The 72089-nt window shown below is 41.2% G+C and overlaps 2 protein-coding genes and 1 long non-coding RNA gene across 3 annotated transcripts in view; 2 read left to right on the top strand and 1 right to left on the bottom strand.

Annotated features, from left to right (window-relative positions):
- The window catches only part of spega (striated muscle enriched protein kinase a), a 126944-nt gene extending 110208 nt beyond the window's left edge, over positions 1 to 16736 (top strand). Inside the window, exons 34-41 of the mRNA XM_061985373.1 lie at positions 1 to 7; positions 229 to 393; positions 492 to 1035; positions 1110 to 1349; positions 1434 to 1657; positions 1726 to 1801; positions 1895 to 2044; positions 14051 to 16736. The exon at positions 1 to 7 is cut by the window's left edge and continues 116 nt beyond it. Coding sequence (XP_061841357.1) covers positions 1 to 7; positions 229 to 393; positions 492 to 1035; positions 1110 to 1349; positions 1434 to 1657; positions 1726 to 1801; positions 1895 to 2044; positions 14051 to 14279 — 1635 coding nt within the window. The 3' untranslated portion in view covers positions 14280 to 16736. The remainder of the gene's footprint in view (positions 8 to 228; positions 394 to 491; positions 1036 to 1109; positions 1350 to 1433; positions 1658 to 1725; positions 1802 to 1894; positions 2045 to 14050) is intronic.
- Positions 16737 to 23196: 6460 nt separating this feature from the next.
- Positions 23197 to 23724, bottom strand: LOC133622513 (uncharacterized). The gene is made up of 3 exons (XR_009817786.1): positions 23581 to 23724; positions 23417 to 23491; positions 23197 to 23311 (listed from the first exon to the last, which is right to left on the bottom strand). It is a non-coding gene; the product is annotated as an uncharacterized lncRNA (long non-coding RNA).
- Positions 23725 to 28266: 4542 nt separating this feature from the next.
- Positions 28267 to 67306, top strand: ctdsp1 (CTD (carboxy-terminal domain, RNA polymerase II, polypeptide A) small phosphatase 1). The gene is made up of 7 exons (XM_061985329.2): positions 28267 to 29048; positions 47528 to 47676; positions 48824 to 48919; positions 49190 to 49246; positions 54697 to 54789; positions 54854 to 55039; positions 65625 to 67306. The coding sequence occupies exons 1-7, from the start codon at positions 28970 to 28972 to the stop codon at positions 65751 to 65753; spliced, it is 789 nt and encodes a 262-aa protein (XP_061841313.1). The 5' UTR covers positions 28267 to 28969; the 3' UTR covers positions 65754 to 67306.
- Positions 67307 to 72089: the final 4783 nt, after the last annotated feature.

Below are 72089 nucleotides of genomic sequence, written 5' to 3'. Positions count from 1 at the left end.
ACAGAAGGTGACAAAATAAATAAATACATTTGAAACTGGATCGATAAAGCTAAGCAACACCTTGGGATTGCATCATACCTCATTGTCTTTGCTCCAAACAGAGCAAAGGGAAAGGTTTGAATTGAACATCAATCAATTTAATTGATAAAAATCTCACCTAGCATATGGTTTACATCCAAGGGTGTAACGTTTTTCAGAAAACCCATGGGTTGCATCTTGTTTCATCAGGAGATTCAACGTGGCAAACGGTAGCAACCAGAGTGGTTGACTGCTACTACAATGTGACAGACTTACCACGAGGTGGTTTGTTTAGGTTTCGTGTGTCCTGCGTGAACAAGGCAGGGCAGGGGCCACATAGCAACTGTTCAGCTCCAGTCAATTTGGACTCAACAGGTATTTTTAGCAATGTTGGACACAAGATGCAAATGCACTGATTGTACTTAAAGATATTTTTGGAAACACATTGCAGTACCGTTGTCTTTGGTTCTCAGCTCAAGACGTTATACCAGAGGTGGCTGTTGTGAAGACAGCGAACACACGAGAGCCTCTGGTGTCCCCCTCATCCATCCCCCAACTCACACCCATGATGACTGTCACAGTTACAGCTGCTGAAGATGCAACTGCACAAGTGATGTCCCCTTCTGCAGCAGTATCGCCATCATCCTTAGGTCCTTCAAGCCATAATACACCAAAAAATACACCATATGACCCAAAAACAAGCGCTAAACATCCCTCTGCACCTTTTATAGTGCCCAAACCCCAAAGTCCCGTGAACATTGTGTCTCCTATGACCCAGAGTCCAATCACACTTGTAACTCCACCTTCAACCCCCACCAAACCAGCCTCAGTGCCCATTAAAGGCACCACAGCATCTGTGGCCACATCTCCAGTCTCCTTCTCCCCTCAAGTGCTTCAAACATCCAGCCTGAGCCCCATCGGTGAAGGGGTCAGTACGCCCGGCAGAGGGACCCCATCCATGGCTCTGCGGCAAGGGGTTCCACAAAAACCGTACACCTTCCTGGATGAGAAATCCAGGTGATGGACAATGTTATCATTAAACCTCTCATCCGACATTGGAAAGTGATAAATCTAAACCAAACTATTTCCAGGGGTCGTTTTGGAGTCATCCGCGAATGCCGTGAGAATGCCACGGGCAAAATGTACATGGCCAAGATCATCCCCTACAGCCATGAGAACAAACAGGAAGTGTTGAAGGAGTATGAGATTTTGAAATCTCTGCACAATGAACGAGTCATGGCATTGCACGAGGCCTACGTCACGCCACGTTACGTTGTGCTGGTGGCAGAGTACTACACAGGCAAAGAGCTTCTGCACAGCCTAATAGACAGGTTCTAAACAGTCTTTCAAGCAGGATATAATACACATGAAAGCACCATCCTTGTTGAAATCTTTTTTACAACCCTCTATAATAGGTTTCGCTACTCTGAGGATGACGTGGTGGAGTACTTGGTGCAGATCCTTCAGGGAGTCGAGTACCTCCACAACCGCAGGGTCCTCCACTTGGACTTGAAACCCGACAACATTATGGTGACAAACAATAACACCATCAAGATTGTAGACTTTGGGAGCGCTCAGAGCTTTAACCCGCTCAGTCTTAAGCAGCAGGACTCTGTAACAGGAACTCTGGAATACATGGGTAAGCCCAATCACTCATGTATATTTGTACTTATGTCAATATAAATGTATTATTAAATGTGCTTAAAGCTCCTGAAATGGTGAAAGGTGAAGTGGTGGGGCCCCCAGCAGATATTTGGACAGTCGGAATTGTTATCTACATTATGTGAGTTTCTTATCGAAATGTCGAAATACACCATCTGATCCTTTTAAGGGACACCATCATCACCTAACTCCATTTTTGTCACGAACAAAAAAGGCTTAGTGGCCGACTGCCTTTTCAAGACAAAGACCTGCAGAGGGTTGAATCCAAGATCCTGACGGCGAAGTTTGACCCAACAAGACTGTACCCCAACGTGTCCCAAAGTGCTTCTGCTTTTGTCAAGAAGATGTTGAGCAGTTATGCTTGGTGAGAATATCTAATAACATCATGAACATATTGTGTATATGTGATGGACCCGAGTGGTGGAAATTTTAAAATCTAATAAAATTTTGATAAAAACTAATATACATATTAAGAACCCAATGCAGTGAGAGCAACAGTCCCAAAATAAGGAAATATAATGATGCTGGTTTACAAATTATTACAAGACAAATTAAAAACAGTCAAGTAAATAACACTAAAAATACCATTTGGTAAACAATATTATGGTGAGGGTACAGCCGCGACAGGCGTAGTGGGTCAGCGTCCTGGCTGCGCCCACTTCCACGGCGTCCTCCTGCACACAGAATTAAAACGGAGGCAGGCCACGGGGATAAAATCTTCTAAAAGTACGGAGACGCTCTCCGGGCTGACGCCACACTTACACGCAAGGCCCTTGCTGTAGTTCTGCGTCGAAGTATTTGGTACGCCCACTCTCCTCGCCAGTCGCCGGTCACTCGCGGGACCTACGTGGCCGTACACGTCCCGTCTCGCTCCGCCTCTTGGTCGCTCCCGGGAGTCACCGCAGGTCTCTGGGTCCCGATCACTCCTGTCCACAGGACCACACAGCCAGCGTACAACGCACGAGCCCGCAAGCCCACAGCCAAAGGCAGTTTGATCACCCCCACATATCCACAATCCACAACACTTACTTCGGAGGCAGAGTTTCCTCTGCCCCTGCGTGTTGTGGGCTTCTTGGGGTTCACTCCGGTAGCTTGCGGGGTCTGCTGTGTAGTCCTGGATTCCTTCCCAGCCTGCGGGCGTCGCTTCCGCTTCCCTCCGTCGTGCTTCCCGCGGTCGCTCTTCCTTCCTCGTCCCTCCCCCTTCTCTCTGTCGCTCTCATCCCTTTTAAATATGTGCAGCCTTAATGCTCCACAGGTGCGTCTGTTCTCAGGTGCAGTTCGATTGGGCACTTTGGTTGTCAGGGGCAACAAGCTAAAAGGGGCAACGTCTTAAAATGCCAGCAAAGTCCACAAAGAATAAAAACATGCAATTAAAAATACAGTCAAAATCCACAAAGTGTAAAAACATGCAACTAAAATTACAATCAAATTCCACAGCAATAAAAACATGCAACTAAAATCCACAACAACAAAAACACTCTAAAACATGCATGGCAATGAAACATAAAAAATAAAATCCCCTACTTATGTCCCATCACATATACATTCAAGGATCAAGACACACCAGTCCATTTTAGGGATGTAACAATTGAATCACTTGTTCCTAATTCCATTTCCGACATTTCCTAAAGTTTAATCAAAATGTGCCCACAACCGTTAGTGCCTATCAGTCATCAACTATTGTTGTTTGAAAATCGGGAGGGTTGGCAAGTATGGTGTAAGTGTCTGGAAAGACAAAAGATCCAGGTCGTATCTTAGATGCTGTCATTAAGCTAAACATGTAGTCTCTTCTCACGGATAGGGCCATCACCCTAGAATACCAAGGTCCGATTCTATTAGAACTAATCCAATCCACACACAAATGTCAATAGTAAAGGGCCCTATGTTATTATGTGCCCAACCTGAAATACCGAGCATTTAAACTGGTAGTTTTCTTTCTCCCAGATTAATATAAACATTCACCGACTACCCGACCTCCTTCATGTTTTGGACACTCGGGTGAAGAGAGGGGCGGAGCTTTCTACCGATCACCACCTGGTGGTGAGTTGGCTGCGATGGTGGGGGAGGATGCCGGACAGACCTGGCAGGCCCAAACGCATTGTGAGGGTTTGCTGGGAACGTCTGGCAGAGTCTCCTGTCAGAGAGCGTTTCAATTCCCACCTCCGGAAGAACTTTGAACATGTCACGAGGGAGGTGCTGGACATTGAGTCCCAGTGGACAATGTTCCGTACCTCTATTGTCGAGGCGGCCGATTGGAGCTGTGGCCGCAAGGTAGTTGGTGCTTGTCGTGGCGGTAATCCTAGAACCCGTTGGTGGACGCCGGCGGTGAGGGATGCCGTCAGGCTGAAGAAGGAGTCCTATCGGGTTCTTTTGGCTCATGGGACTCTTGAGGCAGCAGACAGGTACCGACAGGCCAAGCGGTGTGCGGCTTCAGCGGTCGCGGAGGCAAAAACTCGGACATGGGAGGAGTTCGGGGAGGCCATGGAAAAAGACTTCCGGACGGCTTCGAAGCAATTCTGGACCACCATCCGCCGCCTCAGGAAGGGGAAGCAGTGCAGTGTCAACACCGTGTATGGTGGGGTTGGTGCTCTGCTGACCTCGACTGTGGATGTTGTGGATCGGTGGAGGGAATACTTCGAAGACCTCCTCAATCCTACCAGCACGTCTTCCTATGAGGAAGCAGGGCCTGGGGAATCTGTGATGGGCTCTCCTATTTCTGGGGCTGAGGTTGCCGAGGTAGTTAAAAAGCTCCTCGGTGGCAAGGCCCCGGGGGTGGATGAGATCCGCCCGGAGTTCCTTAAGGCTCTGGATGTTGTGGGGCTGTCTTGGTTGACAAGACTCTGCAACATCGCGTGGACATCGGGGGCGGTACCTCTGGATTGGCAGACCGGGGTGGTGGTTCCTCTCTTTAAGAAGGGGAACCGGAGGGTGTGTTCCAACTATCGTGGGATCACACTCCTCAGCCTTCCCGGTAAGGTCTATTCAGGTGTACTGGAGAGGAGGCTACGCCGGATAGTCGAACCTCGGATTCAGGAGGAACAGTGTGGTTTTCGTCCTGGTCGTGGAACTGTGGACCAGCTCTATACTCTCGGCAGGGTCCTTGAGGGTGCATGGGAGTTTGCCCAACCAGTCTACATGTGCTTTGTGGACTTGGAGAAGGCATTCGACCGTGTACCCCGGGAAGTCCTGTGGGGAGTGCTCAGAGAGTATGGGGTAACGGACTGTCTTATTGTGGCAGTTCGCTCCCTGTATAATCAGTGTCAGAGTTTGGTCCGCATTGCCGGCAGTAAGTCGGACACGTTTCCAGTGAGGGTTGGACTCCGCCAAGGCTGCCCTTTGTCACCGATTCTGTTCATAACCTTTATGGACAGAATTTCTAGGCGCAGTCAGGGCGTTGAGGAGATCTGGTTTGGTGGCTGCAGGATTAGGTCACTGCTATTTGCAGATGATGTGGTCCTGATGGCTTCCTCCGGCCAAGATCTTCAGCTCTCACTGGATCGGTTCGCAGCCGAGTGTGAAGCGACTGGGATGGGAATCAGCACCTCCAAGTCCGAGTCCATGGTTCTCTCCCGGAAAAGGGTGGAGTGCCATCTCCGGGTTGGGGAGGAGATCTTGCCCCAAGTGGAGGAGTTCAAGTACCTCGGAGTCTTGTTCACGAGTGGGGGAAGAGTGGATTGTGAGATCGACAGGCGGATCGGTGCGGCGTCTTCAGTAATGCGGACGCTGTATCGATCCGTTGTGGTGAAGAAGGAGCTGAGCCGGAAGGCAAAGCTTTCGATTTACCGGTCGATCTACGTTCCCATCCTCACCTATGGTCATGAGCTTTGGGTCATGACCGAAAGGACAAGATCACGGGTACAAGCGGCCGAAGTGAGTTTCCTCCGCCGAGTGGCGGGGCTCTCCCTTAGAGATAGGGTGAGAAGCTCTGTCATTCGGGGGGAGCTCAAAGTAAAGCCGCTGCTCCTCCACATCGAGAGGAGCCAGATGAGGTGGTTCGGGCATCTGGTCAGGATGCCACCCGAACGCCTCCCTAGGAAGGTGTTTCGGGCACGTCCGACCGGTAGGAGGCCACGGGGAAGACCCAGGACACGCTGGGAAGACTATCTCTCCCGGCTGGCCTGGGAACGCCTCGGGATCCCCCGGGAGGAGCTGGACGAAGTGGCTGGGGAGAGGGAAGTCTGGGCTTCCCTGCTTAAGCTGCTGCCCCCGTGACCCGACCTCGGATAAGCGGAAGAAGATGGATGGATGGATGGATGGATGGATATTATGATTGTGGTGGTAAAACAATGCTACATTTTGCAGAACTTGGGGCTCACAACTTGGCAAATGGGAAGGATAAAAATGTATACACTTACATGTGGAATATAGAGCAGACGATGCCTGTACTTACAGGTTTATAAATGCGCACATTGTAAAAGGAAGATTCACAGAGATGGATGAACCTTCTATTATTTTTATACAACGCATGAGGAAACACTGCCCTCTGTTGGCATAGAAGATGTCAAGTCAAACCGCGGAAACCCAAAGTTTGGTTAGGCCTTTATCGTTGATCGTACCTATGACTATAATTCTAAACTTTTTTTTTTAGTTAAATACCACTTGTGAAATATTATATTTCTAGGCAAGTACCCCCTAACCAGAATAAATATTTTTTGTTTAAATCAAAATAAGTAAAAAAAAAAATACAGCACTGTTGTATCATTATCTGATTTACTGTATTTATTACGGTATGATCTCGTCTGTAATATTTGGAAATCAATATACAAATACGGTAACACTTTATTATGGGGAACATATTCACCATTAATTAGTTGCTTATCAAAGTAACAAAATTAATTTAGAGTTATTTGGACACTAGGGGAACATATCAGGGTTAGGGTTACTAATAAGCAATAATTCTGAGGTTATTGAGGGAAGACTCTTAGTTAATGGCTTACTGCTTGTATAATAAGGCCATGCAGAATAAGGCATTAATAAGTACTTAATAATGACTAATTAAGAGCCAATATGTTACTAATTTGCATGTTAATAAGCAACTAATTAATGGTGAATATGTGTTCCCCATACTAAAGTGTTACCAAAAATACATATAAAATAACTTCAATTGTAAACAAATAGATATTTATCGGATTTTTTTCTACATTATTTTACATCACAAAAAACATAGCATACAAAATAATGAATATTCATTTAGTAATGAGATGGCAAACTTACAAATTCCTACTGGTTTTATTTACCCCGACTGCATCCTCTCTGAGCTGAGATTGACACATTTCTGGGTTGTCTGTCTATCTGTGTTGGCCCTGTGATGAGGTGGCGACTTGTCCAGGGTGTACCCCGCCTTCCGCCTGAATGCGGCTGCACTTTAAACCCCAATAAGTAAGCAGAACTCAAAAAAAGTGAGGCAATCAGTTGCCACATATTTTTTGAGTTTATAAACTCAAATATTTTTGAGTATATCCGATCGGAAATATGTTAAATGTACTTTTACATTATAATTGAATTAAACTTACCAATTAAGCCAACTCCAAAATGTTCCTCCTCGTGCCTGAATAGGAAGTGCACGAAAATGCTACAAAATAAAAGCACTTCCTCTGTATGGGTGCGTGTGTGTGTTAGTGTGTGTGTGTGTGCGTGTTTGTGTGGGTGTGTGTGTGTCCGCGCGCACTCATGTGCATGTAATAATTTATACACACATAAACACACAGAGTATAATAACAATACAAATCTATAATGCGATTGATGCATTCTTAATTTATTCTTGATTCGATTTAATGATCTGTTCTTTCAAAATGAGACAAAATTATGTTTAATCCACTGAGTTTTTAGTAACTGTGGGTTAATTATTTTAGGTCGCAGTTACATAATCTGAAAACCAGTTAATATGAATTAAAAAATAATAAGTTGAATAAACTTAAAAAGAAGGACAATGTTACTCACACTCAACATGTTTAAGTAAGTACAACTTTTAACAACTTTTTAAGTTTACACTACATATTCTAGTTAATTATTTTGAGCATTCCCATGGGATAGGCTCCAGCACCCCCGCCACCCCGAGAGGGACAAGCGGTAGAAAATGGATGGATGGAAAAATATAGGCCTGTAACGCAAAACACAGAGGTCCACTGCAGAGGGTGCTGTTTCTAAGGGAACAAATATTTAAATCTCAAGAACTCCCTGGAGTGCCTTCAAGTAACCTTAGTTGAACTACCATTATTCATACTTGCCAACCTTGAGACCTCCGATTTCGGGAGGTGGGGGTGTGGGGGGTGGGGGGCGTGGTCGGGAGTGGGCGGGGGGCGTGGTTGGGGGCGTGGTTAAGGTATATATATATATATAAGAAATACTTGACTTTCAGTGAATTCTAGCTATATATATATATATTTTATGACATATATATATATATATATATATATATATATATATATATATATATATATATATATATATATATATATATATAAATAAATAAATAAAATAAATACTTGAATTTCAGTGTTCATTTATTTACACACACATAACACTCATCTACTCATTGTTGAGTTAAGGGTTGAATTGTCCATCCTTGTTCTATTCTCTGTCACTATTTCAGAACACACACATTATACAAATATACATTATGAAATCAAAAAGAAAACGGGAGCTCTAATTTGGGAGTCTGAATTAGGATCAGAAGTTCCTATATAAACATTGCGCACTCACGTCGCCTTTTTGTATTGATTACTGCAGCTGTGCACTGGAATCATTCACAAATACAAACTACAACTCACAAACACTTTAGAGTTAGGCTCCACCATCAGAATGTGTACTTAAACTTATAAAGATCACATGGATATTATTCAGTGAGTTGAGTTGATTCACCAAAACTAACCTGTTATACAGGAGGAAAAAGCACACAGGACGTTTCAATTGTTCACAGACTGGTCGCGCTCATTAGAATGACAAGACACTTCCGGTCTGCAGGTGATAGCATTCAATTGGGAAGAAACGCCCTACTGCCCCCTACTGACCAATGTGAATACTGATAAATGTGGAATGACAGCTCCAAAAACGAATTCAAACCACAAAATAAAATAAATAAATCAACACAAAAATGTGACACATTATGGGTGGGTCACATATGCATGTACAGTAGATGGCAGTATTGTCCTGTTTAAAAGTGTCACAACATTGCTGTTTACGGCAGACGAACTGCTTTACGGGGGACGAAAACTTGACTGCTGTTGTTGTGTGTTGTTACCGCGCTGGGAGGACGTTAATGAAACTGCCTAACAATAAACCCACATAAGAAACCAAGAACTCGCCCTCGATCATTAGCTGTTTATATTGTGGGAAAGCAGACGTGAGAACAGGCTGTCAACACGTCACTCAGGTCCGCATGGAGCTGGAGGGGGCGTGGCCTCCAGCTCCGCCTGAATTTCGGGAGATTTTCGGGAGAAAATTTGTCCCGGGAGGTTTTCGGGAGAGGCGCTGAATTTCGGGAGTCTCCCGGAAAATCCGGGAGGGTTGGCAAGTATGCCATTATTTAAGTACTAGTGACCTCCAACATTAGCTTGCCAGTTAAAATCATGCGTACTATGCTGTTAAAAAAGGAGCATGGTGTCCAGATGACCGACAAGTTCTCTTAATGTACAAAACCCAAAACCAGTGAAGTTGTCACGTTGTGTAAATGGTAAATAAAAACAGAATACAATGATTTGCAAATCCTTTTCAACCTATATTCAATTGAATTGACTGCAAAGACAAGATACTTAAAGGCCTACTGAAAGCCACTACTACCGACCACGCAGTCTGATAGTTTATATATCAATGATGAAATCTTAACATTGCAACACATGCCAATACGGCCGGGTTAGCTTACTAAAGTGCAATTTTAAATTTCGCGCAAAATATCCTGCTGAAAACGTCTCGGTATGATGACGCCTGCGCATGACGTCACGGATTGTAGAGGACATTTTGGGACAGCATGGTGGCCAGCTATTAAGTCGTCTGTTTTCATCGCAAAATTCCACAGTATTCTGGACATCTGTGTTGGTGAATCTTTTGCAATTTGTTCAATGAACAATGGAGACAGCAAAGAAGAAAGCTGTAGGTGGGAAGCGGTGTATTGCGGCAGGTGTTGTGCCGGATAACGCACCCCCGCCGTAGAATGCACCCCCTGACTGTTGTGCCGGATAACACAGCCGGTGTTTCATTGTTTACATTCCCGGAAGATGACAGTCAATCTTTACCATTGGCCTGTGGAGAACTGGGACAACAGAGACTCTTACCAGGAGGACTTTGAGTTGGATGCGCAGACGCGGTACCGAGAGTACGCATGCAGCTGCGGCTTCCAAACATTTGATCGCTTGCCCGTACGTGCATGCCGCTATGTGCATGTCACGTACGTAACTTTGGGGACTTTGGGGAAATATATGTGCTTTATTAAAGAGGAACATTATCACCAGACCTATGTAAGCGTCAATATATACCTTGATGTTGCAGAAAAAAGACCATATATCTTTTTAACCGATTTCCGAACTCTAAATGGGTGAATTTTGGCGAATTAAACGCCTTTCTAATATTCGCTCTCGGAGCGTTGTGACGTCACATCGGGAAGTAATCCGCCATTTTCTCAAACACCGAGTCAAATCAGCTCTGTTATTGTCAGTTTTTTCGACTGTTTTCCGTACCTTGGAGACATCATGCCTCGTCGGTGTGTTGTCGGAGGGTGTAACAACACGAACAGGGACGGATTCAAGTTGCACCAGTGGCCCAAAGATGCGAAAGTGGCAAGAAATTGGACGTTTGTTCCGCACACTTTACCGACGAAAGCTATGCTACGACAGAGATGGCAAGAATGTGTGGATATCCTGCGACACTCAAAGCAGATGCATTTCCAACGATAAAGTCAAAGAAATCTGCCGCCAGACCCCCATTGAATCTGCCGGAGTGTGTGAGCAATTCAGGGACAAAGGGCCTCGGTAGCACGGCAAGCAATGGCGGCAGTTTGTTCCCGCAGACGAGCGAGCTAAACCCCCTGGATGTCTTGGCTCACACCGTCCCTTATGCCACCGAAGATGATCAAGAGAAGAATATCGACCCTAGCTTCCCTGGCCTGCTGACATCAACTCCAAAACTGGACAGATCAGCTTTCAGGAAATGAGAGCGGATGAGGGTATGTCTACAGAATATATTAATTGATGAAAACTGGGCTGTCTGCACTCTCAAAGTGCATGTTGTTGCCAAATGTATTTCATATGCTGTAAACCTAGTTCATAGTTGTTAGTTTCCTTTAATGCCAAACAAACACATACCAATCGTTGGTTAGAAGGCGATCGCCGAATTCGTCCTGGCTTTCTCCCGTGTCGCTGGCTGTCGTGTCGTTTTCGTCGGTTTCGCTTGCATACGGTTCAAACCGATATGGCTCAATAGCTTCAGTTTCTTCTTCAATTTCGTTTTCGCTACCTGCCTCCACACTACAACCATCCGTTTCAATACATGCGTAATCTGTTGAATCGCTTAAGCCGCTGAAATCCGAGTCTGAATCCGAGCTAATGTCGCTATAGCTTGCTGTTCTATGCGCCAAGTTTGTTTGCGTTGGCATCACTATGTGACGTCACAGGAAAATGGACGGGTGTATATAACGATGGTTAAAATCAGGCACTTTGAAGCTTTTTTTAGGGATATTGCGTGATGGGTAAAATTTTGAAAAAACTTCGAAAAATAAAATAAGCCACTGGGAACTGATTTTTAATGGTTTTAACCCTTCTGAAATTGTGATAATGTTCCCCTTTAACTTTGGGGAGGTGAACTGCACCTTGGGCTGTGGGATTGAGTGTGTTATGCACAGAGGTGGGTAGAGTAGCCAGAAATTGTACTCAAGTAAGAGTACTGTTACTTTAGAGATTTATTACTCAAGTAAAAGTAAGGAGTAGTCACCCAAATATTTACTTGAGTAAAAGTAAAAAGTATGTTGTGAAAAAACTACTCAAGTACTGAGTAACTGATGAGTAACATACACACTCATATCATACATATATATATATATATATATATACATACATACATACATACATATACATTGATATATACAGCATATAATTTATAAGTATTTATTTTGCTGTTTTTGTTTACATGTTAAAGGTGTTTTAATGAATATACATGCATGTTTAACATATAGATTCCTTTCTTTAATGAAGACAAGAATATAAGTTGGTGTATTACCTGATTCTGATGACTTGCGTTGATTGTAATCAGACAGTAGTGATGATAACGTCCACGTTTTCAAATGGAGGAGAAGAAAAGTTCCTCCTTTCTGTCTAATACCACATGAAAGTGGTGGGTTTTTGGCATCCTATTTGTCCAGCTTCCATATTCGTTTTTATACACTTTACAACAAATATATTGGTGTCAAACTCCGTAGCTTGCTAGCTTGTTTACGCTGGCTTTCGGAGACTCTTGTTTTGAAAGCGCAGGCGCGATGGAGCGGCACTTTTATTGTGAAGACAGGAACGTCCTCATGTGCGGTCAGTCTTGAGGCTTTTGACGGTACGGTTGAAATAAAACAAGTATCTTTTTTCCTTCACACTTTTGATTGATTGATTGGAACTTTTATTATTAGATTGCACAGTACAGTACATATTCCGTACAATTGACCACTAAATGGTAACACCCCAATAAGTTTTTCAACTTGTTTAAGTCAGGTTAGTGACCACCTGGCTCTGTTTGATTGGTCCAACGTCACCAGTGACTGCATCTGATTGGTGGAACGAAGTGAAACGTCACCAGTAAGGCAGGCACTTTGAAGGTCTGTCTGACAGACCAAAACAAACAAAGCGTGCATTAACAGATCGATAAAAATTAGTAGCGAGTAGCGAGCTGAATGTAGATAAAAGTAGCGGAGTAAAAGTAGCGTTCCTTCTCTATAAATATACTTAAGTAAAAGTAAAAGTATGTTGCATTAAAACTACTCTTAGAAGTACAATTTATCCCAAAGGTTACTCAAGTAGATGTAACGGAGTAAATGTAGCGCGTTACTACCCACCTCTGGTTATGCAGGTGTTTGAGTTGTATTGGCGGGTTATATGGACGGGAGGGGGGAGGTGTTTGTTATGCGGGATTAATTTGTGGCATATTAAATATAAGCCTGGTTGTGTTGTGGCTGATAGAGTATATACAGGTAAAAGCCAGTAAATTAGAATATTTTGAAAAACTTGATTTATTTCAGTAATTGCATTCAAAAGGTGTAACTTGTACATTATATTTATTCATTGCACACAGACTGATGCATTCAAATGTTTATTTCATTTAATTTTGATGATTTGAAGTGGCAACAAATGAAAATCCAAAATTCCGTGTGTCACAAAATTAGAATATTACTTAAGGCTAATACAAAAAAGGGATTTTTAGAAATGTTGGCCAACTGAAAAGTATGAAAATGAAAAATATGAGCATGTACAATACTCAATACTTGGTTGGAGCTCCTTTTGCCTCAATTACTGCGTTAATGCGGCGTGGCATGGAGTCGATGAGTTTCTGGCACTGCTCAGGTGTTATGAGAGCCCAGGTTGCTCTGATAGTGGCCTTCAACTCTTCTGCGTTTTTGGGTCTGGCATTCTGCATCTTCCTTTTCACAATACCCCACAGATTTTCTATGGGGCTAAGGTCAGGGGAGTTGGCGGGCCAATTTAGAACAGAAATACCATGGTCCGTAAACCAGGCACGGGTAGATTTTGCGCTGTGTGCAGGCACCAAGTCCTGTTGGAACTTGAAATCTCCATCTCCATAGAGCAGGTCAGCAGCAGGAAGCATGAAGTGCTCTAAAACTTGCTGGTAGACGGCTGCGTTGACCCTGGATCTCAGGAAACAGAGTGGACCGACACCAGCAGATGACATGGCACCCCAAACCATCACTGATGGTGGAAACTTTACACTAGACTTCAGGCAACATGGATCCTGTGCCTCTCCTGTCTTCCTCCAGACTCTGGGACCTCGATTTCCAAAGGAAATGCAAAATTTGCATGGTTGGGTGATGGTTTGGTTGCGAACTTTATCGTCGATGTTCTCTACTAAATCCTTTCAGTAAAAATATGGCAATATCGCGAAATGATCAAGTATGACACATAGAATGGACCTGCTATCCCCGTTTAAATAAGAAAATCACATTTCAGTAGGCGTTTAACTTTCAAACTGGTAAATGTTGTTATATTTTGCAAATATTAGCTCATTTGGAATTTGAGGCCTGCAACATGTCTCAAAAAAGCTGGCACAAGTGGCAAAAAAGTTGAGGAATACTCATCAAACACTTATTTGGAACATCCCACAGGTGAACAGGCTAATTGGGAAACGCACGGCCCCGCCACTGATCGATAGGCATCTGTGTTTTCAGGGCCCGCCCGACCATACGTGACTGCTTCACCCACGCCTGGCTGCAGGATACTTACCTGATGAAGCTGAGAAGGCAGACTCTCACCTTCACCACCGGCAGACTCAAGGAGTTCCTGGTGGAGCAGCAGTGTCGCCGCGCTGAGAGCTCCACCAAACACAAGGTGCAGCTGCGCACCTACCAAAACGCGCCCCGGTCCGTACCGCCAGGTCCCCGGCCCAAAGTGAAATAACCGAGGACGGACTGACTCCTGTTGCCTGGAATGACGCATCGTTGACCGTTCTTAAGGCTGCCAAGTCAGCCGCAGAAGACGAGATACTTTCAGACGCCAACACATTGTGTGCAATTCTTAACACTGAAATTGTTCATCATCAGCCTTCTTTTTACGCAACACATCACCTGTGAATGTACCATACTTTGAGCTGCTAACTTATATTTGCATTTGCGTTACACATTGGTTTAAAAAAACAAAACAAAAAAAAAAAAACAAATCGCCAACATAACTTTTCCTTTAAATGTTTACTTTTTTCATGTTAATTTATTTGCATGCATGCACGAGCATCTTTCAATCACTTTTTGGACTCAATAAGGGAAAACAAAAAAAGAAAAGGAAAATCTCAGTGGTTGTTATTTAAGGTAGAGTGCAATTAATGTGTCTGTGTTTAAACGTGGATTACAAGCAGTGAGCAGTGGAGATTAGAACAGTCTGTGGGGGGGGGGGCGTGGCCCGCGGACCTGCAGCGAAGCGGGGTGTGCCAGGACCGGTTTCGAGATTAGCGACAGGTGCGTAGTCTTCCACAATTTCAGTGCTTTTCCGGGTTCTTCAGACCAGTGTTTTTCAACCTTTTTTGAGCCAAGGCACATTTTTTGCGTTGAAAAAATGCGAAGGCACACCATCAGCAGAAATCATTAAAAAACGAAACTCAGTTGACAATAAAAAGTCGTTGTCGCAATTGTTGGATATGACTTTAAAGCATAAGCAAGCATGCATCACTATAGCTCTTGTCTCAAAGTAGGTGTACTGTCACCACCTGTCACATCACACCCTGACTTATTTGGACTTTTTTGCTGTTTTCCTGTGTCTACTTTTTTGGTTCTTGTCTTGCGCTCCTATTTTGGTGGCTTTTTTTTTTTTTCTACTACTCAGTGGCCTAGTGGTTAGAGTGTCCGCCCTGAGATCGGTAGGTTGTGAGTTCAAACCCCGGCCGAGTCATACCAAAGACTATAAAAATGGGACCCATTACCTCCCTGCTTGGCACTCAGCATCAAGGGTTGGAATTGGGGGTTAAATCACCAAAATGATTCCCGGGCGCGGCCACCGCTGCTGCCCACTGCTCCCCTCACCTCCCAGGGGGTGATCAAGGGTGATGGGTCAAATGCAGAGAATAATCTCGCCACACCTAGTGTGTGTGTGACAATCATTGGTACTTTAACTTTTAACTTTTTAACTTTTTTCTCTTTTTTTGGTATTTTCCTGTAGCAGTTTCATGTCTTCCTTTGAGCCATATTTCCCGCATCTACTTTGTTTTAGCAATCCAGAATATGTCAGTTGTTTTTCTCCTTCTTTGTGGGGACATTGTTGATTGTAATGTCATGTTCGGATGTACTTCGTGGACGTCATCTTTGCGCCACAGTAAGTCTTTGCTGTCGTCCAGCATTCTGTTTTTGTTTACTTTGTAGCCAGTTCAGTTTTAGTTTCGTTCTGCATAGCCTTCCCTAAGCTTCAATGCCTTTTCTTAGGGGCACTCACCTTTTGTTTATTTGTGGTTTAAGCATTAGGCACCTTTTTACCTGCACCCTGCCTCCCGCTGTTTCCGACATCTACAAAGCAATTAGCTACCTGCTGCCACCTACTGATATGGAAGAGTATTACACGGTTACTCTGCCGAGCTCTAGACAGCACAGACACTCAACAACAACACATCATTTGCAGACTATAATTACTATAATATTTTTAACCCAAATAGGTGAACTTAGATAATCTCCCACGGCACACCAGACTGTATCTCACGGCACATTGGTTGAAAAACACTGCTTCAGACCACCAATTACGGACATGGCCGCCTCGTTCATCTTTCTGGACAATGATTTATTTTGCAATAAATGTTTTTTGTGTTAGTTTTCAGTCATTTCTGTCCGTCTCGACCTCACTCTCGTTCGTGCTCGGGTTTTCTCTCCCCCATCAACAACCCCTCTCCTTCCCGGCTGCCGCTCTTTAACAGAGCGACCGGTGATTAGATAAGCCAGCCCAGGTGTGCCATCTACGCACCTGTCGCTAATCTCGAAACCGGTCCTGGCACACCCCGCTTCGCTGCAGGTCCGCAGGCCACGCCACCCCACACAATCACACCACAATGGTGAACTCCTGTGGTTCCTCAGTGTTACTCGTACTTGGTGAAGTTATGGTTGCCCAGTCAGTGCCTGGATTGGAGTCGAATCCAAAGCATATGTGTTTTAATGTGTTCCGGTGGTAAATCACAAACCTTAGCCCCACTGTTGCAACTTTACAATGCCATACTCTTGTCGACATGTGACAGTATTGACAGCATTTAATAGTCCTGTTGCTCTAACAGCACTCCATTTTTATTTGAATTTGGATGCTAAAAAATTTGTAAATGTGCCACTTTGCAGTGTTTATACGTGGGAAATGTTGTTTTTTTTCCAGAGACAGTATGTAATAAATTGTTGATAGAAAGTCTTGCACATTCTTCTTGCGTTTTTAGAAAGGAGCGCAGATGAAGCGCAAAGTATCCAACAAAAAAAAAAAAGGTGCATACAATGGGAATTAATGAGGTGCTTTAGTACAAAATATGATGTGAAATGACTATGTTGTATTGCAAAATAATGTTTTAAATACAGTAGAAAAGGGGATTCATATGGACCCATTTTTCACGTTTTACCTGACGCATGAAACGTGACGAAATACAGTGTTGGGACTAACGCGTTGGCGCCGTTACTTTCGGCGGTAAATAGTAATCTAACACGTTATTTTGTATATTCAGTAACTCAGTTACCGTTACTATATGATGCGTTACTGCGTTATTTTACGTTATTTTTTTTTATTTTGGTATAGGCTAGAAACTGAGAAGATCTGAGTGTGTTTTATTGGAGCGCTGCAGAAGATGCGAAGGAGAAGAGGCGCGCTCTGTGTATGTGTGTGTGTGTTGGTGTGTCTGTGTTTACTAACAAGACATGGCGAAGCCGAGTTTCTTAACATGGAGATACTCTCACTACTTTTCTTTTGTCGACCACAAAAGAAAAGAACATTTAAGTTAAATGTAAGTTGTGTCTTGGATCAAAGATCCTATCCTAGCAATTCAAATCTGCTGCAACAGCTACAAAAGCAACATGCTTCGACGAAGCTAGTAAAGAGAGACACACTTCACCTCCTAAGCAACAGCGGCTGGATTTTAACGAGGCACTGCTAGCCAGGACAACATTGATAGAACCATTGCAGCGTGTGTGCTAGAAGACATGCAGGCTATTTCTACAGTGGAGTCACTCGCTTTCAGGCAGCTAATTAGCATGATACCGGGCGTCAAATGGCACCTGGACAGTGAGTACATAAAAATGGAAAGCGAGCTAAAGAAGACACTCCAAACTCTGCCTCTGCTCATCATTCAGCACTGAAGGTACACACTCTGTCAATTACCTTATATACACTTTCATTCTAGACTTCTAGAGTGTTTGATTATCACATCACTCTTAATGTGTAGACTATAACGTTCACAAACATAAAGAGGGATGCTAGTGGGCCAGGCCAATATTTCCTTATCTCTAAACTAAAACTGGGGAAATGTGTAGAGTGTTCTGGGCTTCAGACATGATTTTATTTCACAATTCCTTGAGAGAGAAAAAATGCCTGGTTAGGCTTTGTGTATGTAGTGTGTGCCTTCCTTGCGTTACAGCTATGTTGTTATTATGCTGTTTGTTAATTATGTATGTTATGTTGCAGCTATTCTAAATAGTTTTGTCAATGTGTTTACTAACAAGACATGGCGAAGCCCGAAGCCGAGTTTCTTAACATGGAGATACTCTCACTACTTTTCTTTTGTCGACCACAAAAGAAAAGAACATTTAAGTTAAATGTAAGTTGTGTCTTGGATCAAAGATCCTATCCTAGCAATTCAAATCTGCTGCAACAGCTACAAAAGCAACATGCTTCGACGAAGCTAGTAAAGAGAGACACACTTCACCTCCTAAGCAACAGCGGCTGGATTTTAACGAGGCACTGCTAGCCAGGACAACATTGATAGAACCATTGCAGCGTGTGTGCTAGAAGACATGCAGGCTATTTCTACAGTGGAGTCACTCGCTTTCAGGCAGCTAATTAGCATGATACCGGGCGTCAAATGGCACCTGGACAGTGAGTACATAAAAATAGAAAGCGAGCTAAAGAAGACACTCCAAACTCTGCCTCTGCTCATCATGCAGCACTGAAGGTACACACACTCTGTCAATTCTCTCATATACTCTTTCATTCTCGACTTCTAGAGTGTTTGATTATCACATCACTCTAAATGTATAGACTATAAAGTTCACAAACATAACGAGGGATGCTAGTGGGCCAGGCCAATCTTTCCTTATCTCTAAACTAAAACTGGGGAAAAGTGTAGAGTGTTCTGGGCTTCAGACATGATTTTATTTCACAATTCCTTGAGAGAGAAAAAATGCCTGGTTAGGCTTTGTGTATGTAGTGTGTGCCTTCCTTGCTTTACAGCTATGTTGTTATTATGCTGTTTGTTACTTATGTATGTTATGTTGCAGCTATTCCAAATAGTTTTGTCAATTTGTTCTGGCCTGAAACAAATTGGCCCTTTGAAACATATCTTTGTCTTTGTGTGTTGTATGTAGACCACATTGCTTAGCAGAGTTCAGTGATGCAAATGTATGTCAAGTTGATCAACACATTGTATTATTCTCCAGTGCAATAACAGTACTGAAATGAAGGCTAAACGGGCATTAAAGGGGGCCTTAAAACATTTTTAGAAAATATATAGGTAACTAAATAGTTACTTTTCACAGTAACACATTACTTTTTGGTGTAAGTAACGGAGTTAGTAACTGAGTTACTTTTGAAATAAAGTAACTAGTAACTGTAACTAGTTACTGGTTTTCAGTAACTAACCCAACACTAACGAAATATAGGGGTGTGATATCCGCTGTTGAATTAAACTTTGACCACAAAGACAGTTGCTGTGGAAAGTGTGGCACTTTCCATCATTTTCAGCAGACTGCATTGGAAAATGATTAACCCTCCACTCTTCCTCTCAGGCGAGATCGACCCAAGAATCTCCAAACACACAATGGAGAAAAAAAAACATGCTTATGAAAATCTGCATTTTTTTTTTAAAGTTAAAGTACCAAAGATTGTCACACACACACTAGGTGTGGTGAAATTTGTCCTCTGCATTTAACCCATCCCCTGGGAGGTGATGGGAGCAGTGGGCAGCAGCGGTGCCACGCCCGGGAATCATTTTTGGTGATTTAACCCCCAATTCTAACCCTCCCAAGCAGGGAGGTAATGGGTCCCATTTTTTTTGTCTTTGGTATGACTCGGCCGGGGTTTGAACTCACAACCTACCGATCTCAGGGCGGACACTCTAACCACTAGGCCACTGAGTAGGTCAATTTGATTGAGAAAAATATTTTAAAAATATGTTTAAAAATGTGAAAAAAAACCCGACAAAACAAATTAACAGTTTAACAATTTGTTTAACATTATTTATTAAAGCCCATAGGCCAGGGGTCGGTAACCCAACGAGTTGAAAGAGCCATATTGGACCAAAAATACAAAAAACAAATCTGTCTGGAGCTGCAAAAAGTCAAAGGTCTTATGTAAGTGTTGTAATGAAGGCAACACATTAAGTAAGTGTCTAGATAACTCCTGGAAATTACTGGCTTAAAACTGCCAAAGGTATAGATGTGTGTGCCCAAGTTAAAGGAAAGGACAGGCTGTCTTCTTCTAATGGATTTATTACAATCTTTGCAAGCTGGGTAATGTTTGCTGTGGTCTGGAACAACATGGCACACAAACACAAATGCAGCTAATATCACATACAGATAATGTGTCATGAGTCATGCAAATATCAATTAAATACACACAGGACATAAGTAAAAGAAATTAAATGAACTCAAATATACCTACAAACAAGGCATAGTGATGCAATATGTAGCGTAAAAAGCATGTTAGCATGGATTATTAGCACTCCAAGCAAGTCAATAACATCAACAAAGCTCACCTTTGTGCATTCACGCACAGTATAAAACGTTTGGTGGGCAAAATGAGACAAAGAAGGAGTGGCATAAAACACGTATTTCTGTGGCATCGTCGGAGAAAGTTGTACATGTAAACCAACTACGGTGAGTTCATGGACCGCCAAAATTAGTAGGACAAAATGGCGCTGGCCAAATACTGTCATCAGTGAAGCATAAACACAAAGACTTTAAACAGTGGGCTTTCTAACAATTAGGAATGTTTGTTTTATGTTTGTCCTCCTACAGAAACATTATTAAAACAACAAATATATTTTGCCCCCATCTTTTTCCATTTTTGAAAAAGCTCCAGGGAGCCACTAGGGCGGTGCTAAAGAGCCGCATGCGGGTAGCTGACCCCCGCCATAGGCGTAATTAAATCATGAATATTAAACAAGATAAATATAATTCATATCTATATTGTTTGATACTCGTAAACATGAGCATCAAACAACAATATCCGTTATACTTAACTTGTTAAATACTCATAATATGAGTATTTTCTTTAACTGCAAATTATTGAATCGAAAATACTGAAATTCAACGACATGGTGAATTTGCAAACAGATAAAATTATACACAAAGCAAAATATAATCTGTTGCCAAAGAATATACAACAATTTTTCTTAACAAAAGAGGAGAAATAAAATCTTAGAGAAAAACGTAATTTAAAACATTTGTACAACACTTAAGACCTTCAGTATATCAGTATGTGGAATTAAATGATGGAATGGATTAAGCAAATAAATCAAACAATGTACTAATATAATCCACCTCTAGAAACTCTTTAAACTTAAAGTGTTTACAAAGTACAAAGAAGAAGAACCATGAATTTATTTAATCCATCTATTCATTTTCTAGATAATATTACTCATCTCACTATATGAAATGTAACTTACTTCACCAATTATTATTTATTTATCTTTATTGTTATTACTTATGGAGTATATTGTGGAATAAATTGAGAACAGGAAGTGAACAAAAGTTTTATCAACTGCTATGTAAAGGAAAAGGGGGTAGGATTAAATAAGCTCTGCTTCTTCCTACTCCTTTTCGAACATGTTGAATAGAGAAACTGGAAATTGTCATGTATCATGTTGTATGCATGCATGTGTGATGTATCATGTTGTATGCATGCATGTGATATTTATCATGTTGTATGCATGCATGTGTGATGTATCATGTTGTATGCATGCATGTGTGATGTATCATGTTGTATGCATGCATGCGTGATGTGTCATGTTGTATGCATGCATGTGTGATGTATCATGTTGTATGCATGCATGTGTGATGTATCATGTTGTATGCATGCATGTGATATTTATCATGTTGTATGCATGCATGTGTGATGCATCATGTTGTATGCATGCATGTGTGATGTATCATGTTTTATACATGCATGTGTGATGTGCCATGTTGTATGCGTGCATGTGTGATGTATCATGTTGTATGCATGCATGTGTGATGTATCATGTTGTATGCATGCATGTGTGATGTATCATGTTGTATGCATGCATGTGTGATGTATCATGTTGTATGCATTCATGTGTGATGTATCATGTTGTATGCATTCATGTGTGATGTATCATGTTGTATGCATGCATGCGATATTTATCATGTTGTATGCATGCATGTGTGATGTATCATGTTGTATGCATGCATGTGTGATGTATCATGTTGTATGCATGCATGTGTGATGTATCATGTTGTATGCATGCATGTGTGATGTATCATGTTGTATGCATGCATGTGTGATGTATCATGTTGTATGCATGCATGTGTGATGTATCATGTTGTATGCATTCATGTGTGATGTATCATGTTGTATGCATTCATGTGTGATGTATCATGTTGTATGCATGCATGTGTGATGTATCATGTTGTATGCATGCATGCGTGATGTATCATGTTGTATGCATGCATGCATGTGTGATGTATCATGTTGTATGCATGCATGCGTGATGTATCATGTTGTATGCATGCATGCATGTGTGATGTATCATGTTGTATGCATGTATGTGTGATGTACCATGTTGTATGCATGCATGTGTGATGTATCATGTTGTATGCATGCATGTGTGATGTATCATGTTTTATGCATGCATGTGTGATGTATCATGTTGTATGCATGCATGTGTGATGTATCATGTTTTATGCATGCATGTGTGATGTATCATGTTGTATGCATGCATGTGTGATGTATCATGTTTTATGCATGCATGTGTACCCAGGTAACACGTGAACGTTCTGTGAACGTTAGGAGAACGTAGTGGCATTGTTATGGGAACGTTAGTTTGTAACGTTCAAAGAACGTGAGGTTGTGGAGTTCTTGCTTGGTTAGCAGAACGTTAGCCATGAACGTTTGGCAAGAACGTTTAGGGAACTGTTTAGGAACATGCTATTTTCGTCTGCTTTTGTGCTATATTGTCAGGACTAACACTCAAACAGAAAATTCAACAATAATTCTTTATTAGTGATAATTATAATACAATAGAAATGGAATGCAGTGGTATTTACGTCTGTTTTTGTGCTATATTGTCAGGACTGACACTCAAAACAGAAAATTCAACAATAATTCTTTATTAGTGATAATTATAATACAATAGAAATGGAAGTTCTGCCATCCGGGAGAAGCTCAAAGTAAAGCCGCTGCTCCTCCACATCGAGAGGAGCCAGATGAGGTGGTTCGGGCATCTGGTCAGGATGCCACCCGAACGCCTCCCTAGGGAGGTGTTTAGGGCACGTCCGACCGGTAGGAGGCCGCGGGGAAGACCCAGGACACGTTGGGAAGACTATGTCTCCCGGCTGGCCTGGGAACGCCTCGGGATCCCCTGGGAAGAGCTGGACGAAGTGGCTGGGGAGAGGGAAGTCTGGGCTTCCCTGCTTAGGCTGCTGCCCCCGCGACCCGACCTCGGATAAGCAGAAGAAGATGGATGGAATAGAAATGGAATGCTGTGGTCTTGGTCGTGCGCGTCAGTGTACTCCTGCCCCTTCTTGTTGGTTCTCTTCCTGGAAGTAAATAATTATAGATATTCACAAACACAACAAAGACAGCACTGGAATGTAGATGAATTGAATTCAATTAAAACATGGCATCATTTACTCCTTGTTTACCTGCTCAATGCTCACTGGTCTCACTAGCGTTTGCTTGGTTCTTTTCCCTTTCCCTGTTTTCTTCTTCTTCACTTCCTGCAAGTGTTTATAATTGCAAATTCAACACAGAACTGGGATCTTTATGAATTGAATTAAAACATTGGCATAACTACTTTATCATTTACCTGGTCACTCATCTCACTGTCCATTTCCTTTTTACACTTCCCTTTGCCCTTCTTCGCCGTCGCTTCCTCTTAATTCCTCCTCTTCGTTGGAAATAAACTCAAACTCAACTCAATTTTGCCATGTTTTTACTAGAGATGTCCGATTAATAATATCGATTTTTTTCATTTTCATGCTTGAAGTAAGAAATTATTACTTTAAAAAAGTAGTTTTATACTTGTGAGTAGAGATGTTTGATAATATCGGCCTGCCGATACTATCGGTCGATAAATGCTTTAAAATCCTCGAAAAAATTGTCGCACAGCAGCTAAATGAACACTTAGTGTCTAACAATCTCTGTGAACCTTTTCAATCCGGTTTCAGGGCAAATCACTCTACGGAGACAGCCCTCGCAAAAATGACTAATGATCTACTGCTAACGATGGATTCTGATGCGTCATCTATGTTGCTGCTTCTTGATCTTAGCGCTGCTTTCGATACCGTCGATCATAATATTTTATTAGAGCGTATCAAAACACGTATTGGTATGTCAGACTTAGCTTTGTCGTGGTTTAACTCTTATCTTACTGACAGGATGCAATGCGTCTCCCATAATAATGTGACCTCGGACTATGTTAAGGTAACGTGCGGAGTTCCTCAGGGTTCGGTTCTTGGCCCTGCACTCTTTAGTATTTACATGCTGCCGCTAGGCGACATCATACGCAAATACGGTGTTAGCTTTCATTGCTATGCTGATGACACCCAACTCTACATGCCCCTAAAGCTGACCAACACGCCGGATTGTAGTCAGCTGGAGGCGTGTCTTAATGAAATTAAACAATGGATGTCCGCTAACTTCTTGCAACTCAACGCCAAGAAAACGGAAATGCTGATTATCGGTCCTGCTAAACACCGACATTTATTTAATAATACCACCTTAACATTTGACAACCAAACAATTACACAAAGCGAATCAGTAAAGAATCTGGGTATTATCTTCCACCCAACTCTCTCGTTTGAATCACACATTAAGAGTGTTACTAAAACGGCCTTCTTTCATCTCCATAATATTGCTAAAATTCGTTCTATTTTATCCACTAGCGACGCTGAGATCATTATTCATGCGTTCGTTACGTCTCGTCTCGACTACTGTAACGTATTATTTTCGGGGCTCCCTATGTCTAGCATTAAAAAATTACAGTTGGTACAAAATGCGGCTGCTAGACTTTTGACAAGAACAAGAAAGTTTGATCATATTACGCCTATACTGGCTCACCTGCACTGGCTTCCTGTGCACTTAAGAAGTGACTTTAAGGTTTTACTACTTACGTATAAAATACTACACGGTCTAGCTCCGTCCTATCTTGTCGATTGCATTGTACCATATGTCCCGGCAAGAAATCTGCGTTCAAAGAACTCCGGCTTATTAGTGATTCCCAGAGCCCAAAAAAAGTCTGCGGGCTATAGAGCGTTTTCTATTGGGGCTCCAGTACTATGGAATGCCCTCCCGGTAACAATTAGAGATGCTACCTCAGTAGAAGCATTTAAGTCCCATCTTAAAACTCATTTGTATACTCTAGCCTTTAAATAGCCCCCCTGTTAGACCAGTTGATCTGCCGTTTCTTTTCTTTTCTCCTCTGCTCCCCTTTTCCTTGAGGGGGGGGGGGGGGGGGCACAGGTCCGGTGGCCATGGATGAAGTGCTGGCTGTCCAGAGTCGGGACCCGGGGTGGACCGCTCGCCTGTGCATCGGCTGGGAACATCTCTACGCTGCTGACCCGTCTCCGCTCGGGATGGTGTCCTGCTGGCCCCACTATGGACTGGACTCTTACTATTATGTTGGATCCACTATGGACTGGACTCTCACAATATTATGTCAGACCCACTCGACATCCATTGCTTTCGGTCTCCCCTAGAGGGGGGGGGGTTACCCACATATGCGGTCCTCTCCAAGGTTTCTCATAGTCATTCACATCGACGTCCCACTGGGGTGAGTTTTTCCTTGCCCGTATGTGGGCTTTGTACCGAGGATGTCGTTGTGGCTTGTGCAGCCCTTTGAGACACTTGTGATTTAGGGCTATATAAATAAAGATTGATTGATTGATTGATTGAAAATGTACTATCGGAAATTATCGGTATCGTTGTTTTTTTTAATCGGTATCGTTTTTTAATTTTTATTTTTTTATTAAATCAACATAAAAAACACAAGATACACTTACAATTAGTGCACCAACTCAAAAAAAACCTCCCTTCCCCATCTACACTCATTCACACAAAAGGGTTGTTTCTTTCTGTTATTAATATTGTGGTTCCTACATTATATATCAATATATATCAATACAGTCTGCAAGGGATACAGTCCGTAAGCACACATGATTGTGCGTGCTGCTGGTCCACTAATAGTACTAACCTTTAACAGTTAATTTTACTCATTTTCATTAATTACTAGTTTCTATGTAACTGTTTTTACAATACTTTACTTTCTTTTTTATTAATTTACAGAGGTGGGACCAAGTCATTGTTTTGCAAGTCACAAGTAAGTCTCAAGTCTTTGCCCTCAAGTCCGAGTCAAGTCCCGAGTCAAGACAGGCAAGCCCCGAGTCAAGTCCAAAGTCAAGACTGGAAAGTCTCAAGTCAAGTCCTAAGTCCTGCATTTTGAGTTTCGAGTCCTTTCAAGTCCTTTTAACCACAGACTAATATATTAACACAGATTGTGTATGCTTTTCAAACGCTGTATTTATTTATTAAAACAAGTGCATTTTAAATTGCAGGAAAGAAAATTGTGCTGACATTGCACTTTATAATAGCACTATTAACCAGTCATTTTAAACATTAACTCATTCCTTTACAGAACAAACACATTGAAAAATAAAGTGCAAATGTACTTATTTGTACAAAAGTGTTAACATTGAAAACACATGACATATACGTGAACATAACAAAAAAGTTGTACTTTTTATATGTCAGGGCCCTATGCTGCATTGCATTTGCAAAAGACCAAATTAGCCAAGAGTCTGTCAGTCATTTGTGCACGATGGGGGCGTAGTATGATGCCACCATGGCTGAAAACTCGCTCCACTGGAGCACTGGAGGCAGGCACTGCCAAGACTCTCATGGCCACTCGGAACAGTGAAGGAAGAGTCTTCATGTTCAATGCCCAGAACAAAAGGGGGGAGAGAGTTGTTTTGGGTTGGTGCACTACTTGTAAGTGTATCTTGTGTTTTTTATGTTGATTTAATTAAAAAAAGACAAAATATATATATATATTTCTTGTGCGGCCCGATACCAATCGATCCACGGACCAGTAGCGGGCCACGGCCCGGTGGTTGGGGACCACTGAGGTAAACAACCAACAGTATGTCAGAAAGCTAGCTAAAACGGTACACATATTCATAATATAGTATACATTTGAACTGACCTTTATTTGACTATTTTTGTCTTTTTTTAGGTGGCTAAAAAACGCGGTGCTGCTGACCGCCGTCTAACGTTACGTGTGATATATTGACTAACGTAACCGTGCTTAAAAAAAATCACTGAACAAAAAGTATGAATAAGGTAGTGAACTGCAACAGATTCCCGTGTTTGCAATAACGTTATAACATTAGCAGTGAGTTTACAGCCTCACTGATTTAACTACACAGCAAATAAAAGTCACGTTACTTAGCCAATAAACGTTATCTTACATTCAAAACTTACCGTTCTTTGTGCAACTTCAAATGCCGGACGAAGTTGGAAGTTGTTGCCTCTCCATCAGTCATTTTGGAACCGCATGTGTTGCATACTGCAAACCGTTTTGTGTTGACCACCTCGTAATTTTTATACCCAAACAAAAGTATTTTAGGTATCATTTTTTGTTCACTGGCGTGTGGTTTGGACATGTCTTCTTCGTTGGTTGTCCTGCAATTTGATTGGATGAATGCTGTGTGATGAAAACAAAGTAGATCTAATTTGATTGGCTGTTGTACTGAGAGCACACCAGCTGACACACCCAACGCTGATAGACAAGTACACAATGAAAAATACGGAGCGCTCCCGAATAACTTTTTCATCTTTGGGTTTTGGGGAAAGTAGCAAGTCATGTCAAGTCATGTCAATTCAAAAGGCTCAAGTCCAAGTGAAGTCACAAGTCATTGATGTTAAAGTCTAAGTCGAGTTGCAAGTCTTTTTACATTTTGTCAAGTCGAGTCTAAAGTCATCAAATTCATGACTCGAGTCTGACTCGAGTCCAAGTCATGTGACTCGAGTCCACACCTCTGCTACATTATATATCAATATATATCAATACAGTCTGCAAGGGATACAGTCCGTAAGCACACATGATTGTGCGTGCTGCTGGTCCACTAATAGTACTAACCTTTAACAGTTAATTTTACTCATTTTCATTAATTACTAGTTTCTATGTAACTGTTTTTATATTGTTTTACTTTCTTTTTTATTCGAGAAAATGTTTGGAATTTATTTATCCTATTTTATTTATTTTTAAAAGGACCTTATCTTCACCATACCTGGTTGTCCAAATTAGGCATAATACTGTGGTAATTCCACGACTGTATATATCGGTATCGGTAATTAAAGAGTTGGACAATATCGGCAAAAAGCCATTATCGGACATCCCTAGTTTTTTTTACCAATTTTGTTTTTCTTCAGAACTGAAACCCGTAAAAACAGAGTCTGAACTTTGGCGACGCTCCCTTTGGCTGGACCCAGGCAGTTTCAAGGGAACCCAAACTGGGCGTTTCTGTGTGGCAACTCCCACGAAAAGTTTCTGCAAAACGGCGTCAACCTCCGAATTTTTAATACCGAGGACTAAACGGCAAGAAAACCCTCCTCCATGAACACTAACCACGGCTGGAATTCGTCCTTTTGTCGTTCCCTGTATAACATTTCGCATGGAAAGTATCCAACCGTCTGTCAGCCCGCTTCGTGCTCGACTTGTTTACCAGTCGTGTTTTCCAGACGACGGCGCCAAGTTAATGTCGCTGGCTTCGAATGTCTCCAAACGCTACATAGTTGAATATGTTTTGCTTAATTTAACTTATAAGTTCAAAGCGTTAACTTTGTCTTGGGGGTAAGTTTGTTACGAGCTACTTTTTTTTTTTTTATAAGGGACCGTCGTCAAAGTCGCGAGCGCTTCCACGCTTTCGCCATTCCCTTACTGCGCCACTTGAAGTGGAATGGGACGCCTTGAAACCTCCGTGTTTGGCTCTTGAAACTGCGTGGGGGCGTCCAGCGGCTCCATATTGAATCAAAGTTGCCAACTCCGGTGACAACAATGCTGTAAAAGTTCGGGGTGTTCGTGTAAATGGGGGAGCTGTGACGGCGACGAGTGGGCGAACTTCCCCCCCCCCCTGCAAGTTGCACTAGTCTGCGCCACGATCCACGACTTTTGACGGCGGGAGCGAGAAGTGGACGTGATGGACGACCCGTCCTCGGTCATCACGCAGGTCAGCCGGGACGAAGAGGCGAACAAAGCCGCGGAAAGAGGAGATCGAGGTGAGTGGATTGTTAGTTTTCAACTTAAAAACAGCGAAAGTGTCACTTTTTTTTCCTTTTTTTTTTTTTTACTGCGGGCCTCGAGTCTGCACAGCGGAAGTGACGTCAGCGTGCTAGGGGTTAAACGTCTCCTAAACTTTGCACAGGCAACGGAGCTTGTTTCTACAAACCCCGTTTCCATATGAGTTGGGGAATTGTGTTATATGTAAATATAAACGGAATACAATGATTTGCAAATCCTTTTCAACCCATATTCAGTTGAATATGCTACAAAGACAACATATTTGATGTTCAAACTCATCAATCAATCAATCTTTATTTATATAGCCCTAAATCACAAGTGTCTCAAAGGGCTGCACAAGCCACAATGACATCCTCGGTACAAAGCCCACATACGGGCAAGGAAAAACTCACCCCAGTGGGACGTCGATGTGAATGACTATGAGAAACCTTGGAGAGGACCGCATATGTGGGTAACCCCCCCCCTCTAGGGGAGACCGAAAGCAATGGATGTCGAGTGGGTCTGACATAATATTGTGAGAGTCCAGTCCATAGTGGATCCAACATAATAGTAAGAGTCCAGTCCATAGTGGGGCCAGCAGGACACCATCCCGAGCGGAGACGGGTCAGCAGCGTAGAGATGTTCCCAGCCGATGCACAGGCGAGCGGTCCACCCCGGGTCCCGACTCTGGACAGCCAGCACTTCATCCATGGCCACCGGACCTGTGCCCCCCCCCCCCCCCCCCCCCCTCAAGGAAAAGGGGAGCAGAGGAGAAAAGAAAAGAAACGGCAGATCAACTGGTCTAACAGGGGGGCTATTTAAAGGCTAGAGTATACAAATGAGTTTTAAGATGGGACTTAAATGCTTCTACTGAGGTAGCATCTCTAATTGTTACCGGGAGGGCATTCCATAGTACTGGAGCCCGAATAGAAAACGCTCTATAGCCCGCAGACTTTTTTTGGGCTCTGGGAATCACTAATAAGCCGGAGTTCTTTGAACGCAGATTTCTTGCCGGGACATATGGTACAATGCAATCGACAAGATAGGACGGAGCTAGACCGTGTAGTATTTTATACGTAAATAGTAAAACCTTAAAGTCACTTCTTAAGTGCACAGGAAGCCAGTGCAGGTGAGCCAGTATAGGCGTAATATGATCAAAAAACTCAAACTTTTTTTTTTTTTTGCAAATAATAATTAACTTAGAATTTCATGGCTGCAACACGTGACAAAGTAGTTGGGAACGGGCATGTTCACCACTGTTACATAGCATTTCCTTTTAACAACACTTGGTAAACGTTTGGGAACTGAGGAGACACATTTTTTAAGCTTCTCAGGTGGAATTCTTTCCCATTCTTGCTTGATGTACAGCTTAAGTTGTTCAACAGTCCGGGGGTCTCCGTTGTGGTATTTTAGGCTTCATAATGCGCCACACATTTTCAATGGGAGACAGGTCTGGACTACAGGTAGGCCAGTCTAGTACCCACACTCTTTTACTATGAAGCCACGTTGATGTTTCATGTGGCTTGGCATTGTCTTGCTGAAATAAGCAGGGGCGTCCATGGTAACGTTGCTTGGATGGCAACATATGTTGCTCCAAAACCTGTATGTACCTTTCAGCATTAATGGCGCCTTCACAGATGTGTAAGTTACCCATGTCTTGGGCACTAATACACCCCCATACCATCACAGATGCTGTCTTTTCAACTTTGCGCCTATAACAATCCGGATGGTTCTTTTCCTCTTTGGTCCGGAGGACACGACAGCCACATTTTCCAAAAACAATTTGAAATGTGGACTCGTCGGACCACAGAACACTTTTCCACTTTGTATCAGTCCATCTTAGATGAGCTCAGGCCCAGCAAAGCCGACGGCGTTTCTGGGTGTTGTTGATAAACGGTTTTAAGTTGCACTTACAGATGTAGCGACCAACTGTAGTTACTGACAGTGGGTTTTTGAAGTGCTCCTGAACCCATTTGGTGATATCCTTTACACACTGATGTCGCTTGTTGATGCAGTACAGCTTGAGGGATCGAAGGTCACGAGCTTAGCTGCTTACGTGCAGTGATTTCTCCAGATTCTCTGAACCCTTTGATGATATTACGGACCGTAGATGGTGAAATCCCTAAATTCCTTGCAATAGCTGGTTGAGAGAGGTTTTCCTTAAACTGTTCAACAATTTGCTCACGCATTTGTTGACAAAGTGGTGACCCTCGCCCCATCCTTGTTTGTGAATGACTGAGCATTTCATGGAATCTACTTTTATACCCAATCATGGCACCCACCTGTTCCCAATTTGCCTGTTCACCTGTGGGATGTTCCAAATAAGTGTTTGATGAGCATTCCTCAACTTTATCAGTATTTATTGCCACCTTTCCCAACTTCTTTGTCATGTGTTGCTGGCATCAAATTCTAAAGTTAATGATTATTTGCAAAAAAAAATTTTTTTAATCAGTTTGAACATCAAATATCTTGTCTTTGTAGCGCATTCAATTGAATATGGGTTGAAAATGATTTGCAAATCATTGTATTCCGTTTATATTTACATCTAACACAATTTCCCAACTCATATGGAAACGGGGTTTGCATTTCCACGCAGTCTTGTCCAAAGTGTGTGTTTCGAAGTGCATGTTTGACCGCACAATTAACCCATTGATTTTCACTGCACACAAGGCAGCAAAGACTGTTAGTGCAGTGATCAGGTGACCTATCAGGCTATGTCTACACTAAGTCGTTTAAACCCCTTAAACCAGGCCTTGGCAATTATTTTGATTCGGGGGCCACATTTAGAGAAAAAAATGTGTTTGTGGGCCGGTATATCTATTTTAGGAACACTAATACAAAACCTCACAACAATGTCTGATTAAATGCTAAAAACGTTATGACAGACCGCCTTAAAAACGTAATGGAATTGTACTTTTTTCTATGAAAAATAAAACACTGAATATTGACAACATATGAACGTCACACCCCCTTTCGATTGACACATTTTACAATCAAGTGAAACGCAACAAAAATGCAACAAACAGTGAAATATGAACGCAAAGGGTACAAAATAAACCCACCTACAATCTGATATTTCTGATACATCACTAAGCTTTAGAACTTTGTTGTGAAAGTCTCCCACCCCGCCCACACTGCTTGGTGCCTCGTCTGAGCTGCTGTGACGTAGATTACCATAGTAACTAATTAGATGACCATCGTAACTAATTAGGATACCATAGTAACTAATTAGATGATCATCGCAACTATTGCATTTTTCGGAGTATAAGTCGCACCGGAGTATAAGTCGCACCTGCCGAAAATGCATAATAAAGAAGGAAAAAAACATATATAAGTCGCATTTTTGGGAGAAATTTATTTTATAAAACCCAACACCAAGAATAGACATTTGAAAGGCAATTTAAAATAAATAAAGAATAGTGAACAACAGGCTGAATAAGTGTACGTTATATGAGGCATAAATAACCAACTGAGAACGTGCCTGGTATGTTAACGTAACATATTATGGTAAGAGTCATTCAAATAACTATAACATATAGAACATGCTATACGTTTACGTATTTTCCGCACTATAAGCCGCCCCGGGTTATTAGCCGCACCTTCAATGAATGGCATATTTCAAAACTTTGTTCACTTATAAGCCGCACCTACGCTGCGCTAAAGGGTATGTTAATAAAACAGTCGGATAGGTCAGTCAAACTTTAATAATATATTACAAACCAGCGTTCTAAAAACTCTGTTCACTCCCAAAATGTAATGTGCAAATGTGCAATCACAAAAATAGTAACACTCAAAATAGTGCAGAGCAATAGCAACATCAATAACTCAACGTTGCTCGAACGTTAATGTCACACAACACACAAAATAAACATTTAAAGCTCACTTTCTGAAGTTATTCCTCATCCATAAATCCCTCAAATTCTTCTTCTTCAGTGTCTGAATTAAAAAGTTGGGCGAATACGGCATCCAAAATGGCCGGCTCCGTCTCGTCGAAGTCATCAGAGTCAATGTCGCTGTTGTTGTCCAGCAGTTCCGTGAATCCTGCCTTCCGGAAAGCTCGGACCACAGTTGAGACCGATATATCCGCCCAGGCATTTACAATCCACTGGCAGATGTTGGCGTATGTCGTCCGGCGCTGTCTCCCTGTCTTAGTGGCGCAGGTCATCTTGTTGCTTCCTCCACCTACGCACCATTGATTCATTTATGTTCAATTCTCTTGCTGCTGCTCTATTTCCGTGTTCTACTGCGTGACTTATTGCCTTGAGTTTGAATTCTGCGTTGTACGCGTGTCTCTTAATAGGAGCCATTTTGTGGTCTTTACAGATGTAAACACACAAATAAAATGAAACGTAATATCCGCGCGCTTCTTCTTCTATGGGGGCGGGTGGTTGCTTACAGTAGAAGAAGAAGCGCTTCCTCTTCTATGGGGGCGGGTGCTTACCTTGGCGGTTGCTTACCGTAGAAGAAGAAGCGCTTCCTCTTCTACGGGGAAAAAAGATGGCGGCTGTTTACCTTAGTTGCGAGACCTAAACTTTATGAAAATGAATATTAATATTAATCCATATATAAGGCGCACCGTGTTATAAGCCGCACTGTCAGCTTTTGAGAAAATGTGTGGTTTTTAGGTGCGGCTTATAGTGCGGAAAATACGGTATAACATATAGAACATGCTATACGTTTACCAAACAATCTGTCACTCCTAATCGCTAAATCCCATGAAATCTTATACGTCTAGTCTCTTACGTGCATGAGCTAAATAATATTATTTGATATTTTACGGTAATGTGTTAATAATTTCACACATAAGTCGCTCCTGAGTATAAGTCGCACCCCAAACTGTGACTTATAGTCCGAAAAATACGGTATGTATACTAGGGGTGTAACGGTACACAAAAATTTCAGTTCGGTACGTACCTCGGTTCAGAGGTCACGGTTCGGTTCATTTTCGGTACAGTTAAAAAAACACCAAAATATAAATTTTTTTGTTATTTATTTACCAAATTTGTAAACAATGGCTTTATCCTTTTAACATTGGGAACACTATAATAATTCTGCCCACGTTAATCAACATTAAACTGCCTCAAGCGGGAGGCAGCGTGGAGGTAAAAGGGTGTCTAATGCTTAAACCAAAAATAAACAAAAGGTGAGTGCCCCTAAGAAAAGGCATTGAAGCTTAGGGAAGGCTATGCAGAACAAAACTAAAACTGAACTGGCTACAAAGTAAACAAAAACAGAATGCTGGACGACAGCAAAGACTTACTGTGGAGCAAAGATGGCGTCCACAATGTAACATCCGAACATGACATGACAATCGACAATGTCCCCACAAAGAAGGATAAAAACAAAGTAGATGCGAGAAATATCGCTCAGAGGAAGACCTGAAACTGCTCCGGGAAAATACAATAAAAAGACAAAAAGCCACCAAAATTGGAGCGCAAGACAAGAACTAAAACACTACACACAGGAAAACAGCAAAAAACTCAAAATAAGTCACGGCGTGATGTGACAGGTGGTGACAGTACACCTACTTTGAGACAAGAGCTATATTGATGCATGCTTGGTTATGGTTTAAAGTCATATCCAACAATTGCGACAACGACTTTTTACTGTCAACTGAGTTTCGTTGTTTAATGATTTCTGCTGGTGGTGTGCCTCCGGATTTTGTCAACACAAAAAATGTGCCTTGGCTCAAAAAAGGTTGAACATCACTGCTGTAGCGGGTGACTTTTCAAATGATGCTACACATTAGCAGTAATGCTACTTTTTGTAGCAACGCTTTTGCCGCATTCTAGACTTATTACGGTATTCTGTTCAACATCTTCCCGCGTGCAGCCAAACCACCGCAAGACGATGGACCCCCTGCTGTTTTTCTTGGGAATTAATTATTCCTTCATTTGTTACAAGATTCGCACCTTCTTTCTCTCGTATTACCACTCGCACCGCACCGCTAGCACCACAGCTAACGTTAGCCATGTCTCTGCCTCTCTGCTCGGCGAGGGCGTATGGCGTTGCATTCGCGACAGTATGTGACGTATGTAAGAAGGTGCGCTTGTTTTATGTCTCTGTGAGAAGGGGAGACAAGAACGAGTGAGAAACGCCTGAAGTGTAATGCCCGCAGCTAAAAGCAACTGCGTGAGAACGTATACTCCAATGTCACAATATAGTCATTTTCTATATCGCACAGAGACAAACCTGTGATATATCAAGTATATTCGATATATCGCCCAGCCCTAATCCAGACACGCCGGTGTTTCTCCTTCTTCTACATGTACAGACGCTTGTGGAAACCACACACGAATACCTTAAGAGAAAACGATTGCAGCTATTTGGGATACAACACTTCTCAGACGGCAAGAGAACTTCCCAATGTCAGGCCGGGTCAGCTGTGATGTTACTTAGCGAAAAACTTTGTCCATTTGTCGAAGGAGGGACGACGAGAATGCGAGCTCCCGTGGATGTGATTTAAAAAAAAAAAGATAGCGTGTGCTTTGTATTACCTGGCCGTCGAGGAAAACGGCGAATGCATTTGGACTGGCAAAGCAGACTGTATCAGTTATTGTCCACCATGTATGTCGCGGACTCAACGTCTAGGTCCAGAGTATATAAAGTCACCAAAAACGAATGGCAAATGAAAGTGAAGGCAAAAGAGTGAGGAGTGTCCCGACCAGATATCTAGATCCCTAGATTGATTAACGTTGAATGTTCTTTATCACATTGTTTATGTGTCTAATAAAGATTTGATTAGTTTTTGATGGCTCAGGTGTGATTCACTACAATAGGGCCCCACAGCCCACTGGATTCCAGTTAATTGAAATACCACAACACTGGATATTGTTCAGATAAGTTACATTTAAGAATTTGCACACAAAGCAACACTAGAGGTGACTATGACGTGCGCATTTTCCGTGCATGCGTACTAGGTCGCGTTGCGCCGGCGGACGGAGGGGTGCGGGGGTCTTTTTAAACGGTGGCATTGTTGTGTGTGGACACGGATAAGGTTAGGTGTGATTTACCCCGGATAACCTGATCCGGCTTAGTGTAAACGGGGCCTCAGTCATTTTCCCTGCCATCCCATCAAAGAACAAGCAAACGTTTTTTTTGTTTTTTTTTGTCTGTCCAAGCCTGCAAACTCACATGCATTTAAAAGACAAGCGCTTGTAACAAAGTCTGATTTATACATCAAATCAACACAGTAATCCCTTTCAAAAAGTTTTTCCACAAGACATAATGTCCAGACACCCAAAAATATATATACCGTATTTTCCGCACCATAAGGCGCCCTGGGTTATAAGCCGCGCCTTCAATGAACGGCATATTTCAAAACTTTGTCCACCTATAAGCCGCCCCGTGTTATAAGCCGCATCTAACTGCGCTAAAGGAATGTCAAAAAAACAGTCAGATAGGTCAGTCAAACTTTAATAATATATTAAAAACCAGCGTGATGTGGGCGCGCACGGAGTCGTATATCAACATGGTCGGAGCTGCGTGAAAAAAGCCACCCGGCCTCTTCGCGTAAACTTACCTTAACCACTCGCTCATCTTTTCTTCATCCATCCCTTCGAGTTAGCTTTTATGATGACGCCGGCTGGAAAGGTCTCTTTTGGCAAGGTCTTCCTTTTGAATATCACCATGGGTGGAAGTTTCTGGCCATTAGCATGGCAAGCTAGAACCACAGTGAAGGATGACTTCTCATTCCCTGTGGTGCGAATATTCACCGTACGTGCTCCCGTTGTATCCACAGTGCGGTTCACAGGAATATCAAAACTCAGTGGAACCTCGTCCATGTTGATAATGTTCTCTGGCCGGATCTTTTTTTCAGCTATCTTGTTTTTACAATATGCACGGAAAGTAGCCAGCTTTTCTTGAAAGTCTTTAGGCAGTTGCTGTGAAATAGTAGTCCGTGTGCGGATGGAGAGATTGCGTCTTTTCATGAACCGGAAACCTGTCGCTTAGTAGGAGCCATTTTGTGGTCTTTACAGATGTAAACACACAAAGGAAATTAAACGTAATATCCGCGCGCTTCTTCTTCTTCTACGCGGGCGGGTGGTTGCTTACAGTAGAAGAAGAAGCGCTTCCTGTTCTATGGGGGCGGGTGCTTACCTTGGCGGTTGCTTGCGTAGAAGAAGAAGCACTTCCTCTTCTACGGGGAAAAAAGATGGCGGATGTTTACCGTAGTTGCGAGACCGAAACTTTATGAAAATGAATCTTAATATTAATCCATATATAAAGCGCACCGGGTTATAAGGCGCACTGTCAGCTTTTGAGAAAATTTGTGGTTTTTAGGTGCGCCTTATAGTGCGGAAAATACGGTATATCATAATTGTTTACAAACGGTACCTGTCACACAGCAGTAAAACGGCTGATCAAACAAAACAGAAGTCATCGTCATGGCAAGCTCGGTCTCCAATCCGCTAAACGCACTCGATAACTCCACGGGGACGTTTTGGTGAATTTGGGAAATTGACACAATACTAAAAGAATGCCATTGCAAGTAAATAATACTAACACAGACACTTGTAAACATGTTAGCATATTAGTTAATGCTAACGACACTAGCTTGACTACATTACGATAGGCCATAGATTGGGGACCCCTGGTTTAGTAAGTACGAATTGTTTGAGTTACCGTAAATTCCAGACTATAAACCGCTACTTTTTTCCTACGCTTTGAACCCTGCGGCGTATACAACGGTTCAGCTAATTTCTAGATGTTTATTCGCTAACAATCATAATGTTTTGTGTTTAACAAATAGTTTTTTATTAAATACAAGCAAAGGCACTGAAAAAGTGTTATTGTTTGTGCTATTGCGGTATATTTTAGACGAGTTCGCTCACTGTAGGTGCTGCGGAGTCTACAGTATTTCCTTCCGTCCTTGCTTTGAACCAGAAGTACAAGTGCCTGTTCCGTCTTCTAGTTGTCCATAGTGTCTCTACTCCTATGGATTCTATAGAACAGATATAACTAAAACTATTCATACTTACTTAACCGTCCCATGTGTGATGTCTATAGGAGTGTTTTCATGCATGTTTGTACGTGCTATCGTAATGGAATGATTCTAGCGTTGTTAACTTTAGCTAATATGCTAACGTGTTGCGACTCCAAATGTCTGTGTTAGTAATATTAACATACAACATTCTTTTGGAATTGTTTCAGTTTCACAAATTCTTCTGCAAATTCACCAAAACGTCACCGTGGAGTTATTGAGTCTGTTTAGCTGATTGGAGAGCTAGCTTCCGCAGCTAGTGGGTCCATGACGATGACTTCTATTTTGTTTGATCAGCCCTTTTACTGCCGTGTTACAGGCATCGTTTGGTAACTATTAACGTATGTTAATAAACATTTACAAAATCTTTCTGTGTAAATAACTAATTTCACAACATATATGTCTGCGACTTATAATCCGGTGCTGCTACCCATCCATCCATTTTCTACCGCCTGCGGGGGGGATCAAGCCTATACCAGCTGCATTCAGGCGAAAGGCATGGTACACTCTGGACAAGTCACCACCTTATCGCAGGTCCTGGTGCAGCTAATATATGGGAAAATATATTTTTTCTTCAAAAATGTAGTAATTGCCACTTACATACCGATGCGCTCTATAGTCCGGAAAATACGGGTTATGGTAAAACTTGCTTAGAGTAATGAATGAAGAATCCTTTCGAACAGAAATGCTATGGACAAATATACTTCAGGCACAAATCAAAAAGTACATTTACTCTTTCAAAATTTCTTGTAATCAGACAATATTTTCGGTATATGAGATGGATTCTTTACCTATACCGAAAATTGTCTGATTACAAGAAAATTTGAAAGGGTATGTGAATAAGAAGACATAATGAACCTTTTTGAGCAACAAAAAGTACATTGTCAAACAGCAGCACTTGCAGTGAGCGAACGCGTCCAAAAGATGGCGCCAAAGCACAAACATTAACATCTTTTCAGCGTCTTTGTCAGGGTAAAATGAAAACCATTTGTTGAATACAAAACATTATGGCCGTTGGCCAAGAAAAATCCATAAATTAGCCACACTGTTTTATAAGCCGCAGGGTTCCAAGCGTTGGAATAAAGTACCAGCTTATAGCTCGGGAAATTGTAATTATCACAGTAAAATTAAACGGTTAGTATTACCGTTTTCGATCAAACTTATCGGAAAAAAACGCGATTGGTAGTTGTACTCTGATAAACTGGCGCTAGCTCGCTAAAATGAAACCAATGAATGCAAGAGAAATTAACGTCTTTCCCCATTAAGAAACAACCTACCCCAATCTAAATGTATAGAAACACAACTAAGCTATTCAATTGTGCACATTGAACCTACAAGCTGTGCTCTTTTAGTACAAGGTGATCAATATATACCGTATTTTCCGCACTATAAGCCGCCCCGGGTTATTAGCCGCACCTTCAATGAATGGCATATTTCAAAACTTTGTCCACCTATAAGCCGCCCCGGACTATAAGCCGCGCCTACGCTGCGCTAAAGGGAATGTCAAAAAAACAGTCAGATAGGTCAGTCAAACTTTAATAATATATTAAAAACCAGCGTTCTAACAACTCTGTCCCAAAATGTACGCAAATGTGCAATCACAAACATAGTAAAATTCAAAATAGTGCAGAGCAATAGCAACATAATGTTGCTCGAACGTTAATGTCACAACACACAAAATAAACATAGCGCTCACTTTCTGAAGTTATTCTTCATTCGTAAATCCTTCGAATTCTTCGTCTTCGGTGTCCGAATTGAAAAGTGTGTGTATAAGGTAAGACATATTATCTGGCACTTTGTTTCGCAATATTATGCAAACACAACTTTTCTTACCTTCTGGTACCTGCTGATCTGTATTTGGGATCTCTATAAATCCTGAAAAATTGTGCGAGTCCGCCTTTGTAGTCCGTGACGACACCGTAGTCTATAAGCGTCTTTTCATGAACCGGAAACACCAAGAAGCACCACCTTTAAAATCATCCAGGTGAAGTTCGCTTGCTAGCGTTGTTGCCTTCATTCGAATAGTGATGGTGCTGACACTTCTGCTTGCTGCTCTCTGCTCAACAACCCACTGTTCGAGTTTGTCCTCCAACAGTTGCCATCTTGCTTTGTTCCCTCGGAAACTCTGTTTTGTCTTCTTTACCTGGCGCAGGTCATCTTCTTGCTTCCTCCACCTACGCACTATTGATTCATTTATGTTATATTCTCTTGCTGCTGCTCTATTTCCGTGTTCTTCGGCATGACTTATTGCCTTAAGTTTAAATTCTGCGTTATACGCGTGTCGCTTAGTAGGAGCCATTTTGTGGTCTGGTCTTTACAGATGTAAACACACAAAGGAAATGAAACGTAATATCCGCGCGCTTCTTCTTCTTCCGGGGGCGGGTGGTTGCTTACAGTAGAAGAAGAAGCGCTTCCTGTTCTATGGGGGCGGGTGCTTACCTTGGCGGTTGCTTGCGTAGAAGAAGAAGCGCTTCCTGTTCTACCGGGAAAAAAGATGGCGGCTGTTTACCGAAGTTGCGAGACCTAAACTTTATGAAAATGAATCTTAATATTTATCCATATATAAAGCGCACCGGGTTAAAAGCCGCACTGTCAGCTTTTGAGTAAATTTGTGGTTTTTAGGTGCGGCTAATGGTGCGGAAAATACGGTACATGGAGGAATATGACAGTTGGTTTTTTTTACGCTGTGTTCATGGACTACTGAACAGAGGAGGACACCACAACGCCCGCCAGAACACAAACACAATGAAGCATGAGAAACACAAAACATGTAAAATAGTGGGCTTACCAACAGTTTTTTTTGTAGTTATTTTAAAAAATCCAAACATTTTTAGTGTATATGGAAGTACTTTTTGAGCACATTCAACAATACCGCGATAATAATGATATCCATGATAACCTTGATTATTTTGCTCACGATAACCGTGATATGACATGTTCATATTGTTACACCCCTTCTAGTGCCAAATCAGAACTTTAAAAATGGTGCCTGTGCATAAATGGTGCCCACAATGGTACTTAAAAAAATTGGGGGGAAAATGCCTTTTTTTTTTTTTTTCTTTTCTTTTTTGTCCTGTCCAGCTACTCAGGCAAATCATATAGTTGATGTAGATGCCCATATCTGCTGTACACATTTACTTTACAAAAGAGAAGTGTGGGATACTTCTCTTGTTGCCTTATTTGTATTTGACTTTATTAAATGGATTTATATTATTATTTGGTGCAGTCGGGCCGGAGCAGGAGGGGATAGAAAGAGGGAAAAAAAGGAATACCGAGGGGGAAATTGTGGGGACAAGAGGGGGATTAGACAGAGAGACAACAACAGCAGCAAACACAACAATAACAACAACAACAACAACAGAACAACATCAGCAAATAAGATATGTACAAATATGATGGTAAAAGTGAGAGGAAAGAAGCAGATGGTGAAATAAATAATAATACAGAAATGACAATGAACATTATTACACTACAATTAGAGCAATACAAATACCAATAGAAATAGCCCTATTAATAATAAATAATTGCCGCTGTGTCCTTGGGCAAGACACTTTACCCACCTGCTCCCAGTGCCACCCACACTGGTTTAAATGTAATTTAGATCATGGATTTCACCATCTAAAGCGCTTTAAGTCACTAGAGAAAAGTGCTGTATAAATATAATTCTCTTCACTTCACTAATTATTATTATTATGTATTATCATTACATCAGTGGTTAATTTGGTCTCCATAAAATAATGGCAATAATATCATTTATCGGCAATAATTTGTAGGTCAATATGTCGTCAAGCAAAATGTGTTATCGGCCCCAGGCCTAGATGTGCGTTTATTAGAATGAAGGCTATGGCAAGCGGAAAAACATTGTATATTTCAAATGTTTTCCCCCAAATTACGCATTGAAGCCAGAAAGCGCGTTTTATTTGATTACTCGATTAATCCAACAAATTAATCGATAGATTGATTACTAAAGTAATCGTAGCCCTAATACTCATTATTAGGGGGTGTGAATTAGGGGTGTAACGGTACACAAAAATGTCGGTTCGGTACGTACCTCGGTTTAGAGGTCACGGTTCGGTTCATTTTCGAAAATTAACAACAAAATATAAATTTTTTGGTTATTTATTTACCAAATTTGTAAACAAGTGCATAACATACATATACACACATGGTCCATTGCCAGGGTTAATGTGGTCAACAAAAATAAAATAAAAACTAAATATAATAAGGCTCAGAATGGTTTCTTAACAAAATCTTTCTATATATAAAGTGCTGTTTTTGATTGATTGATTGAAACTTTTATTAGTAGATTGCACAGTACAGTACATATTCCGTACAATTGACCACTAAATGGTAACACCCGAATAAGTTTTTCAACTTGTTTAAGTCAGGGTCCACGTTAATCAACATTAAACTGCCTCAAGTTGTTGCTCAGATTAAATAAAATGACAAAACTTTTCTTTTACATATAGAAAGTGCAACATTAAACAGTTACAAGTCAACTCAGCCTCAGATTAACTTTTCTTCCCCCCCCCCCCAGCCTGGCTAACTTGGCAGTAAGAGGCTTTATGGGCTCATTGTTCTTCCACCAGAGAAGTGGGTCAAAATGTAGTTCTTAATGCAATATGGACTTAAATCTGATGCTATAAAAACATTTGTTATTGCTTTAGCCCTGCCTGACTCGCCGAGGAGAGGCTGCTTGAATGCGGTGGTGACGCTTCAAATGGATTAGCATTATTTGACGTGTTGGCAGAAGCTGCTGCTGAACAGGGTCGGCAAACCTCCGTCCTCCATTGTTGTATCGCACCGAAGTGTTCCCAAAAGGGAGATCTTAACGAGGCAGGAGGGTCTTCCAGCTCTGGCTTTTACATGTTGTCGTAGCCCGGTCGTTGCTAGCATGCCGTGTGTTGTGCCTCGGTGTGCATTGTTTACACAACGTGCGGTACGCTACTTAATATGTCCGTGTGGAAACTCGTTCGGTACACCTCCGAACCGAAACCCCCGTACCGAAACGGTTCGATACAAATACACGTACCGTTACACCCGTAGTGTGAATGCAAACCTCTCACGCAGTAACCATCATTGATGAATAATAAGAAAGTTGTTGTCGTGATCTACTCGCAGTGTTATGAAAAAAGCTGTTCCGTGTGTTCAGGTCAGCAATTAAGTTTAAAAGGGACAAGCGGTAGAAAATGGATGGATGGAAGAGTGTCAGACTCTGTGGGCTTCTGTCGGGACGCTACATTAAATACAAGACGTTACTTACACAATATCAGCGCTAAGAAGTTGTTGCATTCATTTAGTTTCGAATTAATAGCCACTTATTTTTTTAGTCTGGTCACTATTGTTTTTGTTCATATAACCGGGTTTCGGCGCCCACCCCTACTTTTTTTGGCCTCATTGTGGTTTATTTTGTCCACCGTTGATGATGTCATAGGCAAACCCAGGCAGGGTGGTTAAGACTATTTGAAGGTTGGTGCAAAATTTAGCCAAATCTTACGAAAAGTTTGTCGGACGAAACCTGGGGTACCACTCTACTAGGCATTACACAAAACAAAAATGTCATTGTTTTCTTCAAGTAGATTGTGATTTATCGGCCTACATTGTATTGGTTTTATACTCTTAAATATAAAATAATGTAACAAAGTGACCCCCCACATCGTACAAATTTCCTGTTTCCTATTTGGGGAATAAAGGCATAGCTGTTTCTAATGTTTCTTTACCATATTCAGTTTCAATGGGGGACAGGTTTCAATTTGGTTCAATTCTTCACCACCCCTACCTACAAATAATCAATATATTGTTAAATTAATTATTGAATTAAATCTGAGGCCATCATCAGTGTTCCCTACAACACTGCAAAATATACTGTATTTGGAGGGGGTGGATGGTGATCATCAAATTTGCACAATTGGTCATGGCTCAATTGCAAAAAGTGAGTTAAAAACATGAAAAGCAAAACAATCAATCAATCAATCAAAGTTTATTTATATAGCCCGTAATCACAAGTGTCTGAAAGGGCTGCACAAGCCACAGATCCCACATCAGGGCAAGAAAAAACTCAACCCAACGGGATACAATGAGAAACCGTGGAGGGGTTTGCAGGTGTGGGGACCCCTGCCCCCTGGGCGACCGTTGCAATGGACGTTGAGTGGATCTAGTTAATAGTGTGAGAGTCCAGTCCATAGTGGGATCATCTTGAGTGGAGAAAAGTCAGCGGCGCAGAGACGTCCCCAAAGTCCCGACTTTGAACAGCTAGCGCCTCATCAGACGGCAAGAGAACTTTCGAATGTCCAGGTCAGCTGTGATTCTACTTACCGAAAAACTTTGTCCATTTGTCGAAAGAGAGCCATCGAGAATGCAGGCTCCCGTCGATGGGATTAAAAAAAGTTAGCATGTGCTTTGTATTACCTGGCCGTCGAGGGAAGACTACGGAAAACGGCGAATGCTTTTGGACTGGCAAAGCAGACTGTATCAGTTATTGTTCGCCATGTATGTCGCGGACTCAACGTCTTGGTCCAGAGTATTTAAAGTCACCAAAATCTAATGAACAATGAAGGTAAAGGCAAAAGAGTGAGGAGTGTCCTGACCAGATATCTAGATCCCTTGATTGATTGATGTAAAATGTTCTTTATCACATTCTTTACTTTCAGGTGTCCATTAAAGATGTAATTAATTTATGATGGCTCAGGTGTGATTCACTACAATAGGGCCCTACAGCACACTGGATTCCAGTTAACTGAAATACCACAACACTGGATATTATTCAGATAAGTTAAATTTAAGAACCTGCACACAAAGCAACACTGGAGGTGACTATGACAAGACCATTGTGTGTGTGTGTGGACAAGGATAAGGTTTGGTGGGATTTACCCAGGATAACCTTAGCCATCTTATAAATGTATGTATTATCCTGTTATATCTCACCTTCTGTATTGTGTTTTGGAAAACAGTTGTCATAAACGTTACTTAATTAATTAAAAAAATAACACCATAGAAAACAAATGCAGTATTTGTGATCGATAACATTTTCGGCAAATCGAAATTTAAGAAACTGGACCGGATAGTGCATTACTTTGAAGTCAACCAATAATAAATAATGAATAATTTGACCCGGCAAATATACCGTATTTTCCGGACCAGAGGGCGCACCAGACTATAAGGCGCACTGCCGATGAATGGTCTATTTTTAATCTTTTTTCATATATAAGGCGCACCTGATTATAGAGTGCATTAAAGGAGTCGTATTAATATTATTATTATTATTATTTTCTAAATGTAAAACACTTCCTTGTGGTCTACATAACATGTAATGGTGGTTCTTTGGTTAAAATGTTGCATAGATTATGTTTTACAGATCATTTACAAGCCACTTTCTGGCAGTCGCTTCCAGATGTGCCGTTTTGTGGGCGGTCTCATTTACGTGGCTCACCTTCGGCAGCGTCTTCTCCCCATCATCTTTGTTGTAGCGGTGTAGCGTGCAAGGACGGGAGTGGAAGAAGTGTGAAAAGATGGAGCTAACTGTTTTAACATTCAGACTTTACTTCAATCAATAACGGAGCAGCATCTTCTCACCCGGAAACAACCACACCGGAAATGTGTCCCGTGAAAAACGGTCCGACTGGAACTCTCTAATAACTAAAGTTCCTCGGGTGAATAATGTAAACTCACTACACCGGTATGTTTTAGCGCTTTCATGGCGAGTTTACTGACAGATATAGTAAGAAGTAAGAATTTTACACTACCTTATATTAGAAATGGCACCAAAACATTTACTACCGTATTTTTCGGATTGTAAGTCGCAGTTTTTTTTCATAGTTTGGTCTCTCTGGAGCAACTTATGTGTGAAATTATTAACACATTACCGTAAAATATCAAATAATATTATTTATCTCCTTCACGTAAGAGACTAGGCGTATATCAGCAATCGTCACACACACACGTCAACCAATAAAAATTTGACGGGGGCGGGTCATGGCAGAAGTGCATTGTGAAAAAAATAATGCTACCTGCTACTACTTCTGTACCTATGAAAATTGATCATTTCAACATTGGCGGTAACTTATAAAAACTGAGATTAGCGATTAGGAGCGACAGATTGTTTGGTAAATGTATAGCATGTTCTATATGTTATAGTTATTTGAATGACTTTTACCATAATATGTTACGTTAACATACCAGGCACGTTCTCAGTTGGTTATTTATGCCCCATAAAGGGAATAAGCGGTAGAAAATGGATGGATGAATGGATAACGTACACTTATTCAGCCTGTTGTTCACTATTCTTTATTTATTTAAAATTGCCTTTCAAATCTCTATTCTTGGTGTTGAATTTTATCAAATACATTTCCCCCAAAAATGTGATTTATACTATAGTGCGACTTATATATGTTTTTTTTCCCTTCCTTATTATGCATTTTTGGCTGGTGCGATTTATACTCCGGAGCGATTTATAATCAGAAAAATACGGTACTAAAAATTGTTGATAGATTTTTGAGCGCTGTGTGTAATGTTCTATATTTTCAATGGAACATTTACAATGTTGGTGTTTACTTGAGACTTATCTCTTATGTTTGACTGCCATCTACTGGTCACACTTATAATTACACCCTGTACCAAATAAAATAGTCCTGGAAGAGATGGCACTGCAGGGAATTCTGGGTATTTGTTCTGTTGGGTTGCGGTGCAAATATTCTCCCGAAATGTGTTTGTCATTTTTGTGTAATGTGGTTTCACTATATGGCACATATTTATGACAGTGTTGCCGTTGTTTATACGGCCACCCTTAGTGTGACATGTATGGCTATTGAGTTAGAATTCCCTTCATTCATTTGTTCAAAATCAATATGATCAATAAAATTGGCCATGATCATAAAAAGACACAAAAAGTGCATAAAAAAGTCTTAAAAAGTCTTAAATTTGACTTGTTGAAACCTGCAGGGACCGTGTTACAATCCAGTAATTTCCCAGCTTGGTCACAATTAAAAGTTTGCATTTCACACTTTTTGTTGTTTTTGGGAGTCTCTCGTGACTATTTTTTTCTACACATTCTGCTAATAATAATCCTGCGATATTAAAAATAGTGTACCAGCAAGGAAGCTCGTGTCCGCACTGCATTATAAAACTGCCGTTCTGCTAGAACAAGCCACTTCCTGCTTTGATACCCGCCTGCTTCCTCTTCCTGTTTTGCTGTAGAGGCTAGCGGAGGGTCAGGCAGCATTTGAATGCGCAAGCACAGGCAGCAGGAATGAAAGAGTGTTGTGTATTGGTAATACCATCACGTCCAGCCCACCAGAGAGCGGCCATGGTGGCATGTTGGTGGTGGTGAAGGTGGTTTGTTTGTGGTTCTGCAAAACAAATGGCAACAATAAGTGAGGGAAGAGTGTTGATAGCATCCAGAGGCTCTAGTGAGGTTGTGTTCTATTGGAGTGCCATGGAAGTAAGATGAGCTAACTGGTCTGCACAACTGTAATTTGCTGAGCACCCCATCTTCTGCAGGTTCCACACCCTCCTTGTCCACCAAGAAGCCCCGAAGTGGCGGCTTATTTTCCATCTTTTCCTGCTGCCTGTGCCGAGACCAGCAAGAACCTCCGCCGGTGAACAACAACGCCCCCCTGCTAGTCGAGGAGAATGGCACCGTTTCCAAGGTGATCTAAACGTTCCAACTCCTTCCTTTTAAGTTGAAACATACAGTGTCTAATAGGGGTGTAACGGTACGTGTATTTGTATTGAACCGTTTCGGTACGGGGGTTTCGGTTCGGTTCGGAGGTGTACCGAACGAGTTTCCACACGGACATATTAAGTAGCGTACCGCACGTTGTGTAAACAATGCACACCGAGGCACAACACATAGCATGTTAGCAGCTAACGGGCTACGATTGACTGACCATACGTCCTCTTTTCACCGGACATGTCCTCTTTTGCGGAGCTGTCAGGGCGGAGTTTCTTAAATGCCTCAAATGTCCGGCCTTTTGAGTTAGGGTTGCATGTATTTTCAATGTACGTTCAGGGTTAAGAAGGGGTTAAAAACAAAACAAATTGTGCGCGCAGCAGCATTCGTGAGGGAGGGGCAGAGACAGAGAGAGCAAGAGAGTTATGATAAATGCGCATGCGTCGCCAGGCTCTGCTTTTTATCCATAGATTTATCAGATTTAGTTATTTATTATCTATAGCAGGGGTGTCAGAAGTGTGCCCCGGAGGCCATTTGCGGCCCACAGCTAATGTTTTAAAGGCCCACGGCACATTCTAAAAATACTATTAAAATAAACAAAAACATAACAAAAGTGAAATAAAAAAGCTTAAAGGTTAATTGTAATTTAGAAAAAGTTGCAATGTTGACTAATAAAACATCCATCCATCCATTTTCTACCGCTTATTCCCTTTGGGGTCGCGGGGGACGCTGGAGCCTATCTCAGCTACAATCGGGCGGAAGGCGGGGTACACCCTGGACAAGTCGCCACCTCATCGCAGACTAATAAAACAACGCTGTTTTTTTTCTTCTTCAAACTGTCATTGCTCAAAACATAATATTGAATCAAAATCAATGTTATTATGAATTATTGTCCTATCCAAGGTTCCGATTACATCACATCAAATATTCCACTAAGAAAAATATTTTTGTTTGAACATTTTGCAAATCTGGTAAATAAATAACCAAAAAAATTATATTTTGATGTTTTCTTACTGTACCGAAAATGAACCGAACCGTGACCTCTAAACCGAGGTACGTACCGAACAGAAGTTTTTGTGTACCGTTACACCCCTAGTGTCTAATGAGAGGTGTTTTTGATCCAGGTCAAACCGCTGCTGCCACCAGTCAAGTCCAAAGACTCTGGAAAGGTCTGCGTGGTTATCGACCTGGATGAGACGCTAGTTCACAGCTCTTTTAAGGTAGGCATAGCACCAACTGAGGTCAGTTCTACAAAATTCCACTGTGATTTGGATCTCTTGGTGATTGTTTGTGTTCTGGAACCTAAGTCCACACTGCTCTTGCAGCCCTTTGAGACACTTGTGATTTAGTGCTATATAAATAAACATTGATTGATTGATTGATTGTTCTTCTGTAGAGTTTTTGTCACCGCAATGTCGGTCCCAAAGAGCTTCCTCAAATAAACGGTTTCTCAAGTCCTCCTCCTGATACACTTTCCTCTTTTCACCCAGCCTGTGAACAACGCAGATTTCATCATTCCCGTGGAAATAGATGGAACCGTACACCAGGTAACGCCTCACACACTCTTCCACCTGCTGAAAATGTTCTCCCCCCCCCCGTCCAGAACCATGCTTCGTCGGCATGAAAGCACGTCCTTTTTTTTTAATTGTAGAACCGCTGCATCCAGCTGGTTTCAGGGAAAGGCACTTAAAAGACACAAGCCCTGCCAGGGGCCCGGGCCAGATTCAAGTAATCCAGGATAGGTTTGTTCAAACAAGCCCAGCCTATTCCGGATGACTTGGTTCAGGAACGTGGCCCTCAGCCACCAATACCACAAAGAGAAGAAAAGATGGAGGAATGAGTCCCACTTTTTCAATGTCAGTCATTTACAAGTTTATTTTAGCTTCCAGTGTTTCCCACAGGACTGCAAACTAGGGTTAAATCCCAAAAATGCATCAATACTAAAACATTATATCCGATACGATACTCATTTGAAATTGTCAGTACTACTACTCGTTGTTTATTATATTCATTTGTTAGGTTTTTACACTACCTCAGATACCCTGCAAACTGTAATATTATACCTGCAGTTTCCCTTTTGTTCATTTTGAAATCTTTATTACTATTATTTAACCTGTGGTTCTGTTAATCATTACATGTGGTAATTAGGGATGGGTGCCAGATTCGGTACTTTAATTGGCACCGACCAAACTCTGTTGGTGCTACCAGGTGTTGATTCACCCTTACTGGGAAACATAGAATTTTCAATGCAGACTAAACAAGTCTGCCCAATAGAAAACACTCACGCGTACAGTAAGGTTCCACTTTTTTTAAATGCGCTAGCTCGATGCTATTTTACATTGGCTGTGTCATATACACGCTACAGATTAGCATTGACGACTCTACATGGTGATTTCAACGCTTAACCCATTTGGTAATGAAAACTACAATTAAGATGCACGTTACAATACAACAGCTGGTGTCTAATAAGTCCAATACTTGCAGTATAAGCACTTTGCAGGACTCAACAAAAGACTAGACTCGTATATTCAGCTTATGGCAAAGACTACTCCTTGACTTTGCAACACACTCTAGTCTCTACACTACTGCCATTTAACATCGTGGGATGGCAATAAAATACAATTTAAAAGTATACTATATAATACTTGCAAATTAGACTCAGAAGTGTTGATAATCGAGATATAAAAACTGGATAGCACAGTTATCATTATGAGCAATGTTAAGTAAAAATTTGATTTTATTATTAAATAAATTAACATTTATTAAGACATGAACACATAACAAAGTACCAAAAATTGGTACCATTGAGTACTGTTATTGATTCCCAGGTACCAGGAATTGGTACTGTATCCGTACAAATGAAAAAAGTACCCATCCCGAGTTGTAATAGAGGTTATTTTTTTTATTTTTCTTGTTGATAAATACCGTATTTTCCGCACTATAAGGCGCACCGGATTATTAGCCGCACCTTCAATGAATGGCATATTTCAAAACTTTGTCCACCTATAAGCCGCCCCGGACTATAAGCCGCGCCTACGCTGCGCTAAAGGGAATGTCAAAAAAACAGTCAGATAGGTCAGTCAAACTTTAATAATATATTAAAAACCAGCGTTCTAACAACTCTGTCCCAAAATGTACGCAAATGTGCAATCCCAAACATAGTAAAATTCAAAATAGTGCAGAGCAATAGCAACATAATGTTGCTCGAACGTTAATGTCACAACACACAAAATAAACATAGCGCTCACCTTCTGAAGTTATTCTTCATTCGTAAATCCTTCGAATTCTTCGTCTTCGGTGTCCGAATTGAAAAGTTGGGCAAATGTGGGATCCAAAATGGCCGGTTCCGTCTCGTCGAAGTCATCGGAGTCAGTGTCACTGTTCAGCAGCTCTGTGAATCCTGCCTTCCGGAAAGCTCGGACCACAGTTGTGACCGAAATATCTGCCCAGGCATTTACGATCCACTGGCAAATGTTGGCGTATGTCGTCCGGCGCTGTCTGCCTGTCTTAGTGAAGGTGTGTTCGCCTTCGGTCATCCATTGTTCCCACGCCGTTCGCAGTCGTGATTTGAATGCCCTGTTGACACCAATATCCAGCGGTTGGAGTTCTTTGGTTAATCCACCCGGAATGACGGCGAGTGTTGTATTTGTGTGCTTCACTTGTTTTTTGACACCATCTGTGATGTGGGCGCGCATGGAGTCGTATATCAACATGGACGGAGCTGTGTGAAAAAAGCCACCCGGCCTCTTCGCGTAAACTTCCCTTAACCACTCGCTCATCTTTTCTTCATCCATCCATCCCTTCGAGTTAGCTTTTATGATGACGCCGGCTGGAAAGGTCTCTTTTGGCAAGGTCTTCCTTTTGAATATCACCATGGGTGGAAGTTTCAGGCCATTAGCATGGCAAGCTAGAACCACAGTGAAGGACGACTTCTCATTCCCTGTGGTGCGAATATTCACCGTACGTGCTCCCGTTGTATCCACAGTATCCACAGTGCGGTTCACAGGAATATCAGTTGCTGTGAAATAGTAATCCGTGTGCGGATGGAGAGATTGCGTCTTTTCATGAACCGGATCCTTGTCGCTTAGTAGGAGCCATTTTGTGGTCTTTACAGATGTAAACAGGAAATGAAACGTACGGTAATATCCGCGCGCTTTTTCTTCTTCTACGCGGGCGGGTGGTTGCTTACAGTAGAAGAAGAAGCGCTTCCTGTTCTATGGGGGCGGGTGCTTACCTTGGCGGTTGCTTGCGTAGAAGAAGAAGCGCTTCCTGTTCTACCGGGAAAAAAGATGGCGGCTGTTTACCGTAGTTACGAGACCGAAACTTTATGAAAATGAATCTTAATATTAATCCATATATAAAGCGCACCGGGTTAAAAGCCGCACTGTCAGCTTTTGAGTAAATTTGTGGTTTTTAGGTGCGGCTAATGGTGCGGAAAATACGGTACATTTATATTGTAATTTTAATTTTTTAATTTTTTTTTATTTTTTTTTTTTATTCTTGTGCTTTTACCGTATTTTTTGGACTATAAGTCGCTCCGGAGTATAAATCGCACCGGCCGAAAATGCATAATAAAGAAGGAAAAAAACTAGAGATGTCGATAAATGCGTTAAAATGTAATATCGGAAATTATCGGTATGGTTTTTTTTTATTATCGGTATCGTTTTTTGTTTTTTTTAATTTATTTTTAATTAAATCAACATAAAAAACACAAGATACACTTACAATTAGTGCACCAACCCAAAAAAAACCTCCCTTCCCCATTTACACTCATTCACACTCATTCACAAAAAAGGGTTGTTTCTTTCTGTTATTAATATCATTAATATTCTTGTTCCTACATTATATGTCAATATATATCAATACAGTCTGCAAGGGATACAGTCCGTAAGCACACATGATTGTGCGTGCTGCTGGTCCACTAATAGTATTAACCTTTAACAGTTAATTTTACTCATTTTCATTAATTACTAGTTTCAATGTAACTGTTTTTATATTGTTTTACTTTCTTTTTTATTCAAGAAAATGTTTTTAATTTATTTATCTTATTTTATTTTATTAATTTTTTTTAAAAGTACCTTATCTTCACCATACCTGGTTGTCCAAATTAGGCATAATAATGTGTTAATTCCACGACTGTATATATCGGTTGATATCGGTATCGGTTGATATCGGTATCGGTAATTAAAGAGTTGGACAATATCGGAATATCGGATATCGGCAAAAAGCCATTATCGGACATCCCTAAAAAAACATATATAAGTTGCATTTTTTGGGGAAATGTATTTGATAAAAGCCAACACCAAGAATAGACATTTGAAAGGCAATTTAAAATAAATAAAGAATAGTGAACAACAGGCTGAATAAGTGTACGTTATATGAGGCATAAATAACCAACTGGTATGTTAACGTAACATATTATGGTAAGAGTCATTCAAATAACTATAACATATAGAACATGCTATACGTTTACCAAACAATCTGTCACTCCTAATCGCTAAATCCCATGAAATCTTATACGTCTAGTCTCTTACGTGAATGAGCTAAATAATATTATTTGATATTTTACGGTAATGTGTTAATAATTTCACACATAAGTCGCTCCTGAGTATAAGTCGCAAACTAAACTATGAAAAAAAACTGCGACTTATAGTCTGAAAAATACGGTAAGTATTGTAACAAGTATGGAATATTTTCTTAAGTATCAGTGAGTTGAAAATATTAGTGTAATGACGCCCTACTGCAATCTATTTGTGGCAGTGGGGGGGACGTGGGTGACATTATACGGTAATCAAATTTGTATAAATGAGTAAACTTAAAAAGCAAGACAAATATGTTTAAAAGTACAAATCAAATTCCTTTTACCGCTTTACAAGCCAATTTGAGCCACCTGTTTCATCGTCTTATTCTCTGGCAGACCTGGTACCTTTCTAACCTGTTTACGAGCCATAAATGCATGTATGGGAAACATTGGCTTCATATGCATTTACAGCTCTCTGAAATGGTTGTGTAGATGATTTGAGACTAGAGATGTCCGATAATGGCTTTTTTGCCGATATTCCGATATTGTCCAACTCTTAATTACCGATTCCGATATCAACCGATATATATACAGTCGTGGAATTAACACATTATTATGCCTAATTTTGTTGTGATGCCCCGCCGGATGCATTAAACAATGTAACAAGGTTTTCCGAAATAAATCAACTCAAGTTGTGGAAAAAAGTGCCAACATGGCACTGCCATATTTATTATTGAAGTCACAAATTGCATTATTTTTTTTTAAACATGCCTCAAAACAGCAGCTTGGAATTTGGGACATGCTCTCCCTGAGAGAGCATGAGGAGGTTGAGGTGGGGGGGGGCTAGGGGGTAGCGGGGGGTGTATATTGTAGTGTCCCGGAAGAGTTAGTGCTGCAAGGGTTTCTGGGTATTTGTTCTGTTGTGTTACGGTGCGGATGTTCCCCCGAAATGTGTTTATTGTTCTTGTTTGGTGTGGGTTCACAGTGTGGCGCATATTTGTAACAGTGTTAAAGTTGTTTATACGGCCATCCTCAGTGTGACCTGTATGGCTGTTGACCAAGTATGCGTGGCATTCACTTGTGTATGTGAAAAGCTGTAGATATTATGCGACTGGGCCGGCACGAACAGGCAGTGCCTGTAAGGTTTATTGGAGCTCTGTACTTCTTCCTACGTCCGTGTACACAGCGGCGTTTTAAAAAGTCATACATTTTACTTTTTGAAACCGATACCGATAATTTTTAAACCGATATCGATAATTTCCGACATTAAATTTTAAAGCATTTATCAACCGATAATATCGGCAGTCCGATATTATCGGACATCTCTATTTGAGACGCATCAAAGGTTCACATACAGCTGGTATAGGCTTCAGCCCCCCTGTGACCCCGATAGGGATGGATGGAAAAGGTTCACATAATAAGTCTGCAGAAACATTTTCCAATGCCTCCTGGTCTAACGTTTGCTATGGTTTCTAGGTGTATGTGCTGAAGCGGCCTCATGTAGACGAGTTCTTAAAGAGGATGGGAGAAATGTTCGAGTGTGTCCTGTTCACTGCCAGTTTAGCCAAGGTAAGATGTCTGTTTAACGTTGAACATCATTCATCTCATCCGTCCACTCCTCTCCCCGGCACAGTATGCCGACCCGGTCTCTGACCTCCTGGACAAGTGGGGAGCCTTTCGCTGTCGCCTTTTTCGGGAGTCCTGCGTCTTCCACCGAGGAAATTACGTCAAGGATTTGAGTCGCCTGGGCCGCGACCTAAACAAAGTCATCATTGTAGACAACTCCCCTGCCTCTTACATCTTCCATCCTGACAACGCCGTGAGTCATCCCATACTGAGCCCAGTCGGTCTAAAGCAGGGATGTCCACAGTTTCTATAATAGGAGAGGTGTCCTGATCCGATATTATATATCGGATATCAGCAAAAAATATATTATCGAATGATATTGGTTTGCATTTAAAATAATAAAATAAAAAAATCACATGTACATACATCCATCCATCCATCCATCCATCTTCTTCCGCTTATCCGAGGTCGGGTCGCGGGGGCAGCAGCCTAAGCAGGGAAGCCCAGACTTCCCTCTCCCCAGCCACTTCGTCCAGCTCTTCCTGTGGGACCCCGAGGCGTTCCCAGGCCAGCCGGTAGACATAGTCTTCCCAACATGTCCTGGGTCTTCCCCGCGGCCTCCTACCGGTCGGACGTGCCCTAAACACCTCCCTAGGGAGGCGTTCGGGTGGCATCCTGACCAGATGCCCGAACCACCTCATCTGGCTCCTCTCGATGTGGAGGAGCAGCGGCTTTACTTTGAGCTCCTCCCGGATGGCAGAGCTTCTCACCCTATCTCTAAGGGAGAGCCCCGCCACCCGGCGGAGGAAACTCATTTCAGCCGCTTGTACCCGTGATCTTGTCCTTTCGGTCATAACCCAAAGCACATGACCATAGGTGAGGATGGGAACGTAGATCGACCGGTAAATTGAGAGCTTTGCCTTCCGGCTCAGCTCCTTCTTCACCACAACGGATCGATACAGCGTCCGCATTACTGAAGACGCCGCACCGATCCGCCTGTCGATCTCACGATCCACTCTTCCCTCACTCGTGAACAAGACTCCGAGGTACTTGAACTCCTCCACTTGGGACAAGATCTCCTCCCCAACCCGGAGATGGCACTCCACCCTTTTCCGGGCGAGAACCATGGACTCGGACTTGGAGGTGCTGATTCTCATCCCAGTCGCTTCACACTCGGCTGCGAACCGATCCAGCGAGAGCTGAAGATCCTGGCCAGATGAAGCCATCAGGACCACATCATCTGCAAAAAGCAGAGACCTAATCCTGCAGCCACCAAACCAGATCCCCTCAACGCCTTGACTGCGCCTAAAAATTCTGTCCATAAAAGTTATGAACAGAATCGGTGACAAAGGGCAGCCTTGGCGGAGTCCAACCTTCACTGGAAACGTGTCCGACTTACTACCGGCAATGCGGACCAAGCTCTGGCACTGAGCATACAGGGAGCGGACTGCCACAATCAGACAGTCCGATACCCCATACTCCCTGAGCACTCCCCACAGGACTTCCCGAGGGACGCGGTCAAATGCCTTCTCCAAGTCCACAAAACACATGTAGACTGGTTGGGCAAACTCCCATGCACCCTCAAGGACCCTGCCGAGAGTATAGAGCTGGTCCACAGTTCCACGACCAGGACGAAAACCACACTGTTCATACAGTCGTGGTCAAAAGTGTACATACACTTGTAAAGAACATAATGTCATGGCTGTCTTCAGTTTCCATTAATTTCTACAACTCTTATTTTTTTGTGATAGAGTGATTGGAGCACATACTTGTTGGTCACAAAAAAAAACATTCATGAAGTTTGGTTCTTTTATGAATTTATTATGGGTCTACTGAAAATGTGAGCAAATCTGCTGGGTCAAAAGTATACATACAGCAATGTTAATATTTGCTTACATGTCCCTTGGCAAGTTTCACTGCAATAAGGCTCTTTTGGTAGCCATCCACAAGCTTCTGGTTGAGTTTTTGACCACTCCTCTTGACAAAATTGGTGCAGTTCAGCTAAATGTGTTGGTTTTCTGACATGGACTTGTTTCTTCAGCATTGTCCACACGTTCAAGTCAGGACTTTGGGAAGGCCATTCTAAAACCTTAATTCTAGTCTGATTTAGCCATTCTTTTACCACTTTTGACGTGTGTTCGGGGTCATTGTCCTGTTGGAACACCCAACTGTGCCCGAGACCCAACCTCCGGGCTGATGATTTTAGGTTGTCCTGAAGAATTTGGAGGTAATCCTCCTTTTTCATTGTCCCATTTACTCTCTGTGAAGCACCAGTTCTATTGGCAGCAAAACAGGCCCAGAACATAATACTACCACCACCATGCTTGACGGTAGGCCTGGTGTTCCTGGGATTAAAGGCCTGACCTTTTCTCCTCCAAACATATCGCTGGGTATTGTGGCCAAACAGCTCAATTTGTGTTTCATCTGACCACAGAAGTTTCCTCCAGAAGGTCTTATCTTTGTCCATGTGATGTCAGATTAAACAAAAATCGAGTGGTCAAAAATTCAAGCAGAAGCTTGTGGATGGCTACAAAAAGCGCCTTATTGCAGGTAAACTTGCCAAGGGACATGTAAGCAAATATTAACATTGCTGTATGTATACTTTTGACCCAGCACATTTGGTCATATTTTGAGTAGACCCATAATAAATTCATAAAAGAACCTAACTTCATGAATGTTTTTTATGACCAACAAGTATGTGCTCCAATCACTCTATCACAAAAAAATAAGAGTTGTAGAAATTATTGGAAACTCTAACCCTAACCCTTGCATTTAGCGAATGTGTCCAAAAGATGGCGCCATAGCACAATCAATCAAACACCCTGTCAGGGTTTTTTGAGTTGAGTTTAGTAGAGTTTTGAGTTCATTTCGAACATGCATGCATACAACATGATACATCACAATTTCCAGTTTCTCTATTCAACATGTTCGAAAAGGAGTAGGAAGTTTTGCTTGTTTAAAAAAAAAAAAAAAATAATAATAAAATTATTTTTAATATTGCCGTCAGCAAAGAAAAATCCACAAGTAAGCCGCTCCGTTTTATAAGATCAAAGTGTAGGAAAAAAGTCCTGAATTTACAGTATTTTTGTCAAGTCATTTTTAAAAGGTAAACTTAAGAGACTGAAGGCTAATAGGAGCCATACTTTCCAACCTTGAGACCTCCGAATTCGGGAGATTGGGGTGGTGGGCGTGGTTTAGGGGGGAGGAGTATATTTATAGCTAGAATTCACTGAAATTAAAGTATTTCTTGTATATTCTTATTTATATATATATATATATATATACAGGTAAAAGCCAGTAAATTAGAATATTTTGAAAAACTTGATTTATTTCAGTAATTGCATTCAAAAGGTGTAACTTGTACATTATATTTATTCATTGCACACAGACTGATGCATTCAAATGTTTATTTCATTTAATTTTGATGATTTGAAGTGGCAACAAATGAAAATCCAAAATTCCGTGTGTCACAAAATTAGAATATTACTTAAGGCTAATACAAAAAAGGGATTTTTAGAAATGTTGGCCAACTGAAAAGTATGAAAATGAAAAATATGAGCATGTACAATACTCAATACTTGGTTGGAGCTCCTTTTGCCTCAATTACTGCGTTAATGCGGCGTGGCATGGAGTCGATGAGTTTCTGGCACTGCTCAGGTGTTATGAGAGCCCAGGTTGCTCTGATAGTGGCCTTCAACTCTTCTGCGTTTTTGGGTCTGGCATTCTGCATCTTCCTTTTCACAATACCCCACAGATTTTCTATGGGGCTAAGGTCAGGGGAGTTGGCGGGCCAATTTAGAACAGAAATACCATGGTCCGTAAACCAGGCACGGGTAGATTTTGCGCTGTGTGCAGGCGCCAAGTCCTGTTGGAACTTGAAATCTCCATCTCCATAGAGCAGGTCAGCAGCAGGAAGCATGAAGTGCTCTAAAACTTGCTGGTAGACGGCTGCGTTGACCCTGGATCTCAGGAAACAGAGTGGACCGACACCAGCAGATGACATGGCACCCCAAACCATCACCCAACCATGCAAATTTTGCATTTCCTTTGGAAATCGAGGTCCCAGAGTCTGGAGGAAGACAGGAGAGGCACAGGATCCACGTTGCCTGAAGTCTAGTGTAAAGTTTCCACCATCAGTGATGGTTTGGGGTGCCATGTCATCTGCTTGTGTCGGTCCACTCTGTTTCCTGAGATCCAGCAACCTGGGCTCTCATAACACCTGAGCAGTGCCAGAAACTCATCGACTCCATGCCACGCCGCATTAACGCAGTAATTGAGGCAAAAGGAGCTCCAACCAAGTATTGAGTATTGTACATGCTCATATTTTTCATTTTCATACTTTTCAGTTGGCCAACATTTCTAAAAATCCCTTTTTTGTATTAGCCTTAAGTAATATTCTAATTTTGTGACACACGAAATTTTGGATTTTCATTTGTTGCCACTTCAAATCATCAAAATTAAATGAAATAAACATTTGAATGCATCAGTCTGTGTGCAATGAATAAATATAATGTACAAGTTACACCTTTTGAATGCAATTACTGAAATAAATCAAGTTTTTCAAAATATTCTAATTTACTGGCTTTTACCTGTGTGTGTGTGTGTGTGTGTGTATATATATATATATATATATATATATATATATATATATATATATATAGTACAGTACACAGTAATGAAAACACAGTTGTTCTACTAACTGTACTGTACTTGCTGCTTACTTTAAAAAAAAAAAAAACAACACTTACCTTTCACTATTTGAGTAGCGTTTATTCTGCCATTTGAGTACTGGCGGGCGATCTCTGAATCCGGGAACATATCCTTCACGTATTTGTTGAAAACATCCGCAAATGAGAACGGGATGTTGCTTGCAAGGCGGCCCATAATACTGCGTTGCCGCCGCCTTGTGCTTCTCTGACCGTTCATGAGTGACTATATCCATTCGGCCACCGTGTTATGGGTTATAGATAAACCTATGGATAACAGAGACATATATAATAGTCTCCTTTTCAGGTGAGAGGACGCTAAAGGCAATGCCTTTAAGGCACGCCCCCAATATTGTTTGTCCGGCTGGAAATTTTGGTCATTACTACTTGCCGTAGTTTTGAAGCAATGCATGATGGGAATCCGGATGTTGTGTGTCAGTGTATTAACGTGCCGGCTGGAATAAACACACGCTGAGAAATAGCTCCGTGCCTGCCTACTTTATGGGTTATAGATAAACCTATGGATAACGGAGACATATATAATAGTCTCCTTTTCAGGTGAGAGAGGACGCTGAAGGCAGTGCCTTTAAGGCACGCCCCCAATATAGTTGTCCGGCTGGAAATCAGGAGAAATTCGGGAGAATGGTTGTCCCGGGAGATTTTCGGGAGGGGCACTGAAATTCGGGAGTCTCCCGGAAAATCCGGGAGGGTTGGCAAGTATGCTCGGAGCTAGCAGTTACACAACAGCTAAGCACACAAGCGAGACATTCGTAATCAGTGTCTGTAACTGAACAATATTGCAACTTAAAACACATTTGTCAACGTAAAAAAAGTATACAAAATCTAACATTTAGACAAACGAGTGAGGGTTGGACTCCGCCAAGGCTGCCCTTTGTCACCGATTCTGTTCATAACTTTTATGGACAGAATTTCTAGGCGCAGTCAAGGCGTTGAGGGGATCTGGTTTGGTGGCTGCAGGATTAGGTCTCTGCTTTTTGCAGATGATGTGGTCCTGATGGCTTCATCTGGCCAGGATCTCCAGCTCTCGCTGGATCGGTTCGCAGCCGAGTGTGAAGCGACTGGGATGAGAATCAGCACCTCCAAGTCCGAGTCCATGGTTCTCGCCCGGAAAAGGGTGGAATGCCATCTTCGGGTTGGGGAGGAGACCCTGCCCCAAGTGGAGGAGTTCAAGTACCTCGGAGTCTTGTTCACGAGTGAGGGAAGAGTGGATCGTGAGATCGACAGGCGGATCGGTGCGGCGTCTTCAGTAATGCGGACGCTGTATCGATCCGTTGTGGTGAAGAAGGAGCTGAGCCGGAAGGCAAAGCTCTCAATTTACCGGTCGATCTACGTTCCCATCCTCACCTATGGTCATGAGCTTTGGGTTATGACCGAAAGGACAAGATCACGGGTACAAGCGGCCGAAATGAGTTTCCTCCGCCGGGTGGCGGGGCTCTCCCTTAGAGATAGGGTGAGAAGCTCTGTCATCCGGGGGGAGCTCAAAGTAAAGCCGCTGCTCCTCCACATCGAGAGGAGCCAGATGAGGTGGTTCGGGCATCTGGTCAGGATGCCACCCGATCGCCTCCCTCGGGAGATGTTTCGGGCACGTCCGACCGGTAGGAGGCCACGGGGAAGACCCAGGACACGTTGGGAAGACTATGTCTCCCGGCTGGCCTGGGAACGCCTCGGGGTCCCACAGGAAGAGCTGGACGAAGTGGCTGGGGAGAGGGAAGTCTGGGCTTCCCTGCTTAGGCTGCTGCCCCCGCGACCCGACCTCGGATAAGCGGAAGAAGATGGATGGATGGATGGGTGTCCGCCTGATTTAATTTACTTCGACATGAAGGAATGATCATGGCCACTAGGTGTCACCAAAAACAAAATACCACTTCAATTTTAAAGACGGCATGCATCCACTCCAGATGGTTAATAGATAAACAGGTTGGTGTTTTTTATACCTATTGTTCATTGAGTAATTTCGCTTGACAAAGCCTTTTCCGATATTCCACACTACAAAATAACAAAAGTATGCACTATAACTTGTGATAATACTGTGTCTGATTAATATCGGTATCAGCTAGGGATGTCCGATAATCATACTTGCCAACCCTCCCGAATTTTCCGGGAGACTCCCGAAATTCAGCGCCTCACCCGAAAAACTCCCGGGACAAATATTCTCCCGAAAATCTCCCGATTTTCAGCCGGAGCTGGAGGCCACGCCCCCTCCAGCTCCATGCGGACCTGAGTGAGGACAGCCTTTTTTCGTGACGGGAGGACAACAGGGTGACAAGAACTAAATCATCCAGACTAGAGATAAATTGTATTATTATGTTTATTTTACCTAAAAATAAATATATTTATTAATAAAAAATAAACTAAATGCATTTTTACTATATTTTGCTAAAAACATCAAAATTAATTGTATTTTTATTTGTATTTTTTCGTGACTCCTTATTACATCCAGCCATAGAATTATACATTAAAATAAACATATTTCAAATAATTGATTTTAAATTATCATAATAATTCATTTAAAATGACCATATTTAATTATTAAAATAATTGCTTGTTTATCAACAACTTTAGCATTTTATTCATTACATTTTGAAACTCTCAGAAGCCAAGTTATGTTATATTCCTTAATATTTATTTATGCAAGTTTGAAGTATCAATTATCTAAACACAGTTTTGTTTGCATATTTTCAGGATGTATATATATATATATATATATATATATATATATATATATATATATATATGTATGAAATACTTGACTTGGTGAATTCTAGCTGTCAATATACTTCTCCCCTCTTAACCACGCCCCGCCCACCCCCGAACACGCCCCCACCTCCCGAAATCGGAGGTCTCAAGGTTGGCAAGTATGCCGATAATGGCTTTTTGCCGATATCCGATATTCCGATATTGTCCAACTCTTTAATTACCGATACCGATATCAACCGATATATACAGTCGTGGAATTAACACATTATTATGCCTAATTTGGACAACCAGGTATGGTGAAGATAATGTACTTTAAAATAAAATAAGATAAATAAATTAAAAACATTTACTTAAATAAAAAAGAAAGTAAAACTATATAAAAACAGTTACATTGAAACCAGTACCGTATTTTTCGGACTATAAGTCGCAGTTTTTTTCATAGTTTGGCCGGGCTCCAGTGCGACTTATATATGTTTTTTTCCATTTTTATTACCGTATTTTCCGCACTATAAGGCGCACCGGATTATTAGCCGCACCTTCAATGAATGGCATATTTCATAACTTTGTCCACCAATAAGCCGCCCCGGACTATAAGCCGCGCCTACGCTGCGCTAAAGGGAATGTCAAAAAAACAGTCAGATAGGTCAGTCAAACTTTAATAATATATTAAAAACCAGCGTTCTAACAACTCTGTTCACTCCCAAAATGTACGCAAATGTGCAATCACAAACATAGTAAAATTCAAAATAGTGCAGAGCAATAGCAACATAATGTTGCTCGAACGTTAATGTCACAACACACAAAATAAACATAGCGCTCACTTTCTGAAGTTATTCTTCATTCGTAAATCCTTCGTCTTCGGTGTCCGAAGTGAAAAGTTGGGCAAATTTACGATCCACTGGCAGATGTTGGCGTCGTCTGGCGCTGCCTCCTCGTCTTAGTGAAGGTGTGTTCGCCTTCTGTCATCCATTGTTCCCACGCAGTTAGCAGTCTAGCTTCGAATGCCCTGTTGACACCAATATCTAGCGGCTGGAGGTCTTTTGTCAATCCACCCGGAATGACGGCGAGTATTGAATTAAGCGCGTAAGCGTGTCTCTCAATGTGCTGTTATGAGCTAGCAAATATAACAACTACACTACCCAGCATGCAACGATAGTGACGAGCATGCGCGGTAGCCCTGAGAAGCGTTGTTGTATGCTGGGAGTTAGAATGTGGTTATGAGCACGCTGTGAGTAAACGTTGAGAACTCAGTTAACACGCCTCGTCTGCATTATTTATAATTAGACAGACAACACACTTAATAGGAGCCATTTTGGGGTCTTTACATAAACACACAAATGGAAATGAAACGTCACATATCCCAGCATGCACCGCGCGCTTCTTCTACGGGGAAAAAAGATGGCGGCTGTTTACCGTAGTTGCGAGACCTAAACTTTATGAAAATGAATCTTAATATTTATCCATATATAAAGCGCACCGGGTTATAAGGCGCACTGTCAGCTTTTGAGAAAATTTGTGGTTTTTAGGTGCGCCTTATAGTGCGGAAAATACGGTATGCATTTTCGGCAGGTGCGACTTATACTCCGGTGCGACTTATACTCCGAAAAATACGGTAATTAATGAAAATGAGTACAATTAACTGTTAAAGGTTAGTACTATTAGTGGACCAGCAGCACGCACAATCATGTGTGCTTACAGACTGTATCCCTTGCAGACTGTATTGATATATATTGATATATAATGTAGGAACCAGAATATTAATAACAGAAAGAAACAACCCTTTTTTGTGAATGAGTGTAAATGGGGAAGGGAGGGTTTTTTTTTGGGTTGGTACACTAATTGTAAGTATCTTGTGTTTTTTATGTTGATTTAATTAAAAAACAAAAAACAAAAAAAAACGATCCCGATAATTTCCGATATTACATTTTAACGCATTTATCGACATCTCTAGTTTTTTTCCTCCTTTATTATGCATTTTCGGCCGGTGCGACTTATACTCCGGAGCGACTTATAGTCCGAAAAATACAGTAAAAGCACAAGAATTAAAAAAAAAAAAAAAAAAAAAGACCGCGGAATACAATATAAATGTATTTATCAACAAGAAAAATACAAAAAATAACCTCTGTTACAACTCGGGATGGGTACTTTTCACATTTGAACCGATACAGTACCAATTCCTGGTACCTGGGAATCAATAACAGTACTCAATGGTACCAATTTTTGGTACTTTGTTGTGTGTTCATGTCTTAATAAATGTTAATTTATTTAATAATAAAATCAAATTTTTACTTAACATTGCTCATAATGATAACTGTGCTATCCAGTTTTTATATCTCGATTATCAACACTTCTGAGTCTAATTTGCAAGTATTATATAGTATACTTTTAAATTGTATTTTAATGCCATCCCACGATGTTAAATGGCAGTAGTGTAGAGACTAGAGTGTGTTGCCAAGTCAAGGAGTAGTCTTTGCCATAAGCTGAATATACGAGTCTAGTCTTTTGTTGAGTACTACAAAGTGTTTATACTGCAAGTATTGGACTTATTAGACACCAGCTGTTGTATTGTAACGTGCATCTTAATTGTAGTTTTCATTACCAAATGGGTTAAGCGTTGAAATCACCATGTAGAGTCGTCAATGCTAATCAGTAGCGTGTATATAAGGTAAGATAAGGTACTTTAAAAAAAAAATTAATAAAATAAAATAAATAAATTAAAAACATTTTCTTAAATATAAAAGAAAGTAAAACAATATAAAAACAGTTACATTGAAACCAGTACCGTATTTTTCGGACTATAAGTCGCGGTTTTTTTCATAGTTTGGCCGGGCTCCAGTGCGACTTATATATGTTTTTTTCCTTTTTTATTATGCATTTTCGGCAGGTGCGACTTATACTCCGAAAAATACGGTAATTAATGAAAATGAGTACAATTAACTGTTAAAGGTTAGTACTATTAGTGGACCAGCAGCACGCACAATCATGTGTGCTTACGGACTGTATCCCTTGCAGACTGTATTGATATATATTGATATATAATGTAGGAACCAGAATATTAATAACAGAAAGAAACAACCCTTTTGTGTGAATGAGGGAGGTTTTTTGGGTTGATGCACTAATTGTAAGTGTATCTTGTGTTTTTTATGTTGATTTAATAAAAGACAAAAAAAAACCGATACTGATAATAATAAAACAGATACCGATAATTTCCGATGTTACATTTTAACGCATTTATCGGCTGATAATATCGTCAGGCCGAAATTATCGGACATCTATAGTATCAGCCAATACTCAGCGCTCCAATATTGGTATCGTATTGGAAGTGAAAAATCGGGACACCCCTCGAAAATAGGTCTAACAGGCGCATCCTTTATCCTGTCTCGCTCGTTCACAAGATAATGTGGTCATCCCCAGGTGCCCGTGGCCTCGTGGTTCGATGACATGTCCGACACCGAGCTGCTGGACCTCATCCCTTTCTTCGAGCGGCTAAGCAAAGTGGACAACGTCTACACTGTCCTCAAGCACCAAGGGGCCACAAGCTAACAGAATTTTTAAAAACAAAAATACATATCCGAACAAAACCAGCATGTAAATCTGACACAATCAAATTCACATTCACATCAGTGAGGGCTCCCACCCAGACTGAGACTCTTCCCATGCCAGGAAGTCTTCGATGTTGTTGGCGCCGCCACCTCCTGGTCGAGCAGGAAACCGCTCTACATTAGCCTTCCCCATTCCTCAGCTCAGGAAGCGACACCTGCGTGGATTTTTAAGGACGTTTTTTTTTTTTTTTGCCTTTTCGTAGGGCAATTCTAAGGACTCGGCATCAAGAATGTGCCTTTTTAAACTTTGCTACAAAAACAAATATTTTAGCTACACCTGCCGTGCCACTTGGGTCAAATGTCACACTTGCTGTAAACTCAAGTTGCTTTGCGTTCGACGGGCTCACTTCCACCTTTTGAGCGAAACTTGAATTCTTAAGAGGGAGCATAGGAAGTGCAGAACGAGGACAAGTCTGTCAGGTCGCTAAGTACGTCGTCCTTTTTCTCTTTTATTCCGAAACGGTACACATAGGCTGGAAACTCACGCAAAGGGTGCAATTGTGTCTCTATTTAAAACAGTGGTTCTTAACCTGGGTTCGATCGAACCCTAAGGGTTCGGTGAGTCGGGCTCAGGGGTTCGGCGGAGGTCGAGACACACCCAACTCATCGTGTAAATACAAACTTCTCCCTATCAGCGTATTACGGATACGGCAACAGCAGAAGTCAGACTGATTTGCAGGTGTGTAATTTGTTGTGAGTTTATGCACTGTGTTGGTTTTGTTGTTTGAACAAGGTGATGTTCATGCACGGTTCATTTTGTGCACCAGTAAAAAAACATGGTAACACTTTAGTATGGGGAACATATTCACCATTAATAAGTTGTTTATTAACATGCAAATTAGTAACATATTGGCTCTTAACTAGTCATTATTAAGTACTTATTAATGCCTTATTCGGCATGGCCTTATTATAACCCTAACCCTCTAACCCCAACCAAATAATTCAAAATGAAGTCTTTGTTACTTAGAATATGTTCCCAGAGTGTCCAAAAAACGCTAAATTAGGTCTTTGTTACTTAGAATATGTTCCCCGAGTGTCCAAAAATCTCCAATTTAAGTCTTTGTTACTTAGAATATGTTCCCCGAGTGGCCAAAAAACTCTAAATTAAGTCTTTGTCACTTAGAATATGTTCCCCGAGTGTCCAAAAATCTCCAATTTAAGTCTTTGTTACTTAGAATATGTTCCCCGAGTGGCCAAAAAACTCTAAATTAAGTCTTTGTTACTTAGAATATGTTCCCCGAGTTTCCAAAAAACTCTAAATTAAATTTTTGTCACTTAGAATATGTTCCCCGAGTGTCCAAAAATCTCCAATTTAAGTCTTTGTTACTTAGAATATGTTCCCCGAGTGGCCAAAAAACTCTAAATTAAGTCTTTGTTACTTAGAATATGTTCCCCTAGTGTCCAAACAACTCTAAATTAAGTCATTGTCACTTAGAATATGTTCCCCGAGTGTCCAAAAATCTCCAATTTAAGTCTTTGTTACTTAGAATATGTTCCCCGAGTGGCCAAAAAACTCTAAATTAAGTCTTTACTTAGAATATGTTCCCCGAGTGGCCAAAAAACTCTAAATTAAGTCTTTGTTACTTAGAATATGTTCCCCGAGTGTCCAAAAATCTCCAATTTAAGTCTTTGTTACTTAGAATATGTTCCCTTAGTGTCCAAAAAACTCTAAATTAAGTCTTTATTACTTAGAATATATTCCCCTAGTGTCCAAAAAACTCTAAATTAAGTCTTTGTTACCTAAAATATGTTCCCCCGAGTGTCCAAAAAACTCTGAATTAAGTCTTTATTACTTAGAATATGTTCCCCAAGTGGCCAAAAAACTCTAAATTAAGTCTTAGTTACTTAGAATATGTTCCCCTAGTGTCCAAAAAACTCTAAATTAAGTCTCTGTTACCTAATATATGTTCCCCCGAGTGTCCAAAAAACTCGAAATAAAGTCTGAGTTACTTAGAATATGTTCCCCGAGTGTCCAAACAACTCTAAATTAAGTCTTTGTCACTTAGAATATATTCCCCTAGTGTCCGAATAACTCTAAATTAAATCTTTGTCACTTAGAATATGTTCCCCGAGTGTCCAAAAATCTCCAATTTAAGTCTTTGTTACTTAGAATATGTTCCCCGAGTGTCCAAAAAACTCTAAATTAAGTCTTTATTACTTAGAATATGTTCCCCGAGTGGCCAAAAAACTCTAAATTAAGTCTTAGTTACTTAGAATATGTTCCCCTAGTGTCCAAAAAACTCTAAATTAAGTCTTTGTTACCTAAAATATGTTCCCCCGAGTGTCCAAAAAACTCTAAATAAAGTCTGAGTTACTTAGAATATGTTCCCCGAGTGTCCAAAAAACTCCAAATTAAGTCTTTATTACTTAGAATATATTTCCCGAGTGTCCAAAAAACTCTAAATTAAGTCTTTGTTACCTAAAATATGTTCCCCCGAGTGTCCAAAAAACTCTAAATTAAGTCTTAGTTACTTAGAATATGTTCCCCGAGTGTCCAAAAAACTCTAAATTAAGTCTTTATTACTTAGAATATATTCCCCTAGTGTCCAAAAAACTCTAAATTAAGTCTTTGTTACCTAAAATATGTTCCCCCGAGTGTCCAAAAAACTCTAAATTAAGTCTTTATTACTTAGAATATGTTCCCCGAGTGTCCAAAAAAACTCTAAATTAAGTCTTAGTTACTTAGAATATGTTCTCCGAGTGTCCAAAAAACTCTAAATTATTATTATAATTGTTGTGAGTTTATGCACTGTGTTGGTTTTGTTGTTTGAACAAGGTGATGTTCATGCACGGTTCATTTTGTGCACCAGAAAAAAAAACATGGTAACACTTTAGTATGGGGAACATATTCACCATTAATTAGTTGCTTATTAACATGCAAATTAGTAACATATTGGCTCTTAACTAGTCAATATTAATTAGTTATTAATGCCTTATCCGGCATGGCCTTATTATAACCCTAACCCTCAAACCAAATAACTCTAAATTAAGTCTTTGTTACTTAGAATATGTTCCCCTAGTGTCCAAAAAACTCTAAATTAAGTCTTTGTTACTTAGAATATGTTCCCCATACCAAAGTGTTACCAAAAACATATAACTTTGTCTTGAATTTGAAAAAAAAACATTTTATTTTTCACTAAAGAAGGGTTCGGTGAATGCGCATATGAAACTGGTGGGGTTCGGTACCTCCAACAAGGTTAAGAACCACTGATTTAAAGCAACAATCCACTCTAAAAACCCCTCTGGATTCATTGTTGTTGATGGTTTTAAGCGGAGATGCAATTTTATCTCCGGGGCAAAGTAGGAACACAAATCGTATTGACTTGTTCTTAAGGTGGAATTGAACAATTCCAGATATGACGAGTGGTGTCCAATGAGTTGACCCCAAGCAAGACGCCGAATGACTGGACTGTGCTTTTTGAAGCGACTCCATTGAGAACAAGCAGGGATGATGATTAAACTCATTTTATTATGATTTTTGACAGTATTCATGTTTTAAGAAGATCCTGGCAATCAAAATCTTTTTTTTTTTTTCCCTAAATAGTGATTTTTTTTTTTTCACTTTTCAATGCCATTCCTCAGCTTTTCAGTATGCAAATGATCAAGTCCAATGCCAGCAGAAGACTGCAGTAATAGAATATTACTGTCATAGGCACCTAACAGTCAACATTTTCTAATTTGTTTCGGGGTTAGGGTTTTTATGACTTGGAATTTGTCTGAAGTCACGACAGGGCTGCTACTGTACCTCACATGTTCAGTAGGTTTGTGTTTTGCACAGCAACAAAGCAAACATGTCATTAATATAGTGGGGCAAATTTAGTATTTGATACCTGCTGATATTGTATAGCCACTTATACATAACATACATAGTTTTCTATGGCAGGATTATTTAACAGAAAACACCAAATAAAGGTTATGAAATCACTTGTATTTCATTGAGTGGTATAAGTAACGTTTTTTTGTAGTGAAGTTGGCACGTTGTGTAATTCGTAGATAAAAACAGAATACAATGATCTGCAAATCCTTTTCAACTTATATTCAATTGAATAGACTGCAAAGACAAGATATTTAATGTTATAACTGAGAAACGTTAACTTAGAATTTAATGGCAGCAACACATTGCAAAAGAGTTGGCACAGTAGCATTTTTACCACTGTGTTACATGGCCTTTCCTTTTAACAACACTCAGTAAACATTTGGGAACTGAGGAGACCAATTTTTGAAGCTTTTCAGGTGGACTTCTTTCCCATTCTTGCTTGATGTACGGCTTAAGTTGTTCAACAGTCCGGGGGTCTCTGTTGTGCTATTTTACGCTTCATATTGTGCCACACATTTTCAACGGGAGACAGGTCTGGACTACAGGCAGGCCAGTCTAGTACCCGCACTCTTTTACTATGAAGCCACGCTGTTGTAACACATGTTTTGGCATTGTTTTGCTGAAATAAGCAGGGGCGTCCCATGATAACGTTGCTTAGATGGCAACATAGGTTGCTCCAAAACCTGTATGTACCATTCAGCATTAATGGCGCCTTCACAGATGTGTAAGTTACCCATGTCTTGGGCACTAATACACAGAGGTGGGACCAAGTCATTGTTTTGCAAGTCACAAGTAAGTCTCAAGTCTTTGCCCTCAAGTCCGAGTCAAGTCCAAAGTCAAGACTGGAAAGTCTCAAGTCAAGTCCTAAGTCCTGCATTTTGAGTTTCGAGTCCTTTCAAGTCCTTTTAACCACAGACTAATATATTAACACAGATTGTGTATGCTTTTCAAACGCTGTATTTATTTATTAAAACAAGTGCATTTTAAATCGCAGGAAAGAAAATTGTGCTGACATTGCACTTCATAATAGCACTATTAACCAGTCATTTTAAACATTAACTCATTCCTTTACAGAACAAACACATTGAAAAATAAAGTGCAAATGTACTTATTTGTACAAAAGTGTTAACATTGAAAAAACATGACATATACGTGAACATAACAAAAAAGTTGTACTTTTTATATGTCAGGGCTCTATGCTGCATTGCATTTGCAAAAGACCAAATTAGCCAAGAGTCTGTCAGTCATTTGTGCACGATGGGGGCGTAGTATGATGCCACCATGGCTGAAAACTTGCTCCACTGGAGCACTGGAGGCAGGCACTGCCAAGACTCTCATGGCCACTCGGAACAGTGAAGGAAGAGTCTTCATGTTCAATGCCCAGAACAAAAGGGGGGAGAGAGTTTTTTTGGGTTGGTGCACTACTTGTAAGTGTATCTTGTGTTTTTTATGTTGATTTAATTAAAAAAAGACAAAATATATATATATATTTCTTGTGCGGCCCGATACCAATCGATCCACGGACCAGTAGCGGGCCATGGCCCGGTGGTTGGGGACCACTGAGGTAAACCAACAGTATGTCAGAAAGCTAGCTAAAACGGTACACTTATTCATAATATAGTATTTGTCTACTTGTAGTCTGAAGTGTCCCAAGACTTTTGTCTAGTGTACCTACCTTGTCTGCATTGTGTGGGCATGTTGGTGCTTCCTGCTTTTAAGCAGCCATTTTAAAAAAACAGCAGTGCAGCAGCATCAGCGCAACGGGTCTTTGAAGGGTCATAAAATCAAAACCGGAGCAGTTAATTAAAAAGCGCTTCTGTTGTTGTAATCACAAGGGTTCAATCTCTCTCCTGTGTAAGTTTGAAGGCGAAACGACAAACGCGCTCAGAGGAGTTCGTTTTTGAAGGAAGGTGACCGTTTTCTACAAAAATGTTGTGTTGAAGGGGGAATAGTAAACTTCCTGTAGATTTTTGCTGGGGGTTGTCAATTTATGAAATGTAGGTCTAAGTGAGACCTACGGAGAGGTTTTTGTTTCATGTCTCTCCGACCTTCCCAGTGGGAGTTACAGGCAGTTTTGTCTTTTTTTTCTTCCGAGGAGCAGTTTTTTTCTCCGTTTTATTCAAAAATTGCTGTAGAGCACAATTTTTAGATTTGGGGTTAGCTTTTTTTCATTAGGTCACAGTTTTAGCCAGTCCTGATGTGTGTGTTCAGTTTGGTGAGTTTTGAAGCATGTTAAGGGGGTGAAATTACAGCTCAAAGAGGCAAAAGTGACTGTTTTTAGTACTTTTTTGTCTTGAAGGGGGAATTGCCAACTTCCTGTTGATTTTAGCCCGAGGAAATTAATTAATAAAAAGTAGGTCTAAGTGAGACTTACATAGAGGTTTTTGTTCCATGTCTTTACGACATTTGTACTGGGAGTTAGAGGTAGTTTTTGTTTTAGGGGGCGCTAGAGAGCAATTT

The sequence above is a fragment of the Nerophis lumbriciformis genome, linkage group LG23, assembly GCF_033978685.3.
Source record: "Nerophis lumbriciformis linkage group LG23, RoL_Nlum_v2.1, whole genome shotgun sequence".
NCBI classification, from domain to species: domain Eukaryota; kingdom Metazoa; phylum Chordata; class Actinopteri; order Syngnathiformes; family Syngnathidae; genus Nerophis; species Nerophis lumbriciformis.
Note: the sequence above shows the minus strand (reverse complement) of the source record. Positions and strands in the feature narration are given on the sequence as shown.

What these genes read in the sequence shown, in the direction of transcription:
- ctdsp1 (XM_061985329.2), top strand. Translation starts at nt 28,970, where the DNA reads ATGGACGACCCGTCCTCGGTCATCACGCAGGTCAGCCGGGACGAAGAG. An exon ending in AGAATGGCACCGTTTCCAAG is followed by an intron (nt 47,677 to 48,823) that starts GTGATCTAAACG and finishes TTTTTGATCCAG; the next exon opens with GTCAAACCGCTGCTGCCACC. An exon ending in TAGATGGAACCGTACACCAG is followed by an intron (nt 49,247 to 54,696) that starts GTAACGCCTCAC and finishes TATGGTTTCTAG; the next exon opens with GTGTATGTGCTGAAGCGGCC.